This window comes from Rhea pennata, chromosome 14, assembly GCF_028389875.1.
Source record: "Rhea pennata isolate bPtePen1 chromosome 14, bPtePen1.pri, whole genome shotgun sequence".
NCBI classification, from domain to species: Eukaryota; Metazoa; Chordata; class Aves; order Rheiformes; family Rheidae; genus Rhea; species Rhea pennata.
This window is the reverse complement of record NC_084676.1, coordinates 7,688,816-7,760,904: the sequence shown is the minus strand read 5'-3', so window position 1 is coordinate 7,760,904 and position 72,089 is coordinate 7,688,816.

Below are 72,089 nucleotides of genomic sequence, written 5' to 3'. Positions count from 1 at the left end.
TGCATATGTACTGTCACCAGCAAAGTCTGATTGCTGTGCATAGGAAAGTCCAATTGAAGTTACCCATAGTAATACAAATCCTGCCAGTGCAAAATGCTTTCCCAATAAGCCTATTAATGGGCTATATAATAAAAAGATTTTAAAAAGGTCAGTTGAAATGACTATGTTATCTTCCTCAAAGGCTTTGCCTGTACTTGAAACAGAGTTGTGTTTGAAAATTGTGTTAAGGCACAGTTTGAGTTCAGCTCTTATTGTTCTGTTCTAACAATGATTTGGCAGGCTGGCAAGGGCTTGGCTGAGATGTTAGGGTTTTATTATTATTATTATTATTTGGGGGGGGGTGTGTGTGTGTGTGTGAAAAAGATTTTATTTTATTTAAACAAAGCATTGGCTGGTACAGGTTCTTTGGGAAAAAAAATGGTGTGTTTGTGTGTGGGGGGGAGGGGAAATCATCCAGGTCATGGATGATGGGGAATTCATCTTGAATTGCTTTTAACACTTTTTTTTTCCCTGTGTGGTTGTCTCCTTGATGTATACTGGATAAAGGGATCTGCATTTGAAAGGGGCAGAGTTAAATGCAATCATAGGTTATGAAACATACCTAGCAGTACTAGCCTATTGTAAGCACATAAGAAACTGCTGTGGCCACAAGATGGTTACAAAAATAAACAAATGAAAGGAAGAGGGTAATGATGGAATAAAGCTGCAAATTTGTTACTGTGGCTGGTAATCTAATGCAACAAGCTTGTAGTATAGTTGGAGGAAAAAGTCCAAGTGTTTTGATACCAGTACCATGCTCTGTTTGCACAACATGATGAATTTGAATTTGAATACTTTAGGGAAGCAGTAAATCATGGTTATTTGTGAAGGAAAACAGGAAACTTGCAAAGTTTTCACTGGGCACTGTTACTGGCACAATTTCTACTGTGAAACTCCATTTTAAATATAGTTTTATATGTTATATAAAATCAACCATTTCCCTTTCTGTCTAGGGTAATGCTTTTAACATTTTCCTCAAACTGTTCTCTTTCTCCAGAAGATATTATTACGGTTCATCAATTAGGCACCATGGTGTGGTATGGACTACTGAAGAGCATAAAAGCTCTGAAATTCATATCAATGGAAGCTGCTGATGGCTACTCCTTTCTTTGTGTTTCCACTTTATGGCTGATTCTGCATCATCACTGGCTTGTGTGCATGTATTATTATCTTTTCAGTTATGTCATAGGATTTTTCTTTGCCTTGAAAGATCACCTACAAATATAATGGAAGACTATTGTTAAAATGTCAAATCCAAACATTTGTTCAGTGAGTAGTTGTTTTATCTTTCAAATCCTCTTGATGGCACTGGAGTCTTAGATATCTCTGTTCAGAAGCCTGCTCTTTCTGGTACTAAATCCTATTATCTAGGTTAGCTCATCTGTATTCAAAAGATCAATGTTGCATTATTACAAAGATCCTTTCAAGTGTAAAAAGGATGGCACTTCATTACAGAAAGTAAAAGAAACTAATCAAACTTTCTTGGTGAAATCATTGACTTTTTTAAGTAAAGGGCAAATTTAAGAATTTGTAAGTCCGAAATGTGAGAGAGTCTTGCTGTTGAAGCTCTTTACTGCTCTAACTTAAGTCTTCTGTACCGTAATTCTTCAGATTACATGAAAATCTCAGAAGAAAGTGGTGTGATACAGCTCTCCTCATGGCTTCTGATTAAGCCAAGTTGCCATTTCCCTTACTGTAATCTGATCTGCTATATAGCTTTAGAAAACTGTCTGGTTTTCAAAGAGGGTCTTTCTGTTGGAAAACAGTGGAGGTGATGCTCTTAGTTAACTGCAGTTAGGCTGTGCTTTAGCTCTGCACAGTAGATATTCAGTAAACCTGAAATTGCAGAAGACTTAATTTGAATGCTTGGCTAGATTGTCGTCAATTTGCAGGGTTATGCAGATTATTACAACAAATAATCAGCTACTTTCTCTTTTTTCTTTATTTGTGAAAGGGCAGCAAACAATTGTGCAATTCCACTGTTACTGATAGCTAGCTCTTCTGTCCTTTGCATCTTATTTGTACCCTTTCCAAATGCTGGAATTCATTGTTACTGAAGTGGATTATTCCCACCTTATAGTGCCAACAGACAGATAAAGGGCAGAGCCCAGACCACTGGACTCCCACTCCTCAGTGAATTGGTACTGATTATCAGCTCATCTGTGAATACCTCACCGTGAATGTTTGTAATTTGTACTAGATTTACATATATTACTATCTTCTGCCTGTTTTCCTTGTCTGATTAGGTGACTTGTGTAGCTTACCAGTGCTGGCAGACCTTGCCATTAAAAATGCTGCTCAGAATTCCCTTCTGGTGACTGAATACCGAGTTCGTTTTCATGAATAAACCTCCAGCATCTGATCATCTACAGAAATGAACGTAAATGGGTTGTGAATGCAGCCAAATCAAAATTCAGTGTTAGTTTGCATGCATATTCATGAATGTTTCTTCCCACCACTTCCTTTCTCACTGACAACTTGCATGAGTGTAGCTCATGTAGACAAAGTTCAGTGCAGTACCAGATCTTACAGGCAGTTAAAACAGATCAGTTTGGGCAGTTTTTGCTGGTTGTTGCTATGAGTTTGAAGGAAGATGGTTTGAATTATGGATGTAATGGTTTAATGAAGCCATTTGGAAAGGATGGGAAATATTTCTTAAAAATCTGAATAAAGAAATCAGAATCATTGAATTGCTTCAGTGACATACTGGGAATATAATAGACTAGCTTTATTTTTTTTCCAGTCCCTTGTAGTGGTCAGTAGTCAGTAACATCACAATATCTGCCCTCTGACTGCTAGTGTTTTTATTATTATTTACTTTTCCTTTGAGAATTAGGTTTTCCTAAAAGTCCTGTGATGATTATGCTAGGAGAAAGCAAAAAGGAATTGTTTCAAAATAGGGATTTTCAAAGTGAATCTTCTGTGACATATCTGGGAGGAATTTGAAAGAAGAACAGTTGCTTTAAGATGCGGTCTTGGATGCTGACATGTAGACACTGAGCTAAAATTATTCCTCCATCCTGTTAAATAGTTCCTGCTTGCTATACAGAATTAAAACTAGTTTTTGTGGCTAGTATATGCAGGATGTATTGACTTAAGTCCTCTCAAAAAGATGGTCAGGTTCCCATTCTTGACTTGGAGGATATAGAATAGCATCACATTGTGCTAAGCATTCAGTGCTTTCTTCTGATGTTGGGATACAACATTCAGTGCTTTTGTGTGTGTGTGTGTGTGTGCGCGCGTGCGCACGGATGCTCTTTGTTTTGGAGTTAGCTTCTATAACTCTTCCTAGTTTCAGTTAGATTTCTCAATGTTAGCTTCTGTAAGAGAACTAAATATTCCTTCACAGTGTAGTGTTTATGAGTGACTATGTAAAAAGCTACTAAAATAATCTACTTAAGATAGATTCTGCGAAGTAGCTTCCAGCAGTGTGAGTATCTAGGTAGTGCTGAATTGCTGAGTGTTCAGGTTATGTCACTGAGTTCTCCAAGAGATCCAGATTTTCCCATTGTGGCTAAGGGTTTGATACTTTCTGGTGCTACATTAGCATGTCTAGGATTTAGCACCTGAAGTGGCCAACCAGTTCTACGTGGAGCAGTGCTCTACTTATTTTACTCTCTGAACTTACTAGTACAAAATAATGATGATACGATCTGGTGCGTGCTAGCGTACTAGCACTTCAATTACTGTAAAGGTCTTGATAATTTAAGCCCTTTTGGATACCTGTCCCTGTGGTGACTCGAAGTGCAAGAACAGAAACCTTTTTTTCTGGGAAATGGTAGATTCATGTAGGCATAACAGTCCTGCTCTTGTCTTCTTGAGGTGTGTCCGATAGAGCGAGCCTGGCCCATAATAAGGTATATCTTGTATGTCCCTTCCAAAGCTTTGCACTTGCTCAAGAAGACTTCATCCCCATTAAAGATGGTAGAAAACATGCTTGTAGGATATTGGATTCATAATTAGGATGCTTTTAGGATGGAAAATTCCTCCGATCTTTCATGCAGAGACAGTAGACCAATGAGGATATTTTCTTTTCATATTACAGTGCAAACTTTATCCTTGGAGGTAATTATTGAGCTCTGTCTGCAGAAATGGCTCCTTAATTACTATAATCCAAATTTTTTTATAGTGTGCAGAGCCTTGTGTTGGCAGGCAAGTGATAGAACAACCTGAAAGGCTTTTTCTCAGCTCTGAGCTGTAGAAGTGGAATTCTGATTGCGATTGCTGTGCTATACTTATGCAAGTGTCAGCAAACTTGTAATTCAGCTTTGAAGACACTGATTCAGAGTTGGTGAAAAGTCTCTTATTATCTCCAAGTGGCTGAAAATAAGGCCTAGAATATATATGCCCCCTACAAAGGCTTTCATTCAATGTGACCTATCTTCTTTTGATACTAGAAAGCCAGGAAGTACAGAAATAAGAATGCCACTTTAAATGATGTATCCCTCATGCTGTTTAGTTATCAGTTATTAAGGCTTTAGTAATAGAGATACTCTGAGGTACTAAAGAAACTCTCTAAAGCTTGTTCATATGAACAAAAATGATTCAGAGTATTAATGATGAGTTGAAACATCATCCTGTCTGAAACTCTTCTTACAAGAATATACTCTACTTTGCTAGAGCTCAAGGATAATACTTATTTTTGCCTGGGATCAGGAACAGACATCCATGATACATTTCATTGAATTCATGTTCATTAAGAGGTTACATCTACAAAACAACTTTCTAGTTGTTTAGTAACTATTTGAAACTGATTATAAGCATTGTGAGTATATGTGTATGGTGAAGAAATAATCCCATCAAATTTTATTTATCAGCTGGTTTCAGGCTCCTGGAAATGGGCATTACTTATGTTTCTTTCATACAAAATGTTATTAACATCAGCTGTAGAATCAGTTCAGGCTTCTGCAGTTATGGAGAACTTTCATACATTTTTTGCTATTATTCAAGCCGTTCTAGTATTGAACATGTGAAGAGGTGAGAACACAGGTCCCAGTGTTCTTAAAATGGATGGTACTGTTTACAGGAGTCACAATTTACTTATTCAGTCATCATGTGTGGATATACAAATGACCATTTGTTTATGAAAGATATTAATTAGCCTATTAAAAATGTGTGCTTCATAACCCTTATTTTGGAAGGTGTGGATATGCATTTGTTATCTGTTCTGTTATATATCCTATATATTAGAGTTTAACGTATCTTGCAGTTTCTGGTTTATCTGAAAATAAAGAGGATTTTTGTAATGAGATATGAAATTAACCAAACATCTCGCTGCTCATTTGCATGCTCTATCCTCCCTTTCTATCAGTAGGATATGGACAGAATATACATGGAGTATAGGAGAACTTTACAACTGGAGAATCTATGTAGTAAACTTATATGACTACAGCATGGTCTAGAGCTGAGCAGGTGAGATATTACTGCCAGCACAGTGGTACTGTGACCAGTTTTATTTGGTAGGAATGTGAGAGGTTTTTAACATTTTACCTTTTTGTCTAAGGATTAGAAAATACTAACATTTCACAACGAGTGATACTGAATGTGAGGTTTTTCTGAAGCAGAACCATTGTCTGGCTGATTGTTCAGATGTGATTATAAGTCAGCATGATGTCTGTTGACACACAACGGGCCATCAGGTCCTCCTGAGCATCTGAGGCATCTTTGTTTACGCTGCTTGTGGACCTAACTGAACATCTGACAGTCATTACATAACAGAAGTGGGCATTAGACCCAGGCTGTATTTTCTAAAATGTCAAACTCTGCATCTATTACATTTGACAAAGTTGGTCTACACTTGGCATCTGCCACTGCTAAGTTCTGTCCCTCCTGTCAACTTTTTATTTGTGTATTTTTCTCCTCTTTTGTTCTTTGTTGCCTTCCAGGCTGCACAGAGTTAAGACTGGAATCCTGTTACCTCTTTGAATAGTAGATCTACCTTCTTCATTCCCATGTGTCTCTATATAGGCCACTTTTTCACATTTCTTTAGTGTTTTTTATTCCCCTGTATAATTCGCATCAGGAGTAGGACTAGTATACTTCTTTTGTTTCTTCCTCCCTACCTTCTCTTAAAACTAAGGTTCAGGTTGATATATTACAGTAGAAGACCCCAAATAAGTAGGCAGAAAGAAAAGATGGTTCAGGTGAAGTTCTGATCAGATACACTAACAGAATTTACTCTCCATTTTATAGTATGTGGCTGTGCTTTGCTCACAGCTGGCTGGAACTGAGACAACATCTCTCTTCAATCTGAGCAATACTTCTAAATAAGACTGTTGATTTTTGTTTTAACTTGAAAATATGGTCTGTTGTTTCTAATTTTTTTCCTAGCTTTTGCTCCCTGCAGTGCCACGGAAGTAGCTGACTCTCATTGTTGGCTGGCTCACTTCAGAAGTTTTTTACCCATATTCCCATTTCCCCATCACCTCTCAGATAGTCTTGCATACTCTTCATTATAGAGAATACCAAAATGACTGTTTTATGCTCCCACTTAGGATCTGGAGAAAACAATCCCCTAAAATAAATTGTGAGAAAAATATCTGATAGTCTATTTACTGTCCAAAATCCTCAGTTCTTTACTTACAGCTAATTATATTCTTTAGAGAAAAATGAGCATAAACTAGCAGTTAACTTAGGGAGATAAAGAAGCATCTTTCCGTATGGGCAGGTTGTGGTATGTTCACCTTGAGGTTTCCTTGTGTTTCCTGGAACATCTGGTGTTGACTGCTTTAGGAGATGGGGTGCTAGTTTAGACAACCATCAGATACTTTGTTTTCCCCTCCCCCAGAAACATTAGGAACAAGCTTACTACAAAGTTTGTAAAAGTATTTAAGAGTATGAAACATTTCTTGAAATGAAGTTTTGCATTATTAACTACCTCATTAGCAAAAAGATTTGTAAGAGCACATACAAATGTACTTAGTAGTTATTAGGATATTGATGGGCAGTAATGGAAGGACAGTAAAATGCTTCTTTCTCTCACTTAACGGTGATTGTATCTACACTTTCTAACATGATTTCTAAATAATATGTTAGAGGTGCTTTTATTCCCCACTTTTCTTGTGGGTTTTCACATTTTATCAACTTTACTTGATTCATGTAATAATTCTGTTAGAAGTGTCCTTGGCATTTCTAACCTAGAACAAAATATGCTAAGGGAAATAGATGGAAATATTTCCCCCTTTTACTCCCCTCCCAGCTTTTCCACCCCCTTTGCCTGTTTGCCATTTCTATTGCAGTTACGTTGCAGCTTAAGAGGATGCAGGGCTGAAATCCATTGCCATTTTATTGTGGATTTTATGGAGGCTAAAGGAGAGTGCACTAAGCTATCAGGATAGATTGCAAGCTTCTTTATGGGGTTGTTTTTTTAACATTTTGTTTGCTCACCGACTGTTTGAACTGATTCATCATCTTCAGGTATTGATTTCAAGGGGAACAGTATGTCTGATCTAAAGAAGGACCCAAATAAATATGAATTGTAGCCAAAGTTAGATTTTTATGCTTGAAGTAATGTTACTATTTTCCCACAAAAGAGTGGGAGGAATTGAAGGGAAACATTTTTTTGCACTACAAATGACATAGGATGGATAATAATAATATACATATATGACTATGTTTAAACATGTGATTAAAAACACTTTTCTGTATATTTTGACCTCTTTTTCTGACTTGTGGTAAATTTATATGAATGCTAATGAAAAGCAAGCCATCCATAACTGGATTAAAAGATAAGTGGGTTTATTTTGATTTAATAGTAATTCAAGTTATAATCTTGGACTGTAAGTGTTTTAGTATAAAAGAATGAAGACACATCCTTATTTTTTGCCTCTTGCACATATTGTCCATAGGTTAAAATTATCCCTTGATCTGCTTGACTCTGAGTTTATTACTACTGTTTTCCTTGTGAATTAGAGCAGCTAGAATAGTTCTGATTTATGTCACTGGTACCTTGTACTAGGGGACTTCATGGTTGAGGTTTTGTTGGACAGTAGCAGGATGTTTTTTTATCTCAGAGCATTATTACACTTAACATTAGCTTTACCTTTAGTGAGCACTTTATTTCAATAATATCTGTGGTGACTCCAAAAGGCAGTCCTTGAAGCATCTGGAATGTTATAAAAACTCTGTGCCTGAAGGGTTTTAAAAACATTAAGGATGTATACAGTTCACTGATAACAGATCTTCATTTGTTTAGCCATATTCTTTCTTGGAGTATCAGCCATGTGTCAGGGACCAGCTTATCTTGGCATGCAGAAACAGCACAGCCCAAATCCCTAATAGCTTAATTTCCTATTCACTACACATTGCTGAAGGGGTTTGGAATAGAGTCCCAAAATGGCTTTGATTTTGGTAAAAGAGCTATGTCTGACTTGGGGTTAATTTTCTTCTTCATTCTGACTCATGTGACTATGCCTGCATTTTCTGTTAATCCTTACAAAAGGTAGCAGGAAAGATAACATGAGATGCATCCACGTATTCTATTAAGCCTGTCTTCCCATCACTTTATCTCATTAACTGCTTGATCACTGTGAATAAAAATAATCTTCTATTAGCTCTCAACTTCAAAAGACTCAGATTTTCAGATCAAACAGTCCTTCAACAGCTGTTCAAAAAATCTTTAAATCCAAGAGGTTAACTTCAAAGAACACCTTATGGGTGTTCTGAACCCAGTTGACAGGTAAACAGTAATTTATGACCAAAGATATGCACTAATGAAATGCTTTTAAGCCATGGGCAATCTCTTGCTCCTTTTTTTTTTCCTTTTGATTTTAGTGGGAGATTCCTAGATTGATGGCAATATAAGTGGATGGCTTAATTAGCCGTAGAGCAGGGAGCGACATTCCAGGCTTCCTACAATACTACTCTACCAAAATGTTTAAAATGTACTTTATCTGGCAGGGCAAGCTATCTGAAAAATAAAGGAATAGCTAGGACTTAATTCTCACTTGATTGTAGGCTGTTTTGCTAAGGCTGGTCAGATTTATTGCTGAACTTTGAGGCCAGTTAGCAGATGTGCAGCGTAGCAGGCTTACAACAGCCGGTGTTCAGGGGACAGTGATAAGAAGGAAGAAAGCCAGACCATTTTGTGCTTCAATATCTGTCTTAAAGAAAAATGAGTCAGACTTTCATACTCACAGTATGACTTAGAAGGAGGTCTAAGTATTCCTTGTGCTAAGCATTGTAGAAACTCATGAAGGAAGTGGCTTATTAGAGATTGTGCAGCAGCAGTGAGGAGTAGAATACAGGTCTCCTGGCACAATGCCCCTATGCTAGTCCATCCTGTTTCCTCATATTTGACTGAGAGCATCCAAGGAAAAATAAAGTGTTTTAGAAGGTGGCTTGACTGATTTAGTGTATTCTTTTCCTCTGAGATTTAAAACACGTCAGCCGGTATGATGCTAGGAATTTTGGATATTTAAGAAACACCAAGTTGATACTGACCATTAAAATCCCCCGGCCTAGTTTGTAGTCTACTCTATACCGAAGTTGAATGTGACCAATTGCATTTCAGTAAGCTCCTGCAGCAGTTTCATCTCTTGTGTTTCCTCCCCTCATCTGTCATCAGTGCTTTTGTAAAGGTTTAACCAGCTCTTATGATCCTCTCAGAGAGAGTTTAATTTCAATGGCAGGTAGCAAAGTCCCTCCTGGTCTCTTATTTGCTGTTTACACAGTACTGTTGTGAAGTTTGTTTAATTACTGTTTGGAAAGCGGTTTGAGACCTTTAGAGGAAAAGCACTCTGCAATTTTAGATCATTCATTACTAGTTACTATAGATTATAGAGATTACATGTTCAGCAATGACAAGACCTTTCTGGGGCACTCTTTCTGATGCTTTACACTTGAGGTCAGTCAAAAAGCAAAAACTCACAATTTTGAGCATGTACCTTATCCCAGATTGACAAGGAGTATAATAAGAGTTGAGAAAATAAAACAATCAGAATCATTAGGTAATGAAGACTAAGAAAGGGGAGATGCACATAGTTTAAGTGCTCAATTAGTCCATGCTTAGTCTGAGTAGAACCTTATCTTGTATGTAGTCCATTCATTTAACTGGGACATTTCTGTTTGAGTGAAGTTGGTAGAATCTATCTGTTACAGCATCATTTACAAATACTTGTAAGTATCAGTGACCTGTGTATTACTGAGTGAAGGAATACATATATGCATAGAGTATTTGGACATCAAATAGTGGCCTCGAGTAGGCAGGTTCTGCAGCTTTTTTTTTTTTTTTTTTTCCCTCCTTCTGTTGCAGTAATAGTGGAACCATCAAATCAAGAATTTAGACTGTTCTTTCTAAAGCATGAATATTTTGGAATTAGTCCAAGTGATCAGCTTTGATTCTACTCATCCTTCACTTCCCCTAGCAGATGGCTGGACAGCAGTGGGTCTCATCTTGGCGGTATGGCTGCCAGTACAGTTTAGCTGGCAGAGAAGAGAAAACAGTTGTACCAGTAAGTTACAAATAAAAGAGGCACGTTAGGATTGCTCTCCTGTTTCAGAAAAGGTTTAGGAGAGCAAGGAGCTGGGAGGACTGTCTGCTTGTCAAGTCCTACCAGTTATTGGAATGGGACGGCTTGCTTAGTGCTGTGCCTACAGGCACAAAAGGGAAAAGAGTGGATGTGAGAGGGGCATTTTCTAGGTGGAAAATGAGGAGGAAGTTAGAACTAATTGAAAGAAAGTAACTGGAAATGCAGATCAAGTAAGTTTTAAGAGGCTGACTGGGTGCTCAACTGGATAGCATTCAGGTCATGATTTAGCTTCCATTGTGCAATTATCATTATCTAGCCATAATGATAATAAAATGGGCTGATTATCAAAAGTAGTACCCTGTTGGTTATTTTACTGGGTATGGTCTCCCAAAGAAGAGGTAAAAATACCTTTGTTTGTTACCTAAATTATTCAGTAGAACATAATCCACTAGTAAGTGAAACCTAAGGAAAGGATAATGGCAAAGATCATTGCTCTTACGTTTATATGATTCTTATTGGAAACAGATAGATTATGTCCTTCTGGAAGGCAAATACTAGTATGTCCTTCTTTGGAGGTAGTGGGGGGAGCAAATATTGCTTTTAGTTAGCCAGAAACATTAACACCGCTGTTTTAGAGACCTCATCTTTGACGTTCTGCAAACATTCATTCTGTTGCATAAGTAGTTTCCTCAGCACACCGTGGGGTTTTAATTCTTTCATGCCTTTTATATAACAGCTCACTCTTGTGCAACAGTAAAGGCAAAAAATATTCTTCCATGATCACTGCAAGTTCAAATGGGATTGTAAAGTGAGATATGGTATAAGATCAGCTTATCAGAACCATAATGATGCCATTGCTGGAATGGAGTGAACAGAAGATTTAATCAAAGACAGTTCTGTTCAAGAAAACGTTAAGCGATTTCATCCATAAGAATATCCTTGAGCTGAGGATCATGGGAAGAACATTTTGAAGTCTTCTTTTCTAGTCTTTCAGACTTGTAACATTTTAGATAATTGGCTGAGTGAAAGTAACGCTTTGTGCTCCTCAGTATTGCAGTATAAATGATTGGGAGAAGTGGAAAGTCAAATATCCTGGTGTGCGAATCGAGACTGCTGTGCTTAGGCATTATCCACAGTCAGAACAGAAAGGTGATCCTGCATATAAGATCCTGTAAAGTTAGATCCTACCCTGCAACTTTATCTCAAGACGGAAGGTGTTATTTAAGTTTAGAAGTGAATAGTTAAGGTTTAAGCCAGTTTCTAACATAAACTAAATCCAAAAGCCTCTAATCTTAATCCTATGTCAGAGTTTATCTTTGGTTTAAAATTGACCCCTCTTAAGGTAGGGGGAGTATGTATAATAAAGCTCCAGTGTGTAGCATTGACAGTAGAACAAACCTCTTTATTTTCTTAATAATACTGTTTTGCTCTGATAGGAGCTGATACCATTTGACTTATCGATGAAGAAATTGTATTTACAATTCAATGCAAATATTTCCTTTATTTTCAGGGATTAGGCTCTGCCAATTTGAAGTGCTTCAGTTACTTGACCTGAAAGATAAAAACTGTGATGAGCGGGCAGCCCAAAAGCACAACTGAAATATCTCAAAGAACTAGCTGAGGCAGTGTTTTCATTTAAAAAAAAATGGAGTGTGGATTCATTCACATATGCTCGGTCTGTTTTTTTCTGAATCAAAATGAGACTAAAAGTGAGTGTGAAGTGGAGGGATCCCGGAGGCTAACTTATAAGACTACAAGTTTCCCAATCTGAATAGGCTATTTCGGAGTAACCAAAAGAATCATTATAGAAACATAGGGAGGATACATGTTTGGTAGGTAAAATGTTTCATACTGCTGGTATTGAAATTGCCTAGAGAAGTTAGTAAGGGTAAAAAGGCCATCTACAGGAAGAAAAGCATTTCATGTTCTCTTGCTAGTGATCCTATACTTGAACACAAAAATAGGAATTCACAGGCAGCCGTGGTTTGGCCATAGCCTTGTCTGCCATTTCATGTTCTGGCTGACTCGGCAGCTGAAAGTCCTCTGGTGCTCTTTTGCAGGCTCTCAGTTCTCTGACCCGTTCAGTTTTCCTTTTGTCTCAGCTCCTTAAAATATTAGTCAGGCATGTTTCCATAGTTGTGCAGAAGCACGTATCTCCATGTGTGTTTTTACTAAACTGTTTTCTTTGCTCATGTATAAGCAAAAATTTAGAAGCGACTCAAAAGAATTACAATGATCACAGAACACAGAGAATAAGAATGGCAGCTGATAGGTCTTGGTGACTAAAACTGAAGCTGTTGTAATTCATATTTGGTATTAAAATATGTGGCCACCTGCATAGAGGTCTTTTGCATCTAAAACTCACTGGTCCATAGTTCTCAAGCTCTCATGGTTCAAGCTCTCAGCTCACAGATAAGTTATTGCTACAGCCTTTTACTGTTGTGTTTAATCTGCTTGAACAGGTTATGTTGGCACATCTTTTGGTGTTTGGTATCATAGGAACCTTGCATATGGCATTTGAACGGAGAGTCAGACTGACTCAGATAAAGTAGATGTTACTGCAGACCAGCTACTAAATGTAATTGTTAAGGTCGTTATGGCTTTTCCTGTGGTTAATGATCTTGCCCCTGACACTGTTATACTTAAAGCAATAAGCTGTTTCTTTGAGGTTTGTGGGTCTGTATTACTTTTATGTGCTAGCAACATAAACCTTAAAGTGGGGACAGAACCAGAATAACTCTACAAGTTAGCATCTTGTTTGACAGTTTGGAGATGATAGTGGAATACAATTGTGCTGTGATCACTGCTATAGTGAGTTACAGCCTAGTGTGTGCCACAAGCTGGCCCCTGTTTGTTTGTAATGGCTACTAATGAACCTACATGAAAGTTACAGTGACTGAACAAGGAGAAAAGAAGCTCTCTGAAAAGACTTTCTGCTCTTCCCAGTTACCCTCTTACATACAAGTATGAACTAGCTGAAGCCATAAATCATAACATGCTATACAGTTTTGGACAAATGACATACTTGTCTGTTTCCTTTTTTTAATCCTTCTTGTATAATAGACTGTCACAGTATAAAGAATGTTAGGTCTAACAATATGCCTACAAAATTTCCAGGAATAAAGTAGGACACTTTCCTGTGCTCCAGGACATCACTGTTAAATATTTGCCAGTAGATCAAAGTTTTATACCCTACTAGCAATGTGTTTGCAGAACAGGACTCTAAATATGATTCAAATAGTGTTCCAAAAATACATTTCACTGTCATTTTCAGTTACAAAAGAGATGTGCTTTGTTTTCTTGTCTGCTGTCTTATATGAGGTATGTGAAGTTATTCTGACTGGAAAGAGTTTGTATTTTTGTTATTGTTGTTTTTAATCAGAACCTTTGAGATTTTTTTCAAGGAGTCGACATCAGCTTTCTAAAACTTTAACCCCTAACATTGGCTTGTAATGACTTGTTATTTCAAAATGTGTTCATTTTCTGTCAGCAATACATACCATAGAGTGTGAAACCTCTAGTGAAAACAGCCTCCCTGATTCTGCTGTAACAATGAATGTAAATGACTCTAGATCAAAGTTGTGAGTGAACTTACTTGTTCTGTCCCTTCCATTTTTTCCTTTAGCTTCCCTCTTTTCAAGTGAGGAATGCCTGTTGAGAAATCTTATTAAATATCACAAACTGAACAGTATTTTTTTCCTGAGTCTCAGAAACAGTTTTAAATAGGGGAAAAAAAATCTTTAATCTTCTTGTAGCATCTTGACAGCTGTTCCCAAAACCGTCTGCTTCTGTCTTCAAAATATAATTGCGTTTAGCTGAAATAACTGGTTTGCCCCCCCCACCCCGTTCTTCTTTCCTGTCTTCTGGATCTTGTCCTCTTCTCCCTCCCCCCCTTTTTTTTGTTTTACCAATGTATTACTAGTGATGTTGTATAGCTAGACCACATCTATGTATTTGTTGACTTCTATACTTGCTGATAGCAGTTAGAGTGGTCGTTAAGATTTGTAAAATATCTGGTTAGCATTAATGAATATCTGACCTTTCAAAAATTTCTCACTGACCTTTATCTGCTCATACAGGTGGCAGTTTAAATATCTGAAGTCCTAATGTTGGGGAAAAAAACAAAGCCCTTGCAAAATTTGTTTCTTAAGGAGGAAACATGTCTCTCTGGGCTTTGTTTTGTATTAATGAGTGGCTCTCAAAATTCAAACCTTACTGGTCTGATTATAACAAAATTTGGCTATCTGAATCTAATACTAGTTCCTGCTGTTCCTGTGTACTAATGAACTAATGATGGCTGTAGCAGTTTCAAGGCTGTTAGGCCCTCTGCAAAGGTGAGTTTAGGAGTCCTTCAGCTGACAAACCTAAACCGTAAATACTAAATACTGCTTTAAAAAAAATCTTCCTGTTCTGAAACTGTGAAGCAAAAAAAAAATGTCTAAAAAATAGAAACAAGTAGAGACAGACAAGAAAAGGAAGAATGATGTTGAGGATGAAGCACCAAACCTGGAAAATGTAGGACTTCCTACAATGCTTTACTTGTCTCAATTAATTATTATGTAAATTATTTGCTCATGTGATGTGGAGTATACCAATATAGATTTTAAAACAACCTAATGATTTCAGCAGGATTTGATTTAAAGTTTGCATATCCACCCATATAACTATACATCTGAATTTTTTTGGTCTTATTCTTGAGATTTTTCTCCTTCTTCATAAATTGTGATACTACATGCTTCTTTCATATATGATTTTCTGTGACTTGAGATTTGATACCTCAACAATGCCACCTGATTTCTCGTGAAGTGATTCTCCAAACTTGATACTTTATCTGCAGCTTAGTTTACTTTTTTTCTCTTTTACTATAGAAAGCCCTTTCTTGCCATCTTTATTTCTATTAGTAACTTCAATATGTGGAGCGTGTACTCTGTGTTCACACTTTTATGAACTGAGCCTGTGCATCCCAGAATTCTGTATATTAAATAGATGTTTGAAAAGACATTAAAATACTATGGATTACTAGTTTCAGTCCTTGAAAATGTAATCAACCTGTTCTTTCTTTGTTTGTCAAAGAGTCAGTGTTTTATGTTCCTCTGAAGGTCTTAGTTAGGCGTGGAGGTTCTTGAAAATACCTTTGAAGGTATTATTTTAGAAGGTATACTAGACGTATTTAGTTATGTCTAGATAATAGAAAAATCTGTGACAGAAATGAACACAAATATAAAAAATTCCCATCTGGCTGGATTAGATTGCTGACTTTCCCACTGACCATTGTTTCATCTGAAAGAATATCACTCTCATTTTCAGTGAAACAGTCTGGACCAATATTTCTCTTTTGACTGAAGTTTGGTAGAGCAAGGTGAGCAACAGAGAAACTTGCCTTCTTTTCTGCTACTTCCGTAGCAATCTGAGGGCATGTGGCATCTTAGTAGACTGGAACTGATTGGTGCTGATAACCGTCATGTTGTATTTGAACACACTGAAATTGTTTGGAAGGGGAGAGGTTTGAATGTAAATTTCAAGATAAAACTTTTGATTATTTAAATTCAGAAATATGATAGAGGTAGAGGGAAGCTTTAGTCTGTTTCAAAACATTTGCTTTCAGTAGAACTGCAGACTTGCTTCTTGGCTGTTGAGTCTTTGGTCGTGGATACCTTTGGGTTGTTAAAAAGCTGCAGACAGAAGTGCAGCTGCATAGTCCGCTCAGGTATCTCTCTCTACCTTACTGCAGTATACTTTAGCCATTAGGAGGCCTTCGTGGTATGGAGCTGCTGCAGGTACCACTATTTTAACCCCCTTTTATAACAGGTGCTGCAGGTGTTTGTGTATCTTCAAATGTCTTTGTCCTAAGAGGAAGAGCAGCTTGTCTCTGACGAAAATCTATACAAAGGTTTTGGTGTTTTAATAGCTTTATTGATACATTCTGTAAAAGAGGCAAAGGGCAGGGAAATGCTGACTGGCATGTAAAGCTTTTCACTCTGTGGGCTGTTAAACCTCTAGGTGGTTTTTAGTTAGCAGTATGATATAATGAAAATGATGACACGGTTGAGGCAGGGCGGTGTGGGATACAGATAAGGTGTCTGAAGTGATTAATTAGTGCTCTAGTGACAATACTAATTGTATGTGATGTTAGACTCCTGCACATGTTTTCTTGTCTGATGGCAATAAACACAGGCGTCTTGTCCTCCCTCTCCCTTTCATTTTATTATGGTCCATAACAGCTAATCCCTTTCCCTAGCCCGAGAGCCTCCTTTTCCTCTATGAGGGGATTGTTACTCCTTTTCCCTAATGTATTTTTTGAGGCTGGGTGACTGTCCAAGGCCAGGCTTTCAGACTGTAAGGATGTGTACGATTGCTATGTGTGTTCAGAAAAAATGCAAAAGCTTTGAGGTGGGCAGGTAACTGGGAGTACCAGTGAAGTTACTTGAAGTTGGGTGTTAAGACCAGATAAAATTGCCTCTCTTGCTCCTTAGCTGCATAAGAAAAGTACATTTAATTCAAACCTGATAGGGGATCACTCAAATAGCATTGTTTTTGGCAGTCTTAGCAGAGAGCCCCCAAATTACATATGTTCAGATGCTTATATAGTGTCTGCTCTTCTGTAGTTGGTCCATTTGTCTCAGCAGTCAGTCATGCTGATGGAACAGTATTTGAAGTCTTAGTCATCCTTGCCTATGCAACACCTATCTCTTAAATTAGTGAAAAACTTCTTTAATTTCTGTTGTTGTCTGATGGCTTTCTCCAACACTTACCAAGAAAGGAGGGAAAAAAAAAACCTGAAACTTTAAAAGCACATTTACATTATTGCATAGCTGACAAAGATTGACCAAATGATGTTAATAGACCACTGTTTAAGGTAGACATGGTGACAGTATGGGACTGCTTTGTCCAAATGAAAGACTATACCTCATTGAACATGAGGGGAAACTTGCAAAAGAGTGGTACTGACACCAGAGGAGATGGATGTTAAAGGCAAGCCTGGGTTGAGGGCTCACAGGACAGACTTGAAGGTATGAATGAATGGCAAGGGAGTCAGTCCATTGAGAGAGCAGAATGAATCAACAGCTGAATCAGTAGAAGTTATTTAGAAGTTAATTCAGCAGCTGGATTTGTATGAAAGCTTGTTCATATTCATTTTCATGGGGACTTTTGTCAGGGTAAGCAGAATGGACTGTACCTGCAGTTGTTGCAGTCCTATTAAAATGATCTACATTATGTGAATTGGACATTCAGATCAGTAGGCAGCTTGGAAAATATCTGCTCTACCTGGTTAATGCATCTAACCTGTATTAGCTTAGTATAGGATTTTGTTTTCTTTGTCCCTGAATCTTGTAAGGAAGCTATTACTACCTTAAACCAACTCTCCTTGTCCCTTAATTCAGGCACAGAAATTCCTGCATTTGTGTCCAAAGATCACAGATTCAATATCACCAGGTAACCTAGTTCTAGGTGTTCATGTGTAAAGGTTAAGTTGGTCAAGTTTATTAATGACCAAGCACACCCTGTTACAGGAAGAAATCTGTTCTTGCTGCATCCAGTTTAGGATATGTTTATGCGAATTTCACTGTCTTTATACTGATGCACAAGGACCTTACTGAAATAAAAAATAAAGTTAGGAGGTAGATGATGAGCAAGTCTGAAAAGGTCCAGTGTTTAGAGTAAGCTCAGGAAAATAACCAGTCTGAAAATATCCAGAATTTATTCAGTGTACCTACATTTTGTGAAAATAAAAAGCTGGGGAGGTGCCCTGTTGCTGCCTGAGGTGGCTTTTTAAAAGTGAAATTTGTTATTTTCAGTTAAACCAACTTTTCTATTTAAAAAGAAACGTGGAGTGATTTGAATGTCCATAATAAGAAAATCATAGACCACAGCTTGAGAACTATCTGTGAGTTACTTTTTATTTTTAGCTTGTTTTGTTTTGTGATGAGTTGGCATACATTGAATACATGGATAGATTTTTAAGATGATGAGCTGAAGAGACTGAAAAGCACAGGCAGTGAGAATTAAATAGTTTAAATAAGGATTTTTTCTTGTCTTCAGCTTGGATGCTACTTGTATTGTACCAGTCCATCTTTACCTGGTTCACTGCTTAATTGCTCTGTTGTGTTGTTGTAATTTTAGGTTTATACAAACCTGAGTTTAGTGTCACAAGATGACCTTTATTTCTTGACTTTTGCAGTTATTTTGCTATTATTTTCACTTTTAACTGGTTCATATACCTCTCTTGCAATTTTGAAGCTCCACCTAGACTAATTCTGACTGAGTCATGTTGGATTATGCAGTCATGCAGTTAAAACCTACTGTTTAAAAACAAAGGAAGAGAATCTCAGGAATGCTCAGCTCTGTAGAAATTAGCACTAAATAGCATGTGAAAAAAGTATTTCTCATACTGCTGTTTCTCATCTCATTGAAATCTAGTAGATGAGAATAACAACATTCAAATACGTTAATCAGATAACTTTCAAGATACAGAGCATGGCTCTAGTCAAGGATCATGCTAAATTTCGGGAAGAATAGACTTCAAACTGAAGACTATTTTTCGTATTCTAAATCTTGTCTCTCTTTTCTGTGTCCCATTTATGAGTTTGTCAGTTCCGATGCAAACAATTGAAACTGCCATAGGATTTGCACATAACACAGTTGAGCATTAAAAGTTGTTAATATTTAATATCATTGTCCTTCCTTTTATTTGAACATGTAGGCTTCCTATTTAATTAGCTTGTTATCTTGTAGCAAGAATCACAAATAACACATCAGAAAATATTTTCTACTGTTTCTTTTTCTCACATATTCTTCCAGTTAAAGCCTGTGATTAGTCATTTTAGCTCAGAAAGTGGGATATGGGCCTGAAATCTTTTGTTGCTCCAATGGCTTCAGTAGAGATGGAACTATATCTAGGTCATAAGAACTTACTAAAAATAAAATGGGTGGAAAATAGAGGAAGACAAGGGAGAAAACACATTCTGAAGTATTACACCGAGGGGGAGTGTGTTACTGAGAGGGGAGTTGGTTCTTTTTTCTGCTCAATGTTTTTAATCTGTGAGAGAATGTCCTGGGTTGACCAGGTGGGTGTCAGTCTGGGAAGGTGTCATTCAGTCCCTGCTGTTGACCTAGCTCTACTCTGTGTGAATACTGAGTGTGCCCTGGAGCCATGATGGGAGTCTAGTTCTCCCCTATACGTGTCCTAACTGCTAGGGTGTTTTCCTGTTTTTATGCACTCTGTTTTTGTTAGTACAGAAGTATTTCATACACAGTGGGTCAGCTCTTTTGGAAGTGACTGAGGAGATGCACCTGAAAATCTGTTCCAGGATGGGGAGTGTTGGAGGTTACTGAGCTCTCTGTGCTGTACTGCAGATAGAGCAGAACTAAAATTGTCTCTCCTTTATCAAATGGTGCTGCTGCCTCCTCCTGCCTCCACCCCAAGGTTTTCTGGTACCTGAGAGAATATTTTTCAAGTATTTTCAGCATCCTAAGTGAGAAATTGGATAGCTCCTTTGAGTATCCCGTTTTAAAGAGAACAAGAACCTTAGATATCCAAGGAAGTGAGACAAGGACAAGCAATTTCTGCTGATTTTCTACCAAAAGATAAGCCATTGTCTTGCAGTAGAACAAATGAGACTGTTGTATCCCAAGAAAACCTGCTTCATACTGTCTGCAGGTACTCAGTAGGAGCAGCTACCAGCTACATTTTGCCTGTGTGTGAGGAAAAAGTTTCTACTGAGTTCTTAAAGGCAATCCTAATGTAGCAGTTTTCCTACAGAAAGTGTCAGTACGTCGATCTTCAAAATAATACCCCAGCGGTATGGCAGATCAGTGTGTCACTGGCATTGAGTGCAGACCTTATCAAACCATCTGAGCTTTTGGGCATAATGTACCAAGCTGGGCTTGTCTTCCTGTCCTGGATTTGCCCCACTGGGATCTGAAAAGCCAACTGTAATCTGATGGAAATAAAATGATTAAATCACTGTTTGGGGGTAATTTGTCCTCATCCTGTGTATCTGCACTTTGAAAAGTTCATGTTTCTTTTTTTTTTTTTTTTTTTGTCTGGAGCAGAGCAGTACCTGGAAACAGCAGACAGCTGGAGTCAACGAGGGCATCCAAAGAGAGGCATGTTCTTTTACAGGTACACATGCATTTTCTGTGGGCCTTTATCAATAAGATGGTATTTTGGATTTGATGGCTTTTCATTCTTATATAGCATGACAAAAATATTTTTTTTTCTTCTGACTGCCTTTTGTTAACTTCTCCTACTCTTAAAGTCCTGTCTCTGGCAAGGAGTCCACATCTGTTTTCACACCTGTAGGCCTAAGGGTGAAACTAAACACAGAGTCTGGGTTTGTCCTTTGTGCTTGTGTGGTGAATCTATATATTTGAGTGACATTTTGAAGAAAATATAGATAAGCCTGAAGATGAATTCTGCAAAGGGTAATTAATGTAGTGTAAACTAGTTCAAGGAATTAGAGTTTAAGTGTGCAGTAGGAACTCTGTGCCTGGATACTTGAAGTGAGTTTAGAGCCTGCTTGCACTCCAGAACCTCTGCCACCGTAGCTAATCTAGTGAAGCCCTGTAACGTCAGGCTGATGGAAGAAATTTCTTTCTCCATGTAGTTGTATTGCAGATGATCCAAGCCAGATGAGCTCTTTTCTGTCAGCTTAGCTATGTTTTCTCCAGTAGTTTTGTCACTGTAGAGGTTTGAATGAGGTGATACACATTTTTCGTATCCTGATTTGAAATGTGAAAGGAGCAGTGCCAAAATTTGTTTGGCTGTAAAAGTAGTGTGAGCTGCTTTGTGTGAAAATACTCCCAGAGCTGCTGAAGCTGAGCTCACAGTTCAGTGCTATAGCACAGTTCTGCTAGTCCTGCTTCAGACCTGTGCCATGAAGACAAACCTAATGATAATCCAGAGAATGGCTGTGGGTAGATATCTCTTGTACTGTGCTACTGCGGTGTAGTAGTAGTTTCTGCAGTGGGAATCCTACAGCTTATTACACAGTCACAACAAAATGTAGACAAGATCACAGTGAGTTTCCTCTTTAGTGTCCTGCCTCAAGCTTTGTTTCCATTTCAGTACTTAAAATGATTTATGTATTATTTTTTACAAGTCAAAATTAAAGCTTTGCATTAAGCTGGTCTGTGTGGGAGCCTCTCCTTCTCTGTGTAGTGATATCAAGCAGAGACCGTGTAGGCAAAAACCCCCCAAATGTATCCCTTGCTTTCTGATTGCTGCAATACTCTACAATCAAGTGCTCAACTGTTGTGAGCATACTTCAGCTTACTGTAATTGTCCTTTGTTTCAGTCAAGAGACTGATAATTACTCCTGTGCCTTTTGCTTTAGCAGCATTTGATTGAAACCAGTCATTTATTGTGGTAAAATCTTAAGACTTTCTGCAGTGTTTAAAGATAAGCTGTGTGACTGTCATTTGGTCTATCCAGACATCCATATATTAAAGATACTGCACATTTTCCCTTTCTCTATTCATACAAATCAACTGGTGCTTTTAGTTTGATTATATTTGTTATAAAGTTCATCTTATAACTTTGCTCTTTTAGCCACTTCTTAGAGCAAGATTTCTATTCTCTGGGCCTGTACTCGTTTTGTTGTTGGTATTTGGAATTACTGCCATGAACCTCTTTAATAAAATGAACTAAATATATTTCTATATATTTTTTTAGAAAGTCTTTTCTGTCATCTTCATTGTAATGAAACCATTCTCTCTCTCTCTCTCTCTCTCTCTCTCTCTCTCCTTTTTTTTTTTTTTTAACTACTGTGGCTCGTATAATAAAGATTTGGGTTAGAACAAATGTGCGGTCTCAGAGGAGGGTCAGGTGAACTTTCATAGGTGAACTGATTCTTTCTTAAGTCCTAGCCTTGATTTGTGTATCAGTTTGCTGTGCTATGGAAAGGTGAGCAGATAAATATCATGCAGGGTACAGTGAGACTTTACACTACAGTATGTCTGTGGCTTTTGACTCTTTTTACAGGTCTTAGATTCCTGTGATCCTGATTTATGGCCTGTAGTGTGCTGGAACTTAGAGTGGATCCATCTGGACTAGGGATCTGTTATGTGAACTTAGAAAATACAGTCATGTTTCTTTGTGTTCCTACATACTCTATTTTTCTGTATTTCACTTTTTTCTTTGTTCTAGTTTTCTTTCCAGTTTACACACAGCACTGTCAAATTTGAGTGCTGCTGAACTGAATATTCTGTGAGCCCGTAAGATCTGTTCTGTCACAAAGGCTCACACTCTTTTTCCTCTTACTACTTCCAGAGGTGGGTTTTTCTTTCAGGAATTTTGTAGTTCCAAGTTCTTGCTCAATCTGGGATGAAAATGAGCATTACAGAGTATAGCAGATGTTGTGAGACTATTTTTTGGCCAGATGAGAAGTTTAAAATGCAACATTCATGTCTACATTGTACCTGGCTCTGGTAGTGATAAAGCTGTAAAATAAAAAGCTATGGATAGAAAGACGTGCCTGCACTGAAGGAATTCACTTGCTGTGTTCCATTCTCTGCAAATATTTCTGCTGTTTTTGCTTTATTTGGTCAGTGAAATAGCTTTTCTTCATAAATCTGAAGTGATTGCATTTTGTTAGATTTGTACTTATTTGCCTGTTTGAAAATAGGGATGGAAAATTAACACCCGTATGCATACTTTTGTCTTGGACTTGTTTGCAACTTATCCTCTGGTGTAGGTTTTCTTGATAAAACTCTAGTCAGACATCCCTCTTCTGTGAGAGTTTGCATGGTACATGAAGAAGTGAATGCAGAATAATACTGGGCCACTTTTAGTCATGTTGTTTGTTCTAAAATGAAACTGTTGAGAAAAGTTATCAGGATGCATCAGTAAGTGGAAAACTGTTTAAAACGAATTGATGGATCATTTTTCTGTAGATGAGGAAAGTCTCAAAGTCTTTCATACTAAAGAAGCAAAGAGTCTGATCCAGCATATCAAAGCCATTTTTTTCACATACAACAAAATATAGATAAAACATAAAATGCAACAGAAATACAGTAGCAGGCAGGGTGTGGCGGGGATCAGCCCTCCAAAATGTGCTCAGCATAGTATTTTGCCAGCAGCTGTCTATTTGACTAATTTTTTTTGTATATTCTTATCATGAATATTGTCACTCTGACCGTACAAATTATTATTGTCAGTAGTAGACCAAACTTTTGGTTATCATCATCTTACCCTTACTTACCTCTGTTCTGGCCAGCTAATATATTGTCTAAGAACCTAGCACCTGAGTTGCTGTGCCTCAGTTTTGCCATTGCTGACTGGGTTTAGTGGTGACAAAACATTTGTAAAAGTGTTTGCTGGTAAGGACCTAGACTAGAAAAAAAATACAGTAAGTAATCTTTTTCAGGTTTATCTTTATTAGAGCTGACAGGTAGGTGCATTCTTGTATGTGTTTACCTTATCTGAAGTGAAATTTGGATTTAGTAGTGTAATTTTTTGTGAGAGCAGATTTGTGACAGGACTGAGAAGTTCAAAGAACTTGGAACAGAATATCCTCAACCCTTCTACTCCGGTGCTTGCAAATGCAAATGAGTTGGTCACGTATCAGCCTTGGCCACCTTGGATTTTAATGAAAACATTGTAATGCATTACTGTGTTTTACATATGTAATAGGTTAATATATTCTTCTTAGGCTAAAATTTTCTTTTTTACTGAAAAACTCAGTATTGCAGTAACATGGATTTATGAAGTGTTCAGATTAACAAGGTTCTAATGGATAATACTCTGAGGAATGATCAGGCCCTGGCAGAGAATGCTAATTGTAAGTCTCTTCTAATTCTACCTCTTTAAATGGTAATTGTTAATAAAACGAGACCATGAAGTGCACGACACTTCGCAAACAAAAGGCCAAGTGCTTCTGCTGTGGCTGACATGATTTTATACTTATACCCATGCATACAAGTCAGTTTACATTTATAATGTGCTTTTCTAAATGCATTAGCTTTATTGCTATAATTACATTACAGTTCTCTGTAGATGCACCCATAGCTGCATATAATCTAGCACAGCTGGTTTATGAGTTCTGAAAATCTTGTTTGGAGATCAAAAAGGGACTCTTTCCAGGATTCAAGTGTGGAAGGAACCCACATCATCCCATTCTGGAAGTAATCACCCTTTATTTTCATGGAGGCATATGTAGTCTATATACATTCAGATGAAGAGAAGCCCAGCTCAATGTGCGGAAATTAAGGGTGTTAAAATAAGCAGCATCTGGTCTTGAGAAAAAATGGAGTAAAATGAGTCAGAGACACCATGAACCTTAAATTATTTAAGCTCCTCCAGTGGTAGTTCTCTGTAATTGCTTTCCTTTTCTGTAAATGTTTCACAGCTGTGAAGTTTCCAAGTGAAGAGCTAAAGTGCTGGCTATTGTACAAAACTTAAGGCCAATTTCTGCTTGCCTTGCTCACTTGTAAAATCTCATCAGGCCTGATTCTCCCCATCTTGTGCTCTCTGCAGTCAATTACACCTGTGCAAAGTGGTTGTAAATTGCTACATTTCATAAGCTGATAGTTTTATCCCACTTTGTGCCATGTCTACAAGACTGTAAAAAGTACCAGGCAATGCAGAATCTGGCCCACCTTTCTTATCACCAGTGGAGTTGTGCTTGATAATGAACACACATAGAAATACAGGTTTCCTCTAATCTACTGACTTAATTTGGGAATAAGCAGTCTGCCATGTCATCACCCATTTGTGAAAATGGTATAAGGCCTGATTAGCTCATCAAATCTGATGAGCAAGAACAGAGCCTCAGGCAGTTGAACTGAGGGGGAGGAAGAAGAAAAGCAGAAACAGAAGCCTAAAGGAAGCAATATTTCTGCATTATTTGAACAGTTATCAGCTGAGTACTTAAGTATCAAGATCCTATTGCATAAACTCAGAGGTAACTATGAAGCTGAATACTTCTTACTACCTGTCTGTGAAGTGTTATATCTGTCCAGGTGACTGTCTGTAATTCTTTGGCTCCTACATCACTTTATCCATAGTTACTCATCTCTCTACTAGCTGAATTGAAAGTTCATTTCTGGGGCCATCTTCCAACTGGTGATATGGCTTGAAGAAAGACAAATCTTGCCACCCATCACTGCTGTAAATAATCTGTCTGCTACAGGGGGAGGAAAAAAAAGTCCTTGTAGGTGGAGGAAGGAAAAATCAACTTGCAGTTGTGAAAAGAGTAAGAGCTTTGGGCAGGTGCCTAAAACATTCAAACCCCCAGAATACGGAGAAGAGGAAGACAGCAGCCATTTGCTTCACTTGTACCGGACGCTTCCGGGATACTGTGCTAATCACTCCCTGTTAGTGAGTTGCTTGCAGACAGTCAGGCTCTGCAGGGAGCTGAACTCTTTCAGTTATAAGACTTGAGGATACCTGAGTGCATTTCCACAGTCAAAGGAGCGTGGAGTATAGGATGTGCAGGATTGTGTATTTGCTTGTGTATTTGCTAACCAGCTGCATCCTAAAGGGAAGGAAGGCTTGATGCCTCTGCCTAGCACTGTAAAACAAAGCAGAATAAAACCCTAAAGACGTGGCCGTTCCCATCTAAGGTTGATCTGTGTGAATTGTTAGGTTTTAAGTAACGGAAGTTTGACCTTGTGCCATGTTTATGTTGCAAGCATACATTCTCTCTTAAAATCGAGGAAGCCTGACCAACTAGTTGATGCATTCCTTGCTAGTGTTATGTGTATTTAGTTTTCTGTGTAATTCCATTTTTACTGTAAGGTATCAGTTTTGTGTGTTTCTGTATATGATAATAATTAATTGGCTTGTTAGTGTTTTTTTATATTAGTAGAAATTATATCTTGCTATATCTTAGCATATAAAATCTAAATGATCTTATTGTACTTGTGTTTTAATGTTGCTACAGTGATTTTAAAATCCAAAAAAATTAAAAAGCAGTCCCTTTTATTCTGATTGTATGCACATGGCCACCACTTTGAGAAACAAGAGAGAATTCCAAGCCCTAGTAAGATTAGGATAAATATACTGTACTAGCTGTCTGATTTGCCTTATGCCTTATTGTACTGTATGGATTTGTCTGTGATGGTACAAAGTTCATGTAAGTATGGAGGAGAAGTCCAGGATTTATACTTCCTCTGTTGCACAACATGTACCTTCAAGTCGATATTTTAAACCGTTTGGCCTTTGAGAGGTGTCAAGTGTCACTTGTAGGGCTGTTAGTGATGCTGATAATGTTCGCATCAAATGCAATACAGATTTTGTTGCAGGAGTGAAATATGTGGCTAAAAACTCCCAATAATGTTAGGGAGATTGAAAAGTACATCTGTTTGGGGAAGTAAGGGGGAGAGAAGGGATTGGCTCTCTTCAACATGATTCCCAGGCTGAAGAGCTTTTAATTGTATCTGTGTTTGAGACAGGAACACTGTAGCATTGCTGAGTGAGGGGTTTGTTTCTACTCTTTCAACTAATGTAGGTCTGTATTTTCCTGAGATGGTGACTATGGAGGAGGTGTCTCTCTAGGGAGCTGATTACACTTCAACTGCAAGTAGCTTGGGTTTTGTTGGAATGACTCAAATATGGATGTAGGATATATGTAAAATTGTGCTGATTAAAGGCCAGATTTGCAACAAAACCTTATTCTGTAAAGATTGGCTTTGTATAACTCTTCTGAAACATTCATGGAGAACATATGGCATTCTGTTACAGTTTTCTGCATTCTTTCTACTTGTCCTCAGTATTCTCCTTTTTTGGGGGGAAGGTGAACAGTTGATACTGTGCATGATTTTGACTTTCTCACGATGTTTGTCCCTTTTTTGTGCATACTGAAAGTTTGCTCTTTGCTCTGCTGCTAGATTAGACTGTGCACGATCTGTAGAAAAATCCAACCCCACAACTGTACTGAGAGCTTAAAATGCAATTGAGACTTAACAGTGGTTTAAAATATTTTTGTTTTATAAGAAGCAGAGCTCATGGACACTACAAAATTTAATTACGTAGCATTTACCACCTCCGTCTTAGGCTAAATAAGCTTAAAAGCTTTACTTAGTCAAATAATCTTGGATTTAACAAACTTATTTATTTAAACAGTGTGTGTCTTTTTTTTCTTCCTTTAGTTTACTTTGTCAATTCTTTCTGCATCTTTTTATTTTTGATTGATTTTGATTAGGCAACTAATTTGTACTTAATCGATAATGTGATTCTGATTAGCTTGTTTTGAACCCTTAGCCTAGAAGGCTGAAATGAAGAAGGGGTTAGCACAGTGTTGTGCTGACATTCCAATCTATTTTAAGTGAATGCAAGCTTTCTAATAAATATTTAATGGATAGTTGTTTGTGGTTTAATAGAATTAGATAATTCTATTAGAATCCTGTTTGGAGACTTAGATGTACCATACATCACTGCTGAGGACATGCCTAATAATTTAGGCTAAGTGACTAGTAATTAGAAACACAGACAGATTAAGTAGGGACTTTTTTTTCTTTGTGTTAGGCTATCTAGGGGATTCAAATGGGTGCATGTTTGCTGTGTAACAGCAGCTCACAGTTCTTGGATTCTGTCTTGCACAGAAGAACTAATTTGGTGAGTTTGGGACGAGCCTTAAATGTGATAACAAAGCATGAGGCCCCTGGGGTTTATTTAATATCTCATCCTCTGAGTTAATGAGATGGAAAATAGTTCACTGTTTATCTACAGTAGATTGAGCAGATGTTGCCAATTCAATTTTATGGAAAGCAATCTCTGAGAGATTGTCTTCTGCCCATTACTTTTTCATGGGTTGAATCTCTGCTGTTCTTTTCTCAGCTCCAGGAGAACATTTCCCACACTGGTCATGGATTTGACAAAAGATCAGTGCAGTAGAAGATGGCAAAGCTGTTAATATTAGGAGGCTTTGCAAAGGTTGTTTGAAAATATATAATTTCATGCTATAAACTGAATGGCAAGGAACAACAGTAAGCAACTGAGAAGCTGTTGAGAAAAGTTAGAACTAAATATATAGTACAAATATTTACCATCAGCTTTGTTTTTGGGTGATGCTACAGAAATGGTGATTATAATGTGTGCAGAAATCTCTCAGGGAACTTTAACCTGGGCCTAGTACAAACAGAGCTGCAGTAGGGATCTGTTCACAGTCTAGACCATTTCACTGGGGCTTGATGTGTGTGTGTGGTTTGACAAAAAAGATATCTCATTTACTGCAACAATCTGAGAACAGGTGGAGAAAGCGCAGCTGAGTCAAGGGATTGTGCCCAGTCAGAAGCCTTGCATGCCAGCTGGCTCCTCCCTCAGTTGAAATGCTGAGGCTGTTGCTTGTCTCTTGCTTGGCATTTTCCTGGAGGTGAACTCCTCCTGGTCTTTCCTCTAGCCGTGCATGTAATAACCGGAAAGATGCAGCACAATGATGTGACGTTGCAGTGTTCAGTTAAAATCTATCCTATCAGTGTAGCTGGTGCTGACCATATTTCATGAGGAGTTTGTTCTCATCTCCATGTGCATTGCTCAACATACGTGTTTTCCATTGAGTGCCAGAAGCTGCACTCATTACTGGACTCACTGTTTTCGCGTAGTCCTAGCACTGAAGCAGTGATCCTGTTTACAGCTATATAATGCTGTAATACAGCATGAGCTGGACCACCATTATACTTGCAAAAGCCTTGTCTCTTAAAGCTAGGCTACTTTAAGAGTTGATTTTCTAAGCATGAGAGTTCAAGAGGCAATAGTACTGCAGAGTCTTTTTCTTGCCAGTTCCCTTTCATTCTTAGGCTGTCTGTTCTTATCAGCTATAAGGTGCGAGTATGTGTTATCTACCTAACATGTATACTCCACAGGACTACTCTTCAAAGCATGCACCTCGTATTACGACGCTGTGTAGTCAAGGATCATAGCACGTGAGACTCTGATAAAAGGCAAAAATTCCAGTTCTGTATTTTACTGTTAGAGGTAAGCTAATTGAACAGTGTGAATAATTAGCCATGCAACTTTGAAGAGTAGCATGTCATTGGCCAATTACATAGTAGCATCATGTAACATATAGGGGGACAGAGTTAAAGAAGAATCTTTAATTTTGTAAACTGTATAATGATGCATGAATGTGGAAACCTGCATTGACACAGTGCATTTTTTTTTTCCCTTACTTTGTTCTGTGACTATACTCTTTCCTTCTCCAATGATTTAACTAGGATTACCTTAAAACATTCTGGTTGGCAGATTTTGGGGCATCGCTGTTAAAGCTGTGCTCCTCAGATCAAGTGAAGTGTTACTTGAGTCGTAGTGGGCACTGCATCAGTACAAAAGATGGAATTAAAACTATTCTTTTGGGTGTTCTTTCTTAAGTTTCCTTCATAAATCTTCCATGTCTTGCTTGGGTAAAAGAATGGCGTCATACCAGCTCCTGGGCTCATCTTGAGTTTGTCTGCTTTGTTCCACTTGTTTCTTACCGGGTTGTGGAGCATGTTGTGTTCTCTGGAGAACAGTTCCATTACTGTGAGCTGTTAGTTCCACGCAATATTCACTCCATGGAAGCCATGGTTTGATGCACTGGGACAGAGGTTGTTATACAAAGTAAGAAAATAACTTGGAACTGCTCCTGTAATTACTTCCCATTCAGTCAGAATCATGTAGAATTTCTAGTAAGCTCACCTTCATTTCTACATATAGCACTTCAGTAACATGGCTTTATACCTTCAAAGTGTTTTATAGTTATTAACTAATTAATCTCATAACACCCCTGTAAGGTATATCTGTTTGTTTCTGCTTGGGTGGCCGTGTAGAAGATAATAGTATGTGGCTTGAATATTAATAAGGACTAAAGCAGCGTACAACTTTTTGATCTAACTGGCTCCACTAAATTTTTTTTTTCTGGTTTAGCTGGAATGATTACTGTCAAAGGCAATGCCAAAAATGTAAGCTTTTAAAGATATATGTGGTCCTATTTTTTTTTCTAGTGCTGATGATTTTTCGTACTACTCCAATAATATGTCAGAAGAAAATGCAAATACTGCATTTATGAAATCTGACCATTATTAATAATCAGGGGGCATACTTAAAGGTGTGTGTGTATGTGTGTGTTTGTGTGTGTATATACATACACACACGCACATATATTTTATATATATATAAAAATAAATAATATGAGAACTTTAAGGCAGTGATTCTGTTCCTTGGGCATTTGTGAAGGGTGATGCTGCTAATCTCTGTTAGCTTTCTCTCTTCACTGTATTTAAATTCCTGGAAATGTATCAGCTGGCATGTTAGCCTGTAAAGTAAGCAGACATCTGAAAACCCTTTGACAGTAAGTCTGTCAGTTGTAATAGTCTAAAGTGATATAGGGCAAAGATTTTCATAGAGAAGATGAGCTGATAGCTAGGGGGACACTGATTAATATGAATACAGATTCAATTAAATTACTGCATTGTTACTGTACACTTAGTTCAGTGCTGTCTTTTTGGCAAGTTTTCATGTACATAAAGACTCATTGGAATAAGTTAGGTGTAAGAGACCCTTATGCTCTCTTCCCCATGCCCCCATTAAAAAAAAACAAAACCGAACAATCAACAACAAACCTAAACTTTAAAGATAGCAATCACTTGATTTTTTCTTCTCCTTTTGTTCCCCAAGTTCTTTTGCATGTTTGACAGGAATGCTGTCCTGCTATGTCACTGATCTCACTCCTTAAAACCGGCAATAGTTTATCTGCTTGATTAGCAATTTGGATATCTTAAAAACCTGGATCTTCTGTCTCTGCTTTCTTACAGTGCCTAGTGCAGTAGAGTCATGGTTTCAGATAGGTCTTTGGGTTGTTAATGTAACTAACTAACTAACTAAAAAACTAGTGATTTTAGAAAACTGTGTGTTTGTACGAAGTAGCACTGTTTGTATTCCTACTATCCAAAGAAGAGAATTTTGTGATACTCAGTAGGACTACAAAGAATTGTATATTAACTGTGGAGGAGAGAAAGAAGAGATTTTGACTTTTTATGAAGTGACTTGGCAGCTTTTCTGATTATTGAAAAATAGCAGTTTTGGCAGATGAGTTAGAGTTTGGGTTTTGAAGAAGAGGATTAAGTAAGAACAGCGTCATTAGATGTTCTTCTCTCAAAAGCTTTGGCTGGGTCACTGTACTGCCTGTGAGTTTGGGTTAAGAAGCTGAGTGAGTAAGGTAGCCTTGTTTATCATCAGCTAAGGTAGAGACAGCAGTCATCAGCTCCCTTGATTCCATGTGAGAAGTGAACATTTTTTCCTCTTTTTGTAAAGATTTGAGGTACTCATTGATAAAATCAGCAATACTCATCAGTGCAGTCATCTGTCCATATCTCAATGGCCAGCTTGAGTTCTAGCAGGAAAAAGAATGGAGAGTAAAGTGAACAAACAGGTTATGTTTCCTTTTTGTTTCCTTGCATTTCTTCTACACCTTTGAATCTCAAGACTGATTCAACTAAGTCAACACGCAATTGTCCTGTCCTGCAAAACAGTTCTATTTTGTTGCATTAAAGTAGTTGAAATGTATGTATGCTACACATCTGAGCTCGGGTATCCTACAGAAATTCTACCTGAAATACTGGTATTTATTGAGTTGTTCCTGTTTGTTATGTTTAACCACAAGTAAAGTGACTTCTTTGGGAATATTCCTAGTTTATATTGGTATATGCAATAATTTAGCTAGGCCATCTTAGCAGGGCACAGCATTTGCTAATACTGCAATGGCACTTCCAGACCAGCTTGGAGGACAGGCAGAGCAAATCTGCATTTCTATGCATCTGATTTGCCATTATAGTTTGACTGCAGCAGTGTTGAACTGTAAGTGTAGACAGAGAAACACTTGAGCTGATTTGAGCTAATTGAGTTGATCAAGTGTTACCGATTAGTTCAATTTGCACAAAGTCCCACTTGTCCTTGTCTTCACTTGGAACAACAGTGATGCTAGCAAATGAATTACACACCACAACTCTTGTTAAGTGTAGACAGGGGTTCAACAGAGGGATGCACTCTTTCTGTAAGAGGAAACTGACTGACAAGCTTTTTTAAAATTAATCATTTTTCAAATTTAGCTGGCTATTAAGGCTTTTCTTTAACTTACTGCTGAGAGTTTTGCTGTGGTATACTTTATTTCCTGTAGGTTACTAATGCCCCTAGTACTGCCCTATTGGCAGTACTAATGCCAATACTTGAAATAGTGCAAGCTGAATAGCTGTTGTATGCTATTTTTGTCTGTTTTGCAGGGGTTTGTATTTTAATTTCATGTTAAGTTTATGCAGTTGTTCGTATACAGGACCCCACTGGCCACACACCAAAGATGCCAATACAAATGTCTTTATCTTTGTAATTAGACTTTTTCTCTCCTTAGGTGATACACAATACAGAATTGAAAAGCACTTTACAGATGTTAATGAGGTAAGGCTTGCAACACCTCAAGACATGGAGTATTATTATTATTACAGGTGAGAGACTGAGACAAAGAAGGGTTGAATATTTTGCTTTTAGTCCTGAAAGGAGAAGTACAAAATGGAAATAGAAATTTGATACTATCCCCAGTCCTGGAGTTGTAGCCTGCAATCACAAGTTCATTATTTTCTCACTGAGACTGCCTTATTCCTATGTTTATTTTAGTGTATTTACAGAATTCTTATACTAGGTTAATCTTCCTGACATAGTTCTAAATAACTGATAGCACAAAATATTTCTGTTTGTTTAGCAGGAAAGCATGGAAGGTCTTGACAACATTAGTAGGCTAAAAATACAGTTGACCATAAAAATCAGAGAAGTTTTCTCCCAAACATCCTGCTTACATGCATGTTGCACTCCTCTGAAATGACTAGTGCAAGGGGTGATATGCTTGCCTGTACCAAACGAAGGGCCTTGGGCTCCCTTACAGCAAAAAGGTGCTCACCATATCTTCTTTTCCCCTGGCTAACTTCCTGTTAAAAGAGAGTTTGGAATGCAGGTGTGTGAGTGCAGAAGCACATGACTCTCAAGTGACTTGCTGTTAGCCTGGGTCTCTTTTGGCACAGATTCTTCTGGTTGATGTCAAAACAAGCTCTACTGTAGCATCTGGAACTTGAGACTTGTCTTGCACTCACAGTGCCAATGGAACAACATAGTTCCCCCCCCCCCCCTTTTTTTTCCCCTTTTACTCTTGAAGCACCTTTTGAATCCTTTTCCCTGTGGGATTTATAATACTTCTGCAGTGTAAGAGTTTCCTGTCATTAAGGTGTGTATAATCTAATGTTGGGTCTATATAAAATACTGGTTTTAGCTCATAGCTATAAGAGGAACAGTTACAGATTTCACTAAAAATATGGCATAGAATTACATAATACACACAAGACTAGATTTTTATAATCCTTACTCATGATGGACATCACTTACATTCATTGATCCATATTTTTCAGTTTAGCGGGACTTCTAGGCGGAACAGAGCTTGTACATGTGAGTAAATGTTGTCCAGTTTAGCTAACAGGCCTTCACTCAGATCAGCTTCTTGGCTTAGTACAAGGAGAGGACTGGAGAAGAACTCTAAAAAAATCAACTTAAAACAGTCATCTAAAATTCTAACTGCTACTTTGGATTGGATAAACTGTTCCCAGTAAAAAGTTTGTTGGAAAAGTGAAAACAACTGCAAAGCGAGCTGTACTTACATGTTCCTTTTTTAAAAAACAAAAAGCAGGAAAAAAGGCCCTTCTACTGTTCTCCAAATGATTGTGCTGAAAACAGAAATATTTCAAAGCCTCATGGGAGCTGACACTGGGTTGTTTTGCTTCTCCCTTCTGCTAACTACATTTCCCAAGTGGCAAAATACTTAAACACCTTGTGCCTTGTGGAAGAAAGTGTCTGCATGTTTTAATTTTTGGGAGCAATATTTTAGTTCTTCTCCAGTCCCCTATCTTGGAAAAGACAAAATTTTCAGGAATATAGTTTTTGCCGCTCTAACTACTGCTTTTTCATCTTCTGTTTCCACCTCTAATCAGCTCTACTTCCACATTTATGAGTCCTTTAATCTTTTTTTACAAGTTTGATGCATCTGGATTTTTTTTTTTTTTTTTTTTTTTTTTTTTTGCATTTGACAGCATTCTGTGCTTAGAAGCATTGCAATTTCTCCTTTGTCAGTCAGCCTTCTTTGGGTGTCTGAAAGTATTGTTCACGTGGTGACATGGGAGAAAGGATTATTCAGAAAAATAGAAAAACTTGGACTTTGTCAGAAAGACAAATGTAATGTGCAAATGTAATGTGTAAAACTACCTTTAATGTGTCTTAAAAAAAAAAAAAAAAAAAAAAAACTTGAGTAAATGGGAAATATACTGTCTTTTTAAAGGAAGTGTAAACTCCCTCTGAAAGGAGCAGATGGCATTGCTTCGCATGGAGATTTTTTTGCTAGTAGGTACAGCTGTCTATATATTAAAAAAAACCCTTTATTTTAATGAAACAGTATTTTCTTTACAGGCAGGGTAGAATGTACTGCATATGTAAATTTGGAGAAATTATTCACAATTTATTTGTTAGGCATTTGCGTCAAAGGCTTCCTGTGTGCAAATGGAATCAACCCTAAGCTGGATTATGGTTTACCAGCAGTAGCTCTGTGCTGTCCTAGAAAAAAAAATCACCCAAACAACCCCCCTCCCCCAAACAACAGCAAAAAAAACCCAGTATTTAGTTGTCTTTGCTCTGAGAAGGAAGGAGAAGGAAAAGGTGAGGGAATCCTTAAGGGTTGTCCTTGTTATTGTGGGAGGAGTAGAGATGTTGCCATGTAGCTGCTCCATGCTGTAACTCTGAGATTACACCACCGAGAGAGAGCTAATTCCTAGAGGTCAGAAATCAGCGCGCACCTAATTTGCTAGTGGCCAGCCTCTGAGCTAGGCCTCGTGCCTCTGTAAGCGGTTAATTGATGGTTCTCAGGCTGGACCTGTTCTGTGTGACCCACAGTCAGAAATGAATGGCTGCAGGAGAAAAAAAGCCAGCGCAGCTGCTGTGCTAAGTGATCTGAAGTCCCTGTACTGAGAATCAGAAGCTTGCCCACCAGCAGCCTTGAGGTATAAACCAGTGTTGTCCTTGAAGCTTCACTCTTCAGTCATACGAATAATTTTCCTCTCCTACCTGGAAGGTGCTGCTAGACTCTTTCTGCGCTCAGCTCTGTGATGTGGGTCTGCTTTTCCTTGCTTTTGCATGGTGAATGTTTGGAAAGATTGTGTGCCTGCCAGAGGCTGAAGTCCTCTTTTGGCTGGTAGTAAGTGCAGCAGATCTCTCCAGAAAGAAGCCTTAAAGAGCAAGAATGTTTTGGCTTTCTTGCAGCTTTCTGTCACTGACTTGTCTGCCTTGCTGTTGCTTGGTTTACTAAACCTTTTTTTTTTCTTTTTTTTTCCTTTTCTCCCCTCTCTCCCTTGTGCGTGCTTATTAATCTTCACAGCCACGTTAAATTAGCTGTGTGAAGACTAAACATTACATTTTCACAACAGGAATTCAATAAACTATCTCTAGGTGTGATTTTGTATTAGGTGTAACAATTCCATCCTTTTTTAAGTAATAACAAAATGTAGGACATACCTTTTGAATGAGACCTCTTAGACAATGGATTTTGGTGGATAAGATTTAGTTCTTCCAGATCACTGCCTTTTGTATTCTCTCATGGATGACTATACAGAGTTTCAGACTATTCAGAGTGAAGTGCCCTTCACTCCTACTGCAGAGTAAAATAGATATAACAACATAATAGTATTAAAAACAAAAACCAAAAAAATCCAGCTTCATAAAGTGGGTGAATGTTGAATTATTTATCCTCTGATAACTGAACAGCTGGAAGTTTGCAGGTGTCTAGACTTCTACTAATTTTCCTCTGCATTGTAGTATTGTTTATCTAAATGTTAGAATGAGAAATAGGCAGGGAGAAGTTTGAGCTGCTGCCTTGAGAAAGAGAGCCAGACTTGGGTTGTCTTGAGATGAGGCTTCCTCTGAAGTCCTCTATCTACAGTTCCTCACAACTGGAGCATGGATGGAGCCCGTGAGACACAAAGTCAAAGATAAGTTTTTAGACTCTGTGCGTGACTGCTTCGAATTTTGTCTAGCAACATCGGTTTAAAAAAAACTTCCCAAGGATAGGGGGGCAAACAACGTTTCATATACTTGCTTGTTTAGACCTTTTGTTTTCTTTCTCTTTTTAGTGTATGTTTTTAAACACATGACAGTTCAAAATACAATGCTGAAATAAAGGAGAGGTGGAGATACTGTTCTAGCTTGACCTGTTGATTGCTACATGCTTGCAGGAGCTGACGGGAAATTCTGTGGTTAGCATGTCTGTCCAAACAGGCGCTATGTTCTAGCACAATACATGCCTGGAGACATCTGTTCAGGGCCAAGTGAAGAGGACTTTCAAAAGTTAGGGTTTATGTAATGCTTTCTGCCTTGAGAATAATACATTTCATTTTGTGGGAAACACTACATTGCCTTCTTTTGGTGTATATACAGCACTCCAGATGACTGCTTTCATAGAGCCATCACGGAGGAAAAGAAGGAAGTATTATTATTTGGTGTGAAGTACTTGCTATTGTGATTTTATTTTAAATTTGATCTTTTTTGTGCCTTGGAAGTAATCTGTTTTCAAAAAATTTTTGTTAAGGCAGAGCAGATGTATTTTTACAGAGACTTTCTAACACAGCATGGAACTTGTTTAATCTGGCGGGAGCACCGTCTTGTGTATTGCTGTACCTAGTCAATAATCTATTATTGCAAGTTAAGTGGCTTGCTACAGTATCCTGTGTGCAAGGTATTAGAAGGGATGTTACCTAATTTCCTAAGCAATAATGGTATAAGCAGTGTGCGTTTTTTATTATAAAAAAACTAACTATTGCCTCCACTGAGTTAATGTTTGTTTTATATACACTTAGAACCCAGGAGATCGACTCATAAATCAACACAAAATTAAACAGAAAGTGCAAAGTTTGGGAAAACGAAAATCCATTAAATAGCCAGAGACTTTGATTCAATCTGCAAACAAACTTAAAACTTGCTTAGTAGTGTACTTATTTGACTGTCATGTTCTTTCATTTCATTTGATTGAAAAAACCTGCAATGAATAAGAATATATTCTTTCTTTTTCCTCTTATTCTATTTTAATATTCTCTATTAGACGTTTTGCATTCTTTTGAATGTTCAGTTGGCTGCTGTACAGATGGTCCATACAAGCATCACTTCTGTAGGTTCCTTGTGCTATGTAGTAGGATTGTTGTTTGTGGGAGTAGTGTACCATGATTCAATACTTATGTTTGTAAAGACTTCTGTGCTTCTTTCCCATAAGATAATGACTAAAAATGAAAAAAAAAAGTTCCCTTATTGTGTTTTATTAGGTCAGTTGGGATGTGGGATCTGTCCTGTACAATCAGTGTTTCATATCATATGAATAATGGGACATAAAGGTGAAAATGTTATCATGGCAAAGGTGATTTCAAATCAAGTATTGGGGCCCAAATAAAATAGTCCTATCCTTCAAAAATCTAAAATCTTCTAACTCCCGTAAGTTAAATGTGTTTCATGTTTTCTCTTCTTTGTCATCCCCCTCATCACCCCCAATTCTGTCAGTGCTGCCCTTGGAAGTGGAGAGAGACTCTCCCCACTCTAAAACTTAGAGCTCCTCAGTTTTAGGAGAATCTGGGCTAGATCATGTGTTTGCAGTGAAAGCAGAATTTTTTGTATATGTTTTGTTCAGTTGGAAGCCTTGACTGTAATATGTCACATGTATCTTGAGAGAGGCATATGACTTTGGAGGATAAATTCACTTGGCTGAAAATGGATCTTTCTGGTAGTTCTTTTTAAAGTGTCCATTTCTCTTTGACATACTTAGAGATGAATTCCCTTGAATATTGGAGAGTTTTCTTCTGCATGATGACTAGTTTAGGACCTGCACATACCACCCAAAAGCTGAGTCTTCAAAATGCACGCACGCAGCTTTTTGCCATTTATAGGCTTTGGTGTGCAGGCGCATAACTCCTCTGTCTGTAGATACTTCACTTAAAACACTAGGGGATTCAGATCAGTTTCTTTTTCAGGGGGTTGAAACTGAGTGTGGAAACCTGCCAGGAGAACAGATTGGAGCATCCAGTTCCCATGAGAGGGGTGACTAAACTGTAGTGTTTGCAGTATGGAAATAGTTTATGCCTATATCTTGTATGTAAAGTCATTGAAAACTGTTCCTTTTAAATGCAGCTTTTGGAATTAAATAATGATTGTCTTGAAAAGGCCCTTAGTGAGCTAGTGTAAGTCACAACTTTCCTTTTCGGAGCAACAATTTGACTTGAGAGCATGTGTGAGTCAGGAAGACAAATGACTGTAAGCTGCTGAGCTCTTGGGGAGTTTGTTCTTCTTAGTCTGCAAGTAGGATGAACAGCTTAATCTAGCCTTATGCTTTAATACTAAGAGCAAATAGAAAAAGGCTAAACATACATGGGAATCAAGGGCTTTTCAGCACCTCAAAGAAATGCCAGTAACGGCTGTAGAAATGTCATAAATCAAACCTACAAAACAAAGTCTGACCGTAGCTGAAGATACCTAAGCTAGCATTCTTTTACTGAAAAATATAGAGAAGCTATTATTAAAAGAAATATTTCCATCTTATCTACTTTTATGGCGAAGAACTTAGTTTCACATATTTCGATTAGTTCCTGGAGGCTAGTCCTACAGCAAATGCAGCTGAAAATTTGTCATATTAGGAAGGATCTTCAGGGGAAGGATTGTCTGTGCACAGCATCAGAATGTGAGAAGGTTTCCTGTAGCATGTTTCCGAGACTTCTGATGCCTTACTTTGTGATGCAAGGCTACAGTAACTTGCTAAGAGTTTCTATTTTAGTTGCTTCCAATACTGTTTGTTTGTTTTAATAATCCAGAAAACTCAGGTGATGACTGGAGTAAGCTGTCTGTGTCTTGTTTTAAAATTGGCACCATCCAAAGGTTTTTTTTTTAAGGCCATAAGACAAGGGGAAGGACACATACATCAGAAAAGGTGCAAGTATAATGAACTTTGAGGTCTCATAACTGTAGTTTGCTCAGGTGAAGTAGGCGGGCTTCTGCCAGAATTATAAAACTGGGAGAATTGGGGGGACCAGTAAGAAAAAGTGGTAGTGAACACACATTTTTTATTTATTTCTTGAGAGTCAATAAGTTTGTACTAAATTTAATGTGCTATTCAGGGTGTCCGAATACAGCTTCTGGTTTTAATCTTTCATAAATACAGCTTGTTATGTCACTTAAGTGTTAGTTTGAGACTTCTACACAAATCTTCCTGAAGAGCAGAGAGACAGACTTAGAATTGTCAGAAGAGACTGTCATAGGTGGTCGTTGCTTTTCTCGTGTGCTGTTAAGACTCCAGAAGTCCAGGAGGTGCTCAGGATGCTGACTGTTAGAACGTGAGACTAGCAGTGATAGCTGGCAACAACCTATACTGGTTTTCAAACTGAAGGAAGTGTTGTTTGGGTCGTGTGCATTGATCTTGTTTGATTTGATTGCAGTCCTGTATTCTGTGTGAAAGGAAGAAATTCTAGCCAGATATGTGCATCAGCTGAGGTATGTATGGTCACCGTGACCCAAAGGAAAGTGTTTAACTCCTGAGTTGTTCAGTTAATCACCATACAAAATGCCTTAACACTTGACTAGTTTGTGAGAACAGAAGAAGATAGCAAACATGATCTTTATAGCAATGTGGCTGAGACTTTTGAAGGTGGATAGCCAGAAGGCAAGTCATGTGCCTGTAAGGACATTCCTCACTTGAGTGCACAGTATGTTAACTACATCTAGATTTAGCATAATCATCCCTGACTAATGTGAAGAGAGGAGAGGGGGTTTAAGTGCTGAATAAATAAATTACTTAATTACATATTATCAGAGAGGAACAGATGGTCAGTTTAGTGTGTTTTCTGTCTGCTTATGCTTTCAACAGAGGATAGATGCACATTGATTCCTGTAATGAAGATTTCCCTTTGTCAAAAATGCATCTACAGGGACATCAGACAACCTGCTGCTGTATCTTTGAGGTGTGCCTTGGCAATACCTTTCCAGGCAACTGGAATGTCTTGATATCATCAAGGATTTGCATTTTATAAGATTTTCTTCTTTTTTGATATAGCTACTGTGTGTATTTATCTTAGTTCTTGTTACTCTTAAAGATGAAAAATAAAACAAGACTATTCGATCAGGGAAGTTGGATGACTGTGTTTCTTGCCGCATTGACGTTGTGCTGTATTATGTTTCAACATAGAGATGACAAAACTGTAATTTACAATCCAGATTCCAGTTAGAGGAATTGGACTTTGTTCTTTGGATTACTTCTGAAAACTTGTGACAGCTCGTGATGGATGGTTTCCAGGAGAGAGTTCCCGGATTCACATTCCTGCAGTCCTTGTGGCAATTGGCCGGACTTGCCATTACCCTGGTCCTTCATCTAGCATGGATTGAAGCCCTAGTTAGGTGTAGAGCATTCGTTGTGAAAAGGACCTAGGACCGGGTCTGGTTTTTCTTCTAAGTTCAGTATCTTCCACTTTTGGATGGGATAAGTCTACAAATTCTTTTCTTATTTTACCCACTTACAGCTTTCCTATGAAAAGGAAAGGAAAAGTCTGATTTTTGGATTGAAAGAATTGGGTACAGGTATGGTTTTCATTAAACTTTTTCCTTTTCCCTTATTTTATTTTTCCCATGAAGAGTGGTATGAGCAAACTGAGTGTAGGAGTGTTTCAACTTTATTTTATGATTGTTGTTTACATGATAAGAAGGAGAACAAACTGGGATTTATTTTTTGATTTCTTTATTAAAAGGAAATAAACACTAAAAGGGGACTTTCCTAGCCTTCTGGAGCAACAGTAGTAGAAAGTAGGTCTATCAATATTTTCTCAAGTAGTCATACTTTTTTATTGTTCTTTAAAAGTAGCACATGGAGCACTTCCTCTCTCCCCATGTGTACACATCAAAATAAAATGCAATAACAAATTATCTGTTGAGCCTCATGAGTAAGGAATGTTCAAATCTTGATTTCTAATTTAGGATCCATTTTCAGAGCTAGCTTGACTTTTAAATATCTGGTTTTGTTCTCTTACTCCCCTTTTTCTGTTTTATCTTTTGTTTTGAAAATTTTCCGAAGTGTTCTTACCTTAAATCTGAGCTAAAATCTGGTATTGAGAATCACACCTGAACTTCAGAGGTCAAGAAATAAATATTGAGGAAAGCATTGGGGAAGGAGGAGTGATAATGCCAGGTGGTCATCTACTTGTCAGCATCCCTATCTCCCACTTCACTGTTCTTCAACTTTGATATTGTAGTGCTGAAAGTCAGGACTCCTTGTACTTTGGGCTGACATATTCTACGTACATATAGGTTTTCTGGGGGATTCCTGTTTTCCAAGTGTGTTTAGTGTCTAGACAGAAAAGCACAAGCAATAGAGTAACATTTTCTATCATGATTAAATTAATTGGTAATTTATTTGATGGGACAGCCTCTTAATTCACTTAAGATGCGATTGTATCAGTGGGTACTAGGAGAAGGAAAGCTATGTTAGCTAATATTTATTACTGCTTCAAACTCCTTGCTCAGTATTTTTATTCTTTAGGCAACTTTAGGCAATATTTTAAAGTGGGCATTGCTATGATTTCTTATTTTAAGATGCAGTGGATTTCTGAACTCGATCCAAAGATGAGAAAATCCTGTGCTGTTGTTGCTTCCCCCTTGCTCCTCCTCCCTCCTCTCCCTCCCCCCCCCCCCAAAAAAAAAAAAAAAAAAAAAGAATCTGTCTAACTGGCAGCTTTCAGTCATCTCACCTTTATACTTGCAAAGCACCAACTTGAAACAAACACAGAAACTGCAGCTTCGAGTCTCGTGATGATCTGGAATGGTGAAAGAGAGATGGGCTGACTGTTTCCCTGCTGGGAATGCTTGGAGAAAACTGTACTGAACAGATAATGTCCCAGTGAATCCACAGGGACTTAACGTGACTGAACATGTCAGTGGAAAATGTCAAACTCCCATCAAAAGGACAGACCTTTGTGGGATTTGTATCCCTCCTTGACTGCCATGGTAAAGAGGCCTCATAGAACAAGGAATGGTGAAAACTAAAGAGGATAAGTACACAGACACCTAAAATGTAGTTATAAAGCATTTACAGCACTCTCCAAACTCTTCCAGGACTTTGTGAAATTTTTTTTTAATTCGGACTTGCCTTAAAATCTGCATCCAATTAGAATGAAATTGAGTATGTTTCAGGGCTCAAGCAGCGTGTTTCCATCTAAAGCAAAATGGAGATGAATTTCAATTAGATGTTCCTATTATTGTCTGTCTCCACCTGTAGTTTTCATCAAAATTTCTAGGAAGGGTAATATAATGTATGATCAGGATTTGCCCACTAGCAACAGAGTGCTGCTTATCTTAGGTTAAAAAAAAGGGGAGGGAGGGGAGCGCAAAATAATTAGCCTGATGCATATATAGATATGTGTGTGTATATGTATGTATATACACACACATATACATACATATGTATACACACACACATATATACAGTAGCTTTTCACAGTGATTGACTTTAGTTGTGGTGGGTAATGTGTATGGATTTTGAGAGATCAGTATGTTTGTTTTTTGTATGAGTAATACATGTAATATAAATAATGTTTGTATTTTTCTATCCTTGATGATACTGATTAATAATTAATAAAGTAAAAGTTTTTCAGAAAGATTTTTTGTGATTGTTGCAGAGTAGTCAGTAGTTATTTATTTATTTTTTTATAGTGTTGTTTTATGCTGTGCTTAACTTATGGATATTTTCTTATGCACCAACCCCATGTGCTGAGTGCTAGAGCCACGGTGTGAAATCAGGCTGGCAGTGTGCTTGGGATGTCTTGCTCAATGGCGCTACACTTTGAGGCTCTTTGCCGTAGCTGCTGCCGCCCTGGGATGTTGGGATACTTTGAAATGCTCTGACTCCCTACTGCCGCTTGATATACAGTATTTCCACAGTTAGGGGATATCTACCCCATTAAGGGATGGTAAAATAGATTAAGTTCCTGTCCTTTCTCTTCTTCTTGATTTATATGAAGGGCTTTTAAAGATCTGCTGTGCTCACATAGTTCTTTTTCTTAAATGAGCAATAGCCCAGTCTTGTGTTTCAGACTACCAATTTCAAAGCCATGTTAAAATACTTGGTGTCTTGGGTTCATAAGATGGCAGTTTTGTTAACTGGTTTCATGACAGTAGTATAAGACTGAAAAACCTTCATTAGTACCAGGAATGCTTGCTTGTCTGCCTGTCTTCTTTCCTGAAAACTGGATTAGCTGTGTACCTACTGCCCTTACCCTGTCAAACCAGTTTAGGACTGTTTAACTGTGATGTACTAATGTTGTTCAATTATTGCATCATTTTTTCTGGGTGATGTGCAATGTGTGATTTCTTTGTATTAACTGGGATGTAGCACCTATAGAAGAGAAGAACAAGTTATTTAGCACTAAGGTGGTGTTGAGTGGGGCTTAGTGTACTCAGATTAGCTGTAATGATAAACAAAGGCACAGATAGCTGTGGTTTCAGGCTGAAAGGAGGGTAAGATGTGGTGTTGGAACAGTAACATGGGGAGAGGGACATATTTTGATTAGTCTAATAGTGTTCCCCATTCAGAGACTCTTTTTGGTGATTTCTGATGGGCTCTGTTTAGAGGTATGGGGAGTGTTAAGTGAAGAGACAAGTCATTGTACTTCAAGAGAGACTGCAGATACCTTTGGACCATATAGAATCTATATATGGAACATGGAATAAATCTTATGTGTGAGTTTTGTGCTTAGCTTTTAGTGTGCCTTATACCTAAGTAAGATAGAGCTGGCAGTCTTTGCTGCTGAGCAAGTTGGTACCTGCTAATTTAATTCACCTGCTTTGCTTTCACTGTGGGTCTCAAGGGACCTGTGCATCCTTATATTTGATGTTGCAGGGTGAATAATACTTTGTGCTGGCCTGCCTCTGTCAGGGCATCAGTCTTTCCTTCCTTTCTCCCTCTACAGCAGTCCTGCAGGTTGGTCATCTCACTGAAAGTCAGTCTTATCTAGTGGAGGTGCATGTTGCAGGCTAGAGCTGATGCTGTAGTTCTCATATCATAACTTCACCAGCTGCTGACACATGCTGATAACATACTGTTAGGCAGCGACTATGATAGAAAAATACCCTGAGCTTAGGTAAGTGTGTCTATCTTGTGCTGCAGGGAATAAAGTTCACCTGTGGGCAGGAGGGCGAAAGAAGGAGAATTCCCATTCTGTTTGGACGATGAATTTCTAGCGATGGCAGAAACTGGCACCAACAGGCAGGAAAGCGGAACCGGACAAGGCAGATGTTTCTTTGAACTCCTCCATTAGAATATAAACGTTAGCATTGTCATCCTGTTTTTGCCTTAAGGAAGAAAGTGCCAGTGATGTGTCTTCATTAAGATAAATATTACCAAGAAACAAAGCATCCAAATCCATAGTAAGGAAATACAGTGCGAAGTCAAAGGCCCAGGGATAGCACTGGTAATATATAGTGATGGCTTTCAGCCTGCCTTAGAAACTTTTCATAATAAAACGTATATAGCACAATGGTCAGCCTGAAGGGGAAAAGAAAGCATTGCTACAGATACAAGAAGCAGCAAGATGCACTCCACTGAGGCTCAGAGCTTCTCAGGATTCAGAGTTAGCAGGGTATTCATTTAAAGTGTGTGCTTTGAGTCAAAATTCATTGTGAGTTAGGACGAACCTTCCTTTAATATTAAATAAAGTCTTGACCACCTTCTTGAAGAATTTATCTACTTCTCACTGGTACTACTAGTCTATGATCAAATGAAAATGCTGGAAGAAAACAACTGCATATCTGGCTATATCGGCTTTCATGTGAAAGACGCTTTTGCTGTTGGATTATCGTTTTTGGCTTTGCAGTAGTACACAGATGCATTGCATACTTTCTTTTTTTCTCTTAGCAAGTCACGACAGTAACAAAGGTATCCAGAGAAACAAGAAGAAGTGGTTCGTTCATTTAATCTGTGAGCAAATGTCACAGGCAAATGTTCTGAAGTAGAAACCATTAAACCAGTAGAGGAGGCATGAACATAGTGGCAGCGACTAACAGCAAAAAGTCAAAGTATTAGCAGTAGATTGTAAATTGAACTTTCGTAGTGATCTGTAAACACTGAGGATACTCAAGTATGGGGTTAGAACATAGTGTTCAAGGTAAGAAGGCAGCTCTTGCATTATTTTGAATGACCTTGAAGCCCACTGTGAATCATTGTGAAACATGTCCAGTGTCTTGCATTCCTGAAAACAAACATCTTTCAAACCACCCTTGGCTATAAATAGCCTCCTAAGCTAAGTAGAAGAGCAGAAAATGCCCCAAGCCACAGGACGGTATTAGCCACAAGCTTCACCTGCTTGGTGCCAGAGTGTACCTTACTGTTTTTCAGTAGGCATTTGGCTCTTCTTTAAGTGGAAATTATTGTGCTAACATTTTCCAAAGAACTCCCTGTACCATATGTTCACAGATGATGAGGTGTTCTGTTTGAGGGGACAGAGCACTTGAAAATAAGGCCTAAAGAATGTATTTCAGATGGATAATTATGAGTAATAATACATAATAGTATTTCTGAATTGGTACATGTTCTGTCTTTCTAGCATTGCCCGAACATTCTTAATGAAAAAAGTCCTGACTACCATTACAAAGCAGTTAGTGGACAAATGCTTTGACATTTTCTCTTTGTTTCCCCCAGAATTTCAGTTAAAAGTGTTCATGCTGCTTGCAGGCACTTACAAAGCCCCTCAGCGAGTGAATCTTCAGTATATGAACTGCTTTTATATTCTGTTTTAATGCATTCCACTCCTGACTCCAGCATGCTTATTTTTGTTTTTAATTTAGGGTGATATAAACTTATTAACTAGTAACTGCTGTTGTTCCTTGGCTGAGATCTTTCTTACTAGTACATTGTCATTGAAGTGTTGCTATCAAGACTTTGTTTCACTTTCTTCTGTTTTGTTATTACAAAATAACAATAAATGATGAGGAAAAATCTCAAACAATAAAATCCCCCAAATTTAAAGTAACATTTCTCCCCTGCAACTTCACAGAAAAATAAAATTTGTATAGGAGTAATTTTAATGATCAGAATTTTCACTGAAGTGTTTTGAATGACAAAAATGATCCTGATTCTGGTACTGATACTTATTTTACAGGTTCTAGAATAGGAAGTGTATTTTAGAAAAACAGATTTCTTCTTCTACAGCTTTCTCAAACTGTGTTTGAGTCCTACTGCTGCTATCTAGCATTTTCCCAAGCAGTACGGAAAATAAAGAGTTTGTTTTTTCAAGCTGTTCGCAAATGCTATTCCTTAGTGCCTGCTATGTTGCATGACAAATATAGGTCTATTTAGAAATTCATTATGGGTCTGGCTCTATATAGCCTCTTCACATCCCTGAGTTGTTTTCAAATTCTTTAACCTCAGCTGTTCTGAGGAGTTCATTTTGGTTTGTGGCTCTTCTGAAGTAAAGAGTTTAAATAAACTGGCCAACTCCAACAGCTAATGCAGCATCTCTGAAACTGCCTGTGAGCCTAAATTAGGTTGTCAAGAGTCACCGTGCCGTTCCGGTGAGTCTATTAAAATCTTAATAACTTTTAAAATTGGACTCTGGATAACAAAACATTGTCCCTATGCATTAGATGTTGAGTAGATAAATCCATTAAAGTCTGTCTTTTCTCCTTGCTTCTCCCTGTTCCAGACTGCCAAAAAATAGAGGTTAGAGGAATTTCTAGAAATCCAGTGAGTACCTCTAATATTGGAAGATCATAAATTGGTTATCAGCCATTGGACTACATGCAGCTTATCCAAATAAATTCTGCTGTGGTAGGAAAAATTTCTGCTTTTCATTGAGTGTCCTTACTGATGATGTTCGGAGGTCTGTTTCTGAGGGGAAGCTAGTTTGTTTTAAGGAGGCAAAAGTAGGAGGAGGGGTAGCTGCAGCGCTTGTCTGTTGCCGGTTACTTCTGAGCTCCTAGCCTGTCCTGATCTTGGGAACGGAGCTGGCAGGTGTGCTTAAAACTAGACTCTTACTGGCTCAGCTGAAATTCTCAGCATGAGGGCTTGACTGAGTCCAGTCCAGTGAAGTTACACTGCTTTCTTCCTCCTCCTCCTTTCCCCCTTTCTCTCCTCCCTCCTCTTCCCCCCCCCCCCCCAGCAAAAGTGACAGATAACTGACAGGTGGCAACTTCCGTAAGGCACTGCCATAAATTGGAATTCTCTCCTACACTCTCTTCTGCCACTGTTCTCACATATCACTTAAGAAGTTCTTCTCCTTCATTAATAGATGCGAGAGGGAGTCAAAAATGAACTTTTTAACCGGAACAGAGTTGCAGCCTTAATTATGGAGGAAACTGTAGATTACTCATAAAAATTAACTGAAGTTTGAGTGTTAAGTTTGACTGGCAGAAAAACATCTGTCATCATTATAACTGTGTATGAGACCAAATCCATTTACAGACAAATAGCAAGTGATTAGACAGAACTAGGAGAAATAGAAGGACTTATATGAGAAATTTCTCATAATTCTTTTCTTTCAAAAAGTCTAATTAGTGACCTTTCAGATACTTCAGCCAGTTTTAACGCTCTCTGCACAGTGAATTAAATAAAACCAAGCATGGCCATATATGACAGCAGTAACTGCAGTGAGCCTTCTGCTCTACCATCTTGTGGTCTTTGCATTGTCATTTATCTCTGCAAAATGGATATAAGCAGAGAATCTCCTTCTTTGCACAATAGTTAATAACTAAAGAAGCAAAAGATATGTGTAACATATATTTAACACATGTAGAGGTATAACTTCTGTAAACTAAGTGTCTTGATATGCAGTCATTAATTCCTCTATGGTGGTGTGAAAATGTTACCCTAAACTTGAAAGGTTTTGTAAAACGTGAATTGAAGATCATTATAGGTAGCCAAAAATATGGTTAGAGTACCTGACCTAAAGAAGTATCATCATTGAAGACTATGAAGCATATATCAGTCTTCATGAGAACTACTAGTTTTTTTGAGTAAATACTACCAGCCATGCTCGGAAGTGCTGCTTAATTCCCTGGGCTACTTTCAGCAAATATTTCTGCCTCAATGCAGAAGGATGAAGTTGGTTTGGGGTCTCCCTAGCAAACACAAATTTTATCTACTAAGCAATCTAAATGCCAGCATTTTGTTATTGCTAAAGCCCAGTTGTCAAGAAATCTGGATGAGAGGATGTTAATGACACAATATTTTGATATTTAGAAATGACTTTCTGTTAGAAGCTGAAGTGAAGGAAGAAGTGATAAAGACAATTAGTTCTGCTAACTGTACCCCATGGTGGCTTATCTATGGATTTTCTCGTTAGATGTTTAAATATTGCTTCTGTAATTTAGATTTCATCAAACAAAGAGGAGCTGACTTAAGATAATGCTTCTGGTAAGAAGGCAATTGGTATTACATTCTGCCATGCATCTGGGTCCTCTGATCCCAGGATAAACACTTGTTTATCAGAGAATTCAAAATAAAGCACAATGTGCAACTCTTCATTTACAGTAACTAGTAAATAAACATTTTTATTCTCCAGTACTTTACCTACTAGAGACTGCATCTCCAAGAAGATGAGTGCTACTGTAAAATATAGCATCTGTGTCCATTTATCCAAGGAAGCATTGCTGTCCTCCTTCAGCTTATAAAATAACGGTGTCCTAATCTCTTCAAATTTACTTTGGTGTGTTTGTCATTGTTTCTGATAACCACAATAGAAGTATATCTGTACAATCTGTGTTTATGCAGGCAACAGAGTCCTATTACTTAGGTTGGGACCCTGTTGTGCTTGATGCAGATACATAATAGAGAATTGATTTACTCCAAATCTTTTATAACCAAGAATAGAACTTTAACCAGAAGTAGAATTACCCAAATGGCTGGAATTGTAGGAGAGAGGGAAATGATGAAGCAATAGTTCTCAGTGTAGTTGTCCACAGTCTTCATTCTCCCACATCTTAGTCATTTTTGAATTTGGGCCCAGCAAAATGTTTGGTCTGGGACAGAATGTGAAGATAGTGCCTCAGATGTGGCTAGTCCTAGTGAAACTTGGTTTTTAAGTGTGAGAGTGAAATGTGAGGTATGAGAAATCTCACAGAAGTAAACTGTGTTAACACTCTGTGAAACACAGTCTGTTAATATTGCACAGCACTTAAAAAAAAAAAAAAAAAAAATCCAACCTATTGGAGGATCTCCAAGCAGCTTGCAGACATCCATTAATTACCCGTCAGTGGGAGATGATACAAAGATCATTTTACTTGTTTTGGAGTTGGAAATCAGTTGCTGTTAATCTGTAGATCAACGTTGCTGCCATCTGTTAAAAGTGGAAAAGAAAGTAGGGATTATAGACAAAGCATTAATTTGCAGTGTGTGTGGGGGTTTCATAGGCAGAACGTAGTCACTTGAATTTGAATTTAAATACAAATAAAAAAAATCAAGATTAGTATGTGTGTATTTGTATGTTTGTGTGGTGTTGTGGTTTTTTTGTTTTCTTTTTGTTAAGACCTTTGCAGCTCAGACTCTGCATCATTTGACCCTTGAAATGAAGACTGAGCCTACCAAAGTGGAAGCCAAATAACTGATAATGCAGGGACATATGATGATCCTTACTAACAGCCTATGTAGCTGAAACAGGTCAAAAGCATCAGGAGCTTTAATGGCTGCACAAGCCGCTGAGCTTCTGCTGCTTTACGGATTATTCAGTGAAGTCTCACCCGGGGTGCAGGCTTGAGCCATCATCTTTATATTACTAGAGTGTATTACGTATAAACCTGCCCTTCGGTACTCTGATGCACTGTGTATGCAAAAGGTGACTTTATTAAGCCTCCATTTTTCAGTTCATCATTTCTTCAGAACTCATTTGTAAATACTGAAGTCTGTTGCAAAGATGGAACAGATCCAGCTCTGCCTCTTTGATTATAGGTATCTCTGAAGACATCTCCTTTTTCTTTTTTTAAAAAGTACTTGGTTATTATATTAATTTCAGTTATGTTTTCAGACTTGTAAGAATGTTCCATTCATTTTGATTTTTCTTTCTATTCCCAACCTATCATTAATACATGACAAAAAGCAAAATTGCCTTCCACTATTTGAAAATCTGGTCCAAAGTAGCCAGCAAATGTTGAACACCAAAGACTGTTCCATGTAAATAAGCATCCTTGTCAACTGCCTAGGTAAATAATGCCTCCTGTTTGTCATTAGCCAGTGCAAACATATGATGAAAACAGTCTCTCATTTTGTAAAGAAATAATGCATTGGTGCCCTTGAAATAGCTCCAGTTTTTTTTGATACTGAGAATCACAGCACAGGAATAAGGTATGTGTTTTCTGCTTCTTGTTCTTTAGCTGTTACTCACAGCAGCATTCATCTGTCTTCCTCTGCTGTTCCTCCAGGTTTGATTAGAAGCCCTCTGTATTGTGGGGAGTGGGATGGAGCGTGTGGTTATTACAACTAACCACAGGGGAAAATCCTTTTCCTGATACTGGTCTTTGAGGGTACACTGTTTCTTTTCTTTTCCTTTTTTGTTTTGTTTTGTTTTTGTTTTGTTTCTGAGCTGCTAGGAGAAGCAACAACATGCAAAGCATTGTAAGAATAGAGGGAGGGCACACATTGCAGGCACTAGAAGGATGCTCCTTTTAGAATATGCCAAGAAATGTACTGGTTATAGCCTGGAGGACTGGGTAGCCTGAAATGTTAAAAAGTCAAATGATCTGATATAGGTTAATTTTGATTGCATCTGATCATGAAAATTAGGGTACCTTTGCTCTCTTTCTGCTTGTCGCTGACATTCACATGCTTTTCGTCAGCTTAGTAATTCTGAGTTTCATTTACTTAAGAGTACTCTATGGGAAGCTCTGCGCCTTGTCAGTGTTGTATGCATGTGTGGATTAAGTAGGATTTCTAATAAATCTTCGCTCCCCTGTAAGAGTGACCTGCTGTGCCATTTTGTTTTAACTAATAATATGGCAAGTGTTGCTTGCATGTGATGAAAAATATGCATACCAGTACCCAAATTCAGCTGCTCGCCACTTGGTGCCACTCTAGCTTTATGAACTACAGAGCCTCACCAAAATGACCAAAGGTCTGTCTTCCGCTAGGTTTGCTACGTGCTGTCTAAAATGCAACACTAAACAACCGTCCTTTGCCTATGTTGCTTGGAGTCGGAGTGGATGATGACTGATGGGTGGTTTTCTGATATTGTTCAGAAGGAGATGGTCGTATCTCTGATCGGGATTTTTGAAATGAATATGTGGATGTGAAAGCACTGCAGGTTTTTATATTCTAATGCCGCTGACAGTTCAACTCTGAAACTGGACTAAAATATCTCAATGACTGCTCTGAGACTGTTGCCTTACTGAAGGGGAGGAGAGACTACTATTGAATATACTTGAAGGTATTTGCATACAAGTTACAGAAAACTAGAGTTTAAGTACTACTTTTGTAATACCTGTCTACTTAGTATGTGGGCTTTTGATCTGAAGAGTGTTGTGCACTGTAGGCAGTTTCTCTGTAGGCAGCCCTATCTTTTCTGTATTTTATTTCCCAAGATGTGTAATAAAATAGGAGACACCCAGCAGCCTTTTTAAAAGGGCACTAAGGAGTTCAAATTGGGCTGATATTAGAAATGTGTCCTTAAAAAGTCTATAAAAATGGTAAAAAGGTGATCAGTCCTTGCAGGGTAAATGGCCTTGTTTGTATGTTGATCAGACAGATGGTGCAATCTTGCCTTCAGATGAGGAAATAAACTGTGTAGACTGGGGTGTTAGGTGGCCAAAGACTGTCTGGACAAGAAGGCTATAACCTGGAATGGGAGTAGCACAGGAAGCACGAAAGGGAGTGGAGGAGAAACTAGTGTGGTCTGTATGAGGAACCCATTGCTTCAGGTGGAAAGTGAGGAACTCAAGTTGTAAAGGAAAATGGGACTGGAATTTGGAGTAGAAGGTGGAGAACAGACAGGATGAAGTTGAAGACACGAAAGGGACTGGGGATAAGAACTTAAATCACTCTCATGGCATGTTCTCTCTCTTCCAGCCTCCCTCTTCTCTCCACCAGTTTGTGGGTCTTTTTGTGTGGACTACTCCAATGCAACTTTCAAGACTTCAGAGAAGTTATAAACCATACTCGTTTGTCTAAAGTTCAGCTTGAATGGTGAGCCAAATTAGGGGCACGTTGGGCTCGGCTAGCTGACTTCAGGGAGAATTGCAACTAGATGCCAAATGGGTAGACATCTGTCTTTATGGCTGATGCACTTGTTACCTTTTCGAGTTCTCAGGTTTATTATATTGACTGTGTATCTCCCTCTCATATGACTGCATCCTCCTCTGATCTTGTTTTACATTTATCTACTCTTAAAAAACAAGCAAACAATCGCCAAAAGCAAATGTGTGAGATATATACAACAGCATCTTTCAGCACTTCTCTGGCCATGTGACCAAAGGGCCCAGAGAGAACCTTTTTCTTAAACCTGTGCTGATACAATTTTACCAGATTGTGGAGTAGCTGATGCTGTTCGGTGCTTCCCTCGACTTTGTCCTAGAGTGAATTTGAATATGCCAGCACCAGAAACAGAAGCTATTTCCTGCTTTAGCAGCAGTTTTTACTGTCCTTATGTGCATACCTGTCCTGAGTTGTTTTCAAAGAAGCAGGACCAGGCTTCAGCATACCTGAGCTTTAATAAAGAACAGTTAGTACTGTCTGAAAGACTGTCTCACAAGGGCAAGAAAAATGCCCTTTAGCTAGAAGGAATGAGAATAAATAAAATGAAAGCTTCGCTAATTACTTTACATATTCAGGGCTTTGAAAGTTTGTTGTCTTTTGTTTTTTTCCCTCTCTGTATCTTTAACAAAAGTTTTAAAGACTTTTAAGGGTGACTGTTGGGGTGATACTAAAGAAGCAGAGGTCTCGGGTCATGTTAATGTGTTTTTCTTTTTGGACCATTTTTCCATCAAAGTTAGTATAACATCCTTTGGGGTGAAAATTGTTGTGGTAATGGCAAAATGTACGATGTATACGCCTCCCTTTTCAAAATCTCATTTCCCTCTGTAAGTTTTAGGAGTAACTTAAGACACGGATACTAGGAATATGTATATATTGAACTGTGTGTATGTATACACAGTGAACTACATCAAAGCTAACTTTAGGGGTTAGCTGGATATCAGGAATAATTTTTTTTGTGCAGTAGCTGAAAAGTCTTTATGAGCTAATTTATCCTGTCTTACTATCCTGCTACTGCGAGGCTGTGTAACCAAGTTTATGTTAAGCTAATGTGGATTTCTGCATGTAAAATCAAAGTCAGAGGTATAGACATGTCGTAAAACCTATTCCTTGCCTTTTCTCTTGAAATTCCAAGGGGCTAATGAAGTCTGTCTTTTTAGGGTTCTGCTGATGAGACACATGAAATGGTGGATCTTAACAGTTCAAAAAGATCCTTAGTGTTCTCCTAGGGTGTAAACAAGAAGATGGTTAGAAATCTACTTTTTGAAAAGGTACCTTCTACTAACTTGTTATAATAACTGGTTGGTAAAGGTGAATTTGAGGAAACACGCCTGGGCCTGTGTTCAACAAGGAAGCAGTTTAACATGTAAATACTTCTTCCTGGATTTATTAGAGTTTTATAATCATAAAAAGCACCAGTTTATATTTCTGGAAGCTTGGTTTTGGGAAGCAGACTGAGATCAGCAGGCACCTTGTTTGTAGCACAGTTGATGGTAACTATTAGTCTGGGGTGAGTCTGAGCTGCTAATTCTGGGGTGACGTGTTTGCCTCAAAGGGCAACTGGAATGATGTAGTTCTTCATGGGAGAAAACTAAAATGAGGATAGCTGCTCTTTTGGGCTCCCTCTGCTCCAGCACTATCATTAGCAATGGTGAGACCCTCTGCTCTGGAATGTGCTAACTTTTAAGGAAATGAGTGATTTTGGAGCAGGCAGTGAGGGATGAATCAAACTCAAGACATGCTATGCATGTGATCTTCTGCACTCTTGTTTTCTTTGTGATTGTCTCTCTCTAACACTGGCCTGTATCAGCTTCAGCACTAATGGCTAGGCTCTAAAACAAATAGTCAGGTATTTGGTTTCATTGTAATAGAGGCATTAATGTTTGCTCAACATCAAAAATGTATTAGTAATACGTTGACTTATTGATTAATGGGAAACGTGTGATTTTGAATGTTGAAACATGATCCTGCCACATTGACTTACAATACCACACCACAAAGGTCAGGAAGGAATATTCGTGCAGTACTGTAGATGGAAGAATTCCACAGGATTTAACTGTGTGTGTTCTGGAGGAGGAAAATTGATTTGATGAATGAAACTAATCAGGAGACACTGAATTTATGCAGCATGCTTTTGCAAACAGCTTTGCCTGTAGCTCTGTTACTGTTGAGGAAAGAAAGGTCAGACTGATACACGTTTTGCTGGACAGGCTGACTACTTACTGAGTTTACACTGGGGATTACCAGAGTGTTGTGATTGCAGTTCTCAAGCCAAGATGCATTCTGTTTAGCTGAATTGCTTAAGGATACGTGTGAATTTGAGAAAGACTGAAACTATAATCTTGTACTGGAAAGTAATTGTGTAGGCTTCACTGGAAGATCTGTTTTGCAACATGATTTTAAACTAAATTAAACTTGTCCAAAAGAAAAGTTAACATGGGGCATGTGGTCTCAAATGGAGCCATTGGGAGAGCAGTACTGTGACTTTTAATAAAGAAAACAGAGCAAGTTGGCAAACACAGGGTAATAAATAGCTTGAGTTACTGGTTTGATAGACCAGAGCTGCTCAGAAAAGTGGTAGAATGAATAGAGAAAGAAATGGCCAATGAAGGGAAAGGCTGAAACATGAGTTATCATGTCTGTGGAAACAGGATTGCCCCGCCAGTAGGAATTGGTAAGCTTGTAGTATTCACTGAATGATACCTTGAAGGAGGGAATGAGGTGTGAAGAAATGCACAGCTGATGGAGTGTGTGGGAAGGACGCTTCTGGCAGGAAACCTTCAGAAATGCAAGGAGGTCTAATACTGGTGATTGTGTGAGTATTTGAGGAAAAATTATTGTTACCCTTTCAAGTATTGTTTCTTTAACTTGCATTTTCTTCGTCTCTTGCAGATGTTCCCCCCTCAAATTCAGCCCACCAAAAAGTTACATGGGGAACTCTGGAGTGTTAGGGTTAGATCTCAGACAGCAAGAAGTTGATGGAAATGGTGTTGTGGCTTTCATTTCTTTTCTTAAATTTATAAAAGGAAGGAAAACGATGCCCAGTTGCTGGAAAACAATTCTGACTTTACAGTGAAAACTAAAGAAAAGATCTAATGTAATCTATTTTCTGTGAATAATCAAAGGGATTGAACCCAAATATCTAGCCTGTATGGCTTTCTGCAATCTAGTGTGAAACTTCACCTGTAGTGATCCTAGGTTGTACTGTTTTATTTGAGTAAGTGTTTCTGGGACAGTGCTGTGAACTGATCACACAGCTGGTCTAAATTTGTTTAGATATTCTTTATTTATTTTTAGCATACTGTTTGCACTGTCATTTTAAACAAGCACAAAATAATAGATTGTTACGAATTAAAGTTCCACAGTAAATTTTCAAGGTTCCTCTGTTGGAGGAACCCCATGCAGTAATGTTGAACAAATTAAGCTGGTTGCATATGAACACAGTTGAGTACAAATCTAATTTAGTTTTAGCTACCCATTACTTCAAATTTAGCAAGCGTTGTTTACAGACTCGCACAGTATTTCTTTAAATGGTTGTAATTAAGCTTATAGGAAGTAATTAATTACCAGTAAGTTAATAGAGAAACAAAACTGTAAAAATGGAACCTTAATAAAATGTCTCAATAGTTTTTACCTATTGTTTAGTCCTAGCTGTGGAAGTAGGAATGTGTATCAGTAAGAAACAAGCTCTAGAGAACTCGAGTGTTTTCTGAACAGAGTTCAGTTCATGAGGACAAAATCATCTATGTATTTTTCCTGCTTTGAGTATCAGTGATGTGAAAGACATGTAATGTGCAAGCAAGCTATTTATTACCCTGTATTTACTGACTTACTCTGTTCTATTTATTAGACAACAAGATTTTTCCAACCTTCTTTTGTCTGTAGCTGTTCAAAACATAGAAGTGTGTACCATCTTACCACTTCTGTAGTCTTTGGATTGAGACCTCTTACACTCAACAGCAATTTTTGTTCACTGTTTGCTTCCTCTTGCAGGTATTTAAATAGCATGTAAATGCTATTGCTGTGCTTTGGCAAGGATTTATGACATGCGACATAAATAAGGAATGCAGAATTTCTTTTGGGCAGAAGCAGTTCTGAGTATGTTACTTAGCCGCTGATTTGCTCCAAGACTTTGGCTGAGTTCATGTGGAATAGTTTTAAACTGGTAGCTAGAACAGACACTTGAAGAGTGGAAGGCTTTAATTCCAATTCTTGCTACATATCAACTCTTGCCTTCTATGAGGGAGTCGCAGTGATGTGTATTTTGGAGAATTTTGAGGTGGGGCTCTTGGGAAACCATTCCCCTGTAAGAAATACCAGTTTCCTGGAGGGATAGAGTCCAATGATGAGAACATTTGACCAGAGAGCTGAGGCAGCTAGTTCCACTTCTTGCACCAGAAAGACATTGTTTAATTATTTAAGTAGTATGTAATAACATGAACAAAGATAAAGAATGCCCACTGGAAAGTGCCTTTCCTGTGTCAGTAGTAGTGCTCTCCTGGAGAGTACCTCTTCTTTAGTGGTGGTGGGGTGTGGGTTTTTTGTTTGTTTTTATTTTTCCTTCCTAACTCTGGTAAATCTTGCACTAAGGGACCCCCCCTTTAAGTGTCCCCCTTTTGGAGAAGGAAAGTTGGAAGAAAATGAGGCTGTTCTTCCCTCTAGTAATCAGTTGAATGAGTGTTTGTTTTGTTTATTTTTCTTTCAGAAGCTCAGAAGTTAAATATTTTGCTTTGGAGGGAAGTTTGAAAGTCAAGTGGAATAATTTATGTCTACAAATTATTTTTGAGAAGGAAGTTTTCTTGAAAATGGAAATAATACTAAATTTACTTTTTTTAAAGCTATTGAATAAAAAATCCCTTAATTGTCGATGTTTCTTAAATTATATAGCACGTATGACTTCATACATGTGCTTATAAAAAAAATTAGCCCTTTTATGATTTCTAAGCAAGTTTCTGTGCTTATTGATTATATAGGAATCTACTGGGTAGAATGATAACTGCCTGCTTGCCTCAGACCTTTGATGCTTACCCCTTTTACTGACTTAGGCAATTAATTGTAAAAGCTGTATTTACCTTATGTGGTTTAGAATTTACTCTCTGATATCATGATGTCCTTAATGTAGATATTTCAGGATTATTGTTTCCATTAGGATCAACTGGATGTAATTGTTTAAGCACCTTAAAGCTGACCTAGGCTAAAAAATGATATTCAAGCCACAGCATCTTCAGCAAAAAAAGACTCTGAGTAATGACTTTGTAATCAATCAACAATCATTGTTTAAGAGCTTAGTCATCTTCTAAGGCATCTATAGGATGGCCATGAACAAAATAATAATGTAGGAAGAACAAGCACAGAGGTGAAATACTGCGTAGCTCACTCTAGGAGATGGCTGTTTTTCTGAATATTTGGTGGCAGGGATTCAGCAAGAATTAATTCTATATCATAATGACCGTGTGCTGTCCAGTGAATAGCAACTGTAGTAGTTACAGAAGATGAGAGACTGTTAAAAATTCTAGTTTGTTGCTCTAGTGAGGATTATTCCTTCTAGGAAAGATGTGGTTTTATGTAGGAAAAGGAGGGAATAGAGTTCATTTCCTGGCCGACATATGCAACAAGGCCCTTCACACTAAGTTCTCATTTTGAGCTTTCAAACGAATAGTGCAGAGTAAAGGGATTGACAAGAATTGGAACAGATGGCGTTCAGGGTGAGTTCAGAACCTGGCTTGCACTCTTGCCTTATATTTATACTTGAATGTGCTACATCTAAAAGTTTAGATTAAAAGGAAGTGATTCTTTCCCACTACATCTCGGCTACTTGCTTCCCTAGAAGTGTGGAAGGCAGAAGTTTCCCTAATGAATTACAGATAGTTCTAGAACTAAACCAAAGTTTCTCCTAATTGCAATTTAATTACTTTGGCCCTTAGAAATAACCTTTTCAAGGTGGGAAATGTAGCAAAACATGAAATGTATCTTTCCAGGAAAGCATCTAGTAAACATCTATTCTTTTTCCTGTCCCTCCCAACCTCCCTAAAAAGAGGGCAGTTAACCAGGCACCGGTCAACAAAAGTATGGAGTGTATATTCAGCTGGTTACTCTGAAGAAATAAAATCAAAACCTGAGTTCCTCCAGAGTGCTCTGAAGACCTGTCTTGTTATCCTAGGTCCTCTCTGCTGCATTACACTGTTGAGTTGTTTGACAACAACATGGGAAGTAAGAGTTTGAAGAGGACATTTATGGAGGAGGCACTGAAGGATCTATCTACATAGTCGTTTTTTCTGAAATATGATGATGGGGTCCAGTGAAAAAGGAATATTAAATATTAAAAGAGTAATTAAAAGAATATATACCTCTTCCTGAATCACGACAAAGTAACCTGAAGGTTACAGGTGTTCCTTGCTCAGTGAATGGGCATGTAATACAGATGAATTTAAGGATTTTGTTTTTAGAGGGGGAATGCTAGCAACTGGAAATGGCAAATGCCTATTCACAGAACAACTGAATGTGAGAGGAAGAGTTAATCTGGCCATGATTTCTGTTACGAGGAGGGTTTTATGCTATACGCAGTGGGCAGACTGTGTCTGCTTCATAAGGATCAGTTGACTCCATGTGGTATGAAGTTTCAGTTCAGCTGTCAGTTGACACATCTCTATCTCAGTTGTCTTATATCACTAAATTTTTCTTCAACTTCAGCCTCATGTTTCACAGAATATGATGTATTAAAAAGATATTAGATACTTAAAATACTACTATTTATGTCAATATACAGTGAAAAAAAAAAAAAGAAAGAGGAGTTTGGAAAGGGAGTTGTGTTTCCAAGTCATTGAAGTGGCTTGTTCAATCCTACAAGCAGGGAAGGACAAACCTAAGTGATTTGACTTGCTACTACTGCCCACTGTTTGCTGCGTTGCATCTCAGGTTTCTTTTTTGTTGTTTATCCTCATTTTCCACATGTAAAGCAGAAAATTTTACTATTCCAATTTAATTTAGAAAAGGAACATAAAGCTAAAATGGAGAGAAGGAGAGCTAGAAATGCATTTTTTCGAAAATTCTGAGACTGAGTTGCACAGCTGTCCTCTCAATTGCAAGAAAAATGTAAATTATTTTTATTGGTGGGAATATATGCTTCTTTTGGTAGCTTCTTAATGGCGGATTCTCCTTAAGGAGGATTTTTTTTTTTTTTTAAGCTGAATACCTTTGCATTTTCTTGTAGGATTTATATACTTTTAGAACATTTTTTACCTGCTTTAAAAATTGTGTTCTGTGTCAAGGGACTTAAGCCAATGAACAAATTGGTGTGAAAAACTTCCAGCTCTAACTGTAGTTCTTAAATTATTTCGGGAGGCTGACAAAACTAATCCTAGAGCACTTAAGGAACTATCTGTTTAAATTTCAAGACCTCAGTTATTTTTGAGAACTCATGGAAGAAGAAAGTGGTATTTGGGAAATACTACTTCAAGAGGGAGTAGGGAAAGAATGAGGTGGATAATTAGAAGACCAGCATGTTTGGCTTAAATATAGAAGAAATAATTGAATAGGCAGCTCACAGACTTGTGCTAGCTGAGAATGTGTAACAGATCACACAGATTTCTGAAGGGCCAATCATGGCAAACCAGTTTAATTTCCTTGTAGGGCAGTGTTACATACCAGATGGTAAGGAGAAAAGCAGTAGATATTTTATAGTTTGATATGATTGAAGTTTTCTACAACATCCTCTTAAGCTGAGAAAATGAGGTCTAGAAGAGTCTATTGGTAGATATAAAACCGATCAGAAAAATAGATTCAAAGAATATTTATAGCTGTTCAAACGTCAGAACATAGCGATGTATCAAGGAGGGCTCTGCAGTGTCCTATGTCTCATATTAGTTAATATTTTTGTTAATGCCTTGGATAGAATACAGAGTGCTGTCTGAATCTGCCAGCACGGCCAGAGTCAGAGGGAGCATAAGATCATGGGGAGACAGCCCCAGGGCACAAAATGGTCTAGAGGAATGGAAGGCACCAGGGACGAGAACAAGGTGCTGCACTTCAGCAGGATGAATTGGCTGCATTTGTACAGGATTGGAAGTGTTTAAGTGGCCGTTCTGTGGAAAGGGGCTAAGGATTTAGTTGCAACTAATCATGAGTCAATAATATAATGCTAAGACAGATAGCACCATATTAGCATTGAGACTTGTAAGACAGGTAATCTTGCTGCCTTACTGAATATTGATAAGGTCTCAGTTAGAAAACTGTTTCCAGTTTTATTTTGTAGACAGATGGGATTCTAACAGAGAAAGCCCTCAGAAGAAAAAGAGCAGGTCTGGAAAATGTTGCTTAGCAAGAAGTAAGGAGAAGCCAGAGTTGTTTAGCCTGAAGAGTAGAAAGAAGGTGGGATGTAGTAAGTCTTCAGGTATGCAAAGGGCTGTTTCAAGAAGAGACTGAATAATCCGTCACCTGTTAGCACTGGATGGAGCAAGTATCGAGCTTAAATTACGGCAGGAAAGATTAGATCTGCATCGGATAAGTGTTGGAGCGTATGTTTCTCCTAAGGGCTGGAGAGTCTCCATTCTAGGAGTAAACATTGCAGCGTCCTTGTCATGAATGTTCAGAGCAAAGGCATACTCTCAAGACGATATATTCTAATGTACTTAGACTGGGTTGTTCTGGCATCCGCAAAACTAAGCGGAAGAGCAACACACCCTGCCTCTTCCAGGGGATTTTACTGCATTGAAAAATATAATTCACAAAGTTTAGCAGAAATTACTTCCTAATGAAGGTATGGCTTGAAATGTGCCAAGCTCATCCAAAATCCTCCAAAGTCAGTGAAACATCTCCCTGTGCGCATAATCCAATATACAAATAAACCCAAGAGAGTCTGTGGTGTACTGGTTTGTATGTCTTTTCTAACCTCCAGCACAAAGTAAGTACAGCTAAAACTGGCTGTACTTTTGGAATTGTGGAATAAATTCCCACTATTACTTTTCCCAGTAATCATAATTACTTGTACGTGTACCTCAGCTGTAAAGCAGAGGAAAAAAAAAAGCTCTCTAATATATAGAAACTTTGGTGTGTCCTTCCACCCTCCTCTGTTTTGAATCTATTAAAAACAGCCTGATACCAAGAGGATTTGAAATGACATTTGCAGAAGCTTCTGGTCAGGATTTGTCAACTTAAGGCTTACTTCAACAAGTTTCACTGCAGACTCATCTTAATCAGACTGAAGCCTTATCAAGCTGAACTGTCAAGCCTGTGCACTTTAAAAAAGAAGATTCAATTTATCAAATGTGTTTTGGGGAACTCAAATTTTATAACAATATGCCTATATCTATTCACTGTTAAAAGTAAAAGCAAGAAAGTCAGATTATTTTAGCTTGCTACTGAAGGAGGAGATAAAAACAGAATCGACAAAAATCACCTTACTAAAAAATACGTACATGCATATAAATATGCTTGTAAGTGCAGAGAGCTAGTAATTACAGTAGTTGTTTCCATTCTAACCCTTCTTCAGCCATTCATAACTGTTAAAATTAAAAGCTTGTTGTCTTTTAGGGCTGAGATTTTCCAGGTTGGTATATGCTTGAAGGAGAATTTTCTTCATTTCAATGAAGTTTCCAGTTGTGTTTGAACATCATCATTATATATATATAGTTCCTTGCTCTAGAGCTGACTGTTTTTGATTCATCTGGAATTCAGATAGAATCTTAAAATTATGCAGTAAGCATGTCTTGTCCCCTCCTGGTGTCTCTTCAACTCAAAAAGCAGCTCCTATGAACTAACCAAATGTAACTAGGTCTGATAAATATTGTGACTCACTAAAGGTTAAATTTAAAAATAGCTTGTGAGAATTGTAATGGGTGAAGGGAGAGAGCAACAGCTTCTTCATACTTGAGCCAAACTCCGATTACAAAGATATCTTCTTTCTCTTTAGAAGCACAATATCAGTTGCTGGATTCAGTTAAAAATGAAATGTGTGTGTACTTAATTTTGAAAAGTGCTTAGCAAAGCTGGGGATTTATTTAAACTTGTACAAACACACACATGCTTTTCTCTGTCTTGGTTGTGATAAAAGAGCAGGCAATAAGAATACTAGTGTGTGTTTTGTAAGAAAACAAAATGGTAAAAGCTTACAAAATTAGCCTGGTATATCTTTGGTAAGACTGTAAGTGCACATTATTCTTATTGCATATAATAGTGTGTGAATTCAAGAAATATCTTTTGATCTCATGCTTAAGACTGCATTGTGCCATATACATGTAATGTAGGCCTGCGTTAGTCTAGTGTTAGCCTATACTAATGTTAGAATGTTTAATTAAAAGACTGTTCTGGAGTGCAAGTAGTGCTGTTGCTTTTTGTCTTTGAGGTCTGTAGCTATAGAACTGCAGGATTCCTATACTAACATAAAAGCTCAGGGTTCATCTCAAAAGCAATACGAACATCTCTGAGCTGCTCACTCAGTATCTGGTAGATCATGCTGGAATCCTATGCTGAAGAGAGTTGACATAAATAGGAATTATCTTTGCAAAATATATCTAACGAGAAAGAAGCCTTACGCCGATTCTCTCACTGTGTGTTTTTATTTTGATGGAAATTGCCTTTTAAGCACTTGCTGTAAGCTGAGAACAGGGCACATTGATCAGGAGCAAGCAGATAGGTAAGATGGTGCAACCAGAAGAGCAGAAATTCTGTACCGATCCGGGCACAAGAGCAGGTAAAATGCCTGCACAGCTGTGACAGCAGGACATGTTTTATGGATCATCACAAGTTCTATACACGATCTTCTGTTTGTGGTTGGCAGCTCCTCTATTCCAGTGGCAACTGTCCATTTCAGATATTTATTCTTTACTAGACTTTTTTGACATATGCCAGAAGAAAATACGGTTCATCCCCTGGATTGCCTTCCTTTTGTTTTTTCAGTAAATAACATATATTTCTTTTTTCTTACTCTTATTTTTTTTGTTGGCTATATGGAAGATACAGATGCGGATTTTCAGTAAGAGGATATTGGTATAGCTTTGTTAAAGCCCACTTTACTCATTATATTAAAATCTGGTGTCTTTATATAGCAAGTACTGCTTTGTTTGGTTCTGTAATTCCTCACAAAACATATGTGAGCTTCTGAAGCCAGAGGAAGATCAATATATCTGCAGAAATGTGCACAGCTACCTCCTTCATGCAATTTCCCTAGGTTAGTGGCTTTCATGATGCTTTATTTTATGGAAGACATCTGTTTAGTGCATGCCTAACCTCTGAGAAACAGAGTGTGTGTGTGGGGGGGGGGGGGGGCGGGCATGGGATGAATAAAGTGGCTTAACATGAACTTTTGCCCTTAACTGAAAAATATTTGGCCGTTTTGCCTGATTAGTTCTACCATCCATTCACAGGAGTCCTGGATGCTTTTGCTTTGTCAAAAGTATAATTTATTTGCTTACGTGATTAAATCTACACAAAAAGCTTGCTTTAAAACCTGAGTTTTTACTGTGTACCAATTGGATAGGTGGGGAGACTAATTCCAGGGCGATTCCATATGATATGGGAGAAATGCATGTTTTGGAGGAGAGGGGCCCTATGAAACAGCAGTCATTTCAACCTTGTGTTGCTCTTACAGTAATAGCTCCTACTGCTCAGAGACTGGTCAGGAAAAATTCTACCTTTTCTTCCTACCTCCCAAAGTCTAGGTCAAACTAATTAGGATAAAATGCTCATTTCTTGTTGTTTAAATCCTCAATTTAATTATCTCATCTTTTGACAAATAGGTATAATTAGTTCTCTTGCATAATTTATTAACTTTCCTATTAAGTTGTGTACGGATTAGTGAGGCACTGGGCATGCTGGCAAAAAAGGCTTCCAATCAGAGTATGATTGATAGGTTTGTATTTGATAAACAGGCTTTGTCATATTTTCAAATGAAACTGGAAGGAGGAGTTTTTTTAAATTCAAATCTTGTCACATCGTAAGTTAGATCAGTATTGAACTAGATTCTGTCTTCTTCACTGCCACCTACCCTTTACCATCCTTAACACTAAAATGGTAGTTCTGCAAAGGCAGAAACTTGACGATCTTAATCGTGTGTAATGAGAGAAGTTTAAGACTTAAAAAGGGTGTGAAAATGTGAACAGAACAGAAGCAGACTGAGGTTTTTGACCTTCTCCAGTTCCCTGATGAGAGAACTGAAATCCCATTATGCGTTTTGAAAATGCTCTAGAAACTTAATGTTCTCTGGGGACACTGCCACATCCTCAACATGTGCCGTAACTTCTGCTGCCTCTGACTCTGTGGGTCTGTTGTGTTGGGCAAAGGTAGTCGTGAAGGTGCATATAGAAATAGAGCTGCAATGTTGATAGCTGTACACTGTTACTGCTGTTAGACCGCTGCTGGTTTTACAAAAGCTTTCTAGCACACTTGTGGCTTTTGAAATTTCTGTGGAGAATTTAGTGAAAATTCACAGGCTATCAGTAGGGTGGGACACGCCTGGGATATGTCCATAGAGTGTTTGGCTCTGCTTGTAGCTATGTAAAGGGAAATGGAGATTAAATGAAAGTGAGCTTGTGATGGAGTAAGAAAGTGGGTCTCCTGAATCCTGGTTCTTTGCCATATTTGCCTCAGAGTATTCTCTTTTCTATACAGCTTAGCACATAAAATTATACTGTGAAGTATAATAATCAGAGATGGCTCAGAGGAAAGTCTACTGTTATTAAATAATCTCTTTAATAACTTGTGCATCGTGGCAGGAGTAGTGAAAGATTTCTGGTGTTTGCACTCCTTCAAGATGACTTGCCATTTGGAATTTCCTGTGCTGTTGTATTTCTTAAAACAGCTGCTGCTTTTTAAGTTGGCCATAACTGGTCCAAATACTACATTCAGCTATATCCTATAAATCCAGACTAATTAAATCAAAATGTGTTTATTTTGCTTATGGAGAATTGGGCCCGATGCCTTTGTCCTTGTGCTGAACTTTCTAGTTCTGCTTCTTTATTCATATGTTTTTAATCCCTCAGGTAAGATGTTAATCTGCTTTATCGGTTTGAAACGAGCATCTTTAACCCCTGACAAAAGCATCATAATCTTAAATGTTTGGAGCAGTTATTAGATTCTAATTGCCGGTGGTAAAGCTCTCTTCTCTAAAGTCCTTTCAGAGGGAGAAGGCACAGTTGGTAGGTCAGACTGTTCGTCCTTTTTTGATTTATTAAAACTTGCCGTGATTTTCAGTCTTTTTTGTCCTGCTAGTGGCTTACTGCACAGGAGAGAATCTGGCTTCCTGAGATAATTTATCTTTCTGCTATTTCACTTGACTCTGTAACTGTGTCATTTCCCTTCAAGGGTTTTATTTACTTTGGAGGTGTTTATACAGGAGGCAACTCTTTTTGCTTTCATTCCTATCCATCAGATCAGTTTTCATTGAGCTCACAAGAACGGTTTTTCCTGTGACCTTAAAGATGAAGGGTTACTATTTCAACCAGTATTTCTGGTACAGCTTCTTCCCTTAGGAATTTTTTTAAAGGAATGAGCTTACAGTATGACTGCCAACATTAAATACCCAACTCAGGAGGAGTGCTTGAAAGTAAAGGACCCTTGGCTGCTGCTGCTGCTCCTCTCTCCCTTCAAAGGAGGAGGTAATAAAAGTTCTGCCTGTTTGGCTACCTGCAGAATGCTGAAATCTCTGGGTGATCTGAGGTGCAAAAACTGGAGTGACTAATGAGCTGGGAGTGAAAGGACTTAAGGTGATCTAGGTAGCTGCTATGTCTTAGTAGCTCACCAGTGCCTTTTCTCCTTGCTGACACTTAATAGAAGCATCAAATGCTGCCTGTAGAACTTCTCAACTTCTTATGTGGAAAGTAAAAATCGAGACTGTAGAGCTTAATCTTCCGTGTGACATGTGCTTGACCATAAAGAGAGATTTTACAAGATTATTATCTAGATTATCAGACAGGAGGTAGTGTAACACTAAGATACCAAAGGAAGGGAGTAGTTTTTGCTAATACGCAGACCCAGTACAGCCCATGGGAGAGAATGGGCTACAGCAAGGACTTCCTAACTGTTTCTCTTAACTGAGAGTTCAAAACTCCCTTTGCCTGCGTTCATACCATGTGTTTATTACAACACCTGAATGGGATTTCCCTGTACTTCGGTCGCTCCTGGTGATACTAGCCAACGGAGTTCTGTGGTCTGAGTGTCACCCTCTTACTAACGCACACAGAATAGGGCTCTCTCTAAGTCCAGTGTAGCCAAAACCCTGCTTTGGTTGCAATTTCTCTCGTTTCTCATGTAATTTCTCAAGGGCTCTCTCTAGAATATGTGCGTCTTGCTGTTTGGTTGCCTTGGTAACCAAAGCATCTCCCTCATTGTTCTGCTGCTGTTTTAACTTCTATTCTCTTATGTTTTTCTCATCATTGTGGTGTCTGCTCACCTTAATAGCTTAGAACCAGTTTATTCTTGCACTGGACGTGGTCTCGTCGTATCTGAACACTCAGCATCTTGCCCTTTCTCATTCATGTCATAGGATCCCGCTGAGGCTATTGGCCTGCAAAAAAGTGAGTTGTCATTCAGTCCTGTGCTTTGTCACTTTTCTTTTAATTAATAATTTTTTAATAAGCAATTCTCTATTAGAAATCTATCCTCCAGGTATATTTAATGAAGAAATTCTTTATGTTCACTTGAGGGGGACTCTGGGTTCAGGGCCTTGCTGTACTCAAAGCTCCTCTGAGCTTTCTCTGTGTCTGCCCGTAGGGTAGGTACAGGAGCACTTGCTTAGTTACTTACTTACTAGGTTGTAGAGACGAGATGCTGAGGTAACGGGAATGAGGTAGGTATCATAAGAAACTAGCTTGCTACAAATTATAGCCTGGGGAGTTCATAAAGCAAGCTTTTTGTGTAGATTTAATCACGTAAACAAATAAATGATACTTTTGTCAAAGCAAAAACATCTAGGACTCCTGTGAATGGATGATAGAACTAATTAGGCAAAATGGCCAAATATTTTTCAGTTACGAGCATAAACTTGTCCAGCTCTAGAGAGTTTTCATTTTGATGGTTTTAACAGTCTATTAATGATCCTGGAAACTAATTCCATTCTGTTAATTAAATTATTAGATGCAGCTTGTAAAGGGGAACATAATTCAACTAGAATGAGGATGACAAATGAGGTGATAGCCAGGTTCCTAACTATATGATACTGCCATGGTTTCCTTAAAGATTGGCTTAGTCAAGTGTGTTTAAAGACTAAGAGGTTTGATTTAAAAAAAAAGGGAAAAGAAGTTTAAAACACACACAAATGGCACAGTGCATGTGTATACATTATTAAACCTAGCTGTTAAAAATTGGATGTTTTTATACTTGTCTTCTGACTATTTGGATTCCTCTGGTTCTCAGTAGTGTTACTGCAATACATGTGAGCTTTATCTACTCTGGGTCCTTCAAGCTGCTTGAGGAATCGATTACATGTAATTACAATAGATCAAAGTATCTTCCCAAAGCTTTTGATGATGCTTGACATGGGTAAATTGTCCCTGCCTAGAAGATCATTAGGTAATGCACAAAAAATACAGAGGGGGTGCCGTGCTCTTACTTTTGGGAATGAAAGTAACGGTTCTTTTAATTTGGCAGCTGAGCGTCCGTAAATGAAAAGTAGTTGGAAGATTTGGGGAATCTGAGCATTAGTGTTCTCCAAGAGTGTCATAGCTGTGGTGTGGTTCTGTATTAAGGGTGATAAACCCTCTTTCTCTAGCTAGAACTGTTTCATTTTGCATAAATGGACAGAGAGAAGGAGAGAACAAAAATACTTCTTGTTTGGTCGTTAAGGACATGTACTCGTGTCTCTGGTCAAGTAAACTTTTAACGATTTATTAACAGCACAACAGGACCAGCGGGAGAGGCTGCAAGATCACAGTGCGTGCTCAGTATGGTGCTGCGTGGTATTTTAAGGAGACAAGGAGACAGAGAGATTCACCTCCCTTATAAGGAAGGAAGTGACCGTGAGTCTTCCGTATCCTGAGAAAATGCTCTAAGCCCTGGTTAGTGATTAAAGAGAATGAATGTTTCTTGCTTTTCTAGCAGCTCTGTGCTTCTGCTCCAGCAAATTTGTGTTCCCAAATCTGCTTTTGGGGAGGTAGAACTGGTTATTCCTGGCAGAAATATTTTGGCACTACTTTTTAATCCTTATTTTGTAGGTGGGGAACTAGAACACTGAGAAATTAACTTGCTCAGCATCTCGGTTTATGGTGATTTTGTTCAGAACCTAAATCACAGCAGTATCTTTCCTGTCTCTTCAAATATGCCCTGAATCACAGTGGCTCTCATACAGGTTATTGTTCTCTCAGCTGCTGCGTGTCTGAGTAGTACTTCTCCTAGATGTTCCTCTGTGCTTTAGAAGACCACATTTGTGTCATTAGCCATATTTGCAAGGTTTAAAACATCCTACAAAATTTTCAACTGTTCTAGGCAGAAAAGTTTGCCTTAACGGTAACCTGAGAAGCAGAATAATAGTATTCTGTGATTGTTTTTGTTTAGTGGCTTTCATATAAAAGCATGTTCTTAATTTTTTGCACAGTGAATGGACTGTATTTGTAAAAATAGATGGTTGTCTGGCACTTGCAGTGGAACAAACACAGAAATGATGGGGGTGGGGGTGATGAGAGCATTTGAACTTCTAGGTAAGCAGTTAGTTGTACGGATGCGGCTAGAGTCTTATATTTAGAAAAACTTCTTTGTATCTTCAGACACCTTTACATCACAGGGATGTTGGGAATAAATATTTTGGAGACTCTGAGCGTTCTTGTGTTTTAATACTCAGAACAATATATATATTTCTAAGAAAGAATTACAATCTGCAAAGAAGACTTCCAACCTTCAGCCTCCATGTTTGTATATATTTTTTTTTTTTTAAAAAAGAAGCCATCTGCTTCTAGCAGGGCCTGCAGTTACTTTGAGGGGTGATTGACTCATGCTTGGGTATGTTTCAGTGATCATGGGAAATCGAATATGCAAGCATTAACGCGAGATTTTGGAAAATGTGAATAGGCCTTAAACAGGGCGCCAGTTACTGTAGTGGGGTTTTTTTTGTACATATCGCATGCATTTATTTTGATTGTTTCCGTATTTATTTATTTATTTATTTATAAGCAGCTTCATTTCAACTGCTTCAGGCCAGCCTGATGTGCTCCAAATCATTAACCCTGTGCTCTGGGGAATTTATCCTTATGGCAGCATCTTTGATATTAGTTTGGATCCCTTCCGGGCAGAATTTAATTGACTGAATTTCTAGAGGGAGAGCTGATTCCCTCAGTTTCTCATGACTACATCAGGCCATGATAGTTTCAACAGGGCATTTAGAAGCCAAGTTTCTGCCATTTTGTGATAGCAAAGGGAGAGGAGGCAGTGAATCAGTGGGCACAGCCTGTGCTTTGAAACATCATCTGATATGTTTCTTCGTTTATGGATATATTTGCTCTCAATCTACTGGTGCTTGATAAGCATTCACACCAGTAAAAGCAGCATGGCATGGATAAATACAATTTTATAGGACTTGATTGCAGATTACAGGGAAACCTGGAATTCTGTCTATGGTGAGCCACAGAGACAACCTGTGCTGCTGCAATGCGTGCTGTAAGACAGCGTGTGTTCTGTAGAGCATGAGCTCGGTATTTGGGCCGCCACTGTTGGCAGGCTCAACCTCCACAGCAGCGCTGGAGAGGAAGCACAGGACATGGCTCTTCCACATTAGACGGCTGCAGAGTCGCTTCGCGGGCAGGCAGTCTGTCCGTCCAAAGTCACTAGAGCTCTTTGTGCGAATAGATGTCTGCCGCTTCCAGCGCTTCATTCTCAGTTGCCAAAATGTTCATTGTTAAAAATACTGATACAAGTGGTGACTGGAGTGGTGATGGTTGTGGGTGTCAACACACAACTTCCACAAATGCTAAGAAGTTGTACGCTCAGTTTGGTGTCCTTAGTAACCAAATTCTAATGCTCTTTCTTCCACAAGTGTTCTGGAACTTTATATAAAGTGAGACTTGAAGCAAAACACACAAGAAGTGGCAATGTTGTAGCCGTTTTATGTAGCTCAGGAAGCCTTTTGGATACTTAGAGTATTCAATACTAGTTTTGTATGTTTTCAGCTCTTCGATTGTGCATATACTTTTAGGGCAGTACTGTCTTTTGTAGTTTTAGTATTGCTTGAATGCAATACTGGGAAGGCTAATAGAAATGATATACTGTCTTTGTAATCTCTCAAGAAGCTGTTTTATGTTAGTGGTTCCAGCAGGGTTGCTAAATATAAAGATGTTACTAAAAAAAAAAAAAAAATGTTGGCAGAAACTTCCAAAAATTTCTGATGACTTTCATCAGACTACTTCAAATGAATTTTCAGACTTCCATGCATTTAGGAATATTCAGGCATTTATAAAATAAAAATACAATTAATATCTTGTGTTCTGGCTGCTTTCTGTGGACATTAGATAGCAAAGTCATTACAAAAAATAACTGTTTTCACCTTGATTCAAATGAAATTAAAAAATCAAAGAAATCTCAAGTTATTTTAGTGTTCTGTGATCTTGATATTTCAGTTAACTTTTTTTTTGTATAATGCCATGCTAATCAAAACTTCTCTGATAATTGTTCATCTTACTTGTGTTTTTTAACATTAAAGATTTTTCCCTCTAAAATCCTTTCAGTTTATGTCTTAGAGCTGTTAGCCAATCCTGAAATGTAATTGCTGTACCTGACAGTAGTGGTGGATGCATGCAGATAGAGGAGGAAAGCTGGATACCCATCCTTGGGCCCCTGTTACTGAGGAACGTGAACACTCATTGCATTTATCATGTTTGTTAATCCCTGTTAATCCATCACTGGCAGAAAGGAGGCAATGTGACTGCATGAAGCATACCTATATGCACCTTGCACAGTTAAAAATGACTGGAAATTTGCTTGTGAGATTTAGATGCTTGAATTGAAGACCTTTCTTATGAAGTGAGTGAACAAACTGGTAACAATGCACTCGAAAAACTCGGCATCTTCACTTGTATCAAAAATAGGTAAGATGGATTCTGCTATGTCAGACACTAAGAAACCTCTGTCACTAAAGGCAGTCAAAATATGTGCTTAGAGGCACAAATGTATGAAACATGCTTTTGCAGCTGACTTAGTTTGGATTGTTAATTTTCATGTTTTGAGATGACCTATATCTGTGAACAGCTAACAGAATTTCACCCTTTCCCCCATATTTAGGTGGATTAGACTCCTTTCTTTTTTGTCTAAATCTGGGGCAGTTCCACTGCTGCCTAAAAGCAGTTTCATTAGAGGAAAAAAGTCTATATATTTTTCAGACAGTAATATGTGCATCCAAGTAAAATGTAAAGTTGAAAGTCAAGGTTGAGAT